This window comes from Lithobates pipiens, unplaced genomic scaffold, assembly GCF_037356315.1.
Source record: "Lithobates pipiens isolate NorthernLeopardFrog02 unplaced genomic scaffold, aLitPip1_a1.2 Scaffold_3, whole genome shotgun sequence".
Taxonomy (NCBI): domain Eukaryota; kingdom Metazoa; phylum Chordata; class Amphibia; order Anura; family Ranidae; genus Lithobates; species Lithobates pipiens.
The window spans coordinates 139931712-140003800 of NW_027507790.1; the positions used below are offsets into that span (position 1 = coordinate 139931712).

A 72089-nucleotide genomic window follows, 5' to 3' on the forward strand; every position below is an offset into this window, starting at 1 on the left:
AGGACAGCAAATTTACACTGTTATATGTATGATCAGGACATTGGAGCCGGGACTGTCCTTGTATGATCAGGACATTGGAGGTTGCAGAGCTTGGACTTGTCCTTGTATGATCAGGACATTGGAACTGGGACTTGTCCTTGTATGATCAGGACATTGGAGCTGGGACTGTCCTTGTATGATCAGGACATTGGAGGTTGCAGAGCTGGGACTTGTCCTTGTGTGATCAGGACATTGAAGCTGGGACTGTCCTTGTACGATCAGGACATTGGAGGTGGGACTGTCCTTGTACGATCAGGACATTGGAGGTGGGACTGTCCTTGTACGATCAGGACATTGGAGCTGGGACTGTCCTTGTACGATCAGGACATTGGAGCTGGGACTGTCCTTGTATGATCAGGACATTGGAGGTGGGACTGTCCTTGTATGATCAGGACATTGGAGGTGGGACTGTCCTTGTATGATCAGGACATTAGAGGTGGGACTGTCCTTGTATGATCAGGACATTGGAGGTGGGACTATCCTTGTATGATCAGGACATTGGAGGTGGGACTGTCCTTGTATGATCAGGACATTGGAGGTGGGACTATCCTTGTATGATCAGGACATTGGAGGTGGGACTGTCCTTGTATGATCAGGACATTGGAGGTGGGACTATCCTTGTATGATCAGGACATTGGAGGTGGGACTGTCCTTGTATGATCAGGACATTGGAGGTGGGACTGTCCTTGTATTATCAGGACATTAGAGGTGGGACTGTCCTTGTATGATCAGGACACTGGAGGTGGGACTGTCCTTGTACGATCAGGACATTGGAGGTGGGACTGTCTGTTTACGATCAGGACATTGGAGGTGGGACTGTCCTTGTATGATCAGGACATTGGAAGTGGGACTGTCCTTGTATGATCAGGACATTAGAGGTGGGACTGTCCTTGTATGATCAGGACATTGGAGGTGGGACTATCCTTGTATGATCAGGACATTGGAGGTGGGACTGTCCTTGTATGATCAGGACATTGGAGGTGGGACTGTCCTTGTATGATCAGGACATTAGAGGTGGGACTGTCCTTGTATGATCAGGACACTGGAGGTGGGACTGTCCTTGTACGATCAGGACATTGGAGGTGGGACTGTCTGTTTACGATCAGGACATTGGAGGTGGGACTGTCCTTGTATGATCAGGACATTGGAAGTGGGACTGTCCTTGTATGATCAGGACATTAGAGGTGGGACTGTCCTTGTATGATCAGGACATTGGAGGTGGGACTGTCCTTGTACGATCAGGAAATTGGAGGTGGGACTGTCCTTGTACGATCAGGACATTGGAGGTGGGACTGTCCTTGTATGATCAGGACATTGGAGCTGGGACTGTCCCTATACGATCAGGACATTGGAGGTGGGACTGTCCTTGTATGATCAGGACATTGGAGGTGGGACTATCCTTGTCTGATCAGGACATTGGAGCTGGGACTGTCCTTGCATGATCAGGACATTGGAGGTGGGACTATCCTTGTATGATCAGGACATTGGAGCCGGGACTGTCCTTGTATGATCAGGACATTGGAGGTGGGACTGTCCTTGTATGATCAGGACATTGGAGGTGGAACTGTCCTTGTAAGGTCGGGACACTGGAGGTGGGACTGTCCTTGTATGATCAGGACATTGGAGGTGGGACTATACTTGTATGATCAGGACATTGGAGCTGGGACTATCCTTGTATGATCAGAACATTGGAGGTGGGACTGTCCTTGTATGATCAGGACACTGGAGGTGGGACTGTCCTTGTATGATGAGGACATTGGAGGTGGGACTGTCCTTGTAAGGTCAGGACACTGGAGGTGGGACTATCCTTGTATGATGAGGACATTGGAGGTGGGACTGTCCTTGTATGATCAGGACATTGGAGGTTGAACTGTCCTTGTATGATCAGGACATTGGAGGTGGGACTGTCCTTGTAAGGTCAGGACACTGGAGGTGGGACTATCCTTGTATGATCAGGACATTGGAGGTGGGACTGTCCTTGTATGATCAGGACATTGGAGGTGGGACTGTCCTTGTATGATCAGGACATTGGAGGTGGGACTATCCTTGTATGATGAGGACATTGGAGGTGGGACTGCCCTTATAAGGTCAGGACATTGGAGGTGGGACTGTCCTTGTAAGGTCAGGACATTGGAGGTGGGACTATCCTTGTATGATCGGGACATTGGAGGTGGGACTGTCCTTGTAAGGTCAGGACATTGGAGGTGGGACTATCCTTGTATGATCAGGACATTGGAGGTGGGACTATCCTTGTATGATCGGGACATTGGAGGTGGGACTGTCCTTGTATGATGAGGACATTGGAGGTGGGACTATCCTTGTATGATCGGGACATTGGAGGTGGGACTATCCTTGTATGATCGGGACATTGGAGGTGGGACTGTCCTTGTAAGGTCAGGACATTGGAGGTGGGACTGTCCTTGTAAGGTCAGGACATTGGAGGTGGGACTATCCTTGTATGATCAGGACATTGGAGGTGGGACTATCCTTGTATGATCAGGACATTGGAGGTGGGACTATCCTTGTATGATCGGGACATTGGAGGTGGGACTGTCCTTGTAAGGTTAGGAGGACTTTGGAAGTTACACACTACATTCGCCACAAAAGGGAGCACCACATTTATCAGTATAGCTGCTCAGCTCCGTATAATCCTCTGTGTACAGAAGAGTGTGGAGGGGAGGGTGCGCAGCTCTTTGGAGGAGTACGGTAGTAGGAAGTGTGTTTCCTTACCCAGGGATCCTCCAGCAGTCCTCCAGGTGATCAGTGAGTGTTGTATGTGTGGAATATCATAGAGCGATCAGAGGGCTATTATTATTATTACAGGAGAGAGATTGTACACAGGGTGGGCTGGGATGTGCAGTCCTCTAGTATTGAGGGAGGACACAGTGCTATGTATTATATTAGTAATCACGAGGATGTGTTGTGTAATGTACGGAGGAGGAGGAGGAGACCAGGGATCTCCTATTATGTATATTATACCATGTGGCACACATGTCAGTGATCAGCTTCCTGCACACAATACAATCCTCGCACAATCCTGATTGGTTACACTGGAAGTCCCAGCAGTCAGGATCTACGATGGACAGGTGGATGTGGATGGCCATGCACTGCAATGACAGGCTGTCAGCAGCTTCAGCTATTGGGGTCTTTGCACACAGCTGGCATTTACCCGCAGTGATGACAGCGGGGAGCACACACAGATCAGCGCAGGTAATCGCTGGCAGTGCGCTCAGTCCCCAAAAGCTGCGCCCAGCGACTGCCATTGCGGATTCAGTGGATGCCGCTATCCACACACAGTGCTTAATCCCAGCCACAGGAATTGCTAGATTCTTACCATTGTGATTTACAATGTGGCTGAATACCATCTACCAACAGCTTTGTAGTGCGAGGACCTGCTAGGTTGGACTTAAATGAAAGCGCTACTTAACCCAAAAGAAAACGTTTATTATATTGCAGGTCACCAGTCCTTAGATGTGATGTCTGCATTAGGTTTCCTTTCATCTGGTGATCCAGCCAGTAAGTCTGCTGTTTTTCAAAAGAACAAGCTCTCCTGTGGAATGTATCAGTTACACGGATGAGACAAGCCATTTAACACTGACAGGGGTGCTTACAATGATCAGCTTTTATTTATTCATGTAAAACCTTTATCTCAAAAGGAACAAGTGCCAGTCCGGAGTATGCGTCTATTGACGTCCTCTCGGCAACACGCTCGCAGGGGAAATACTGTGATGGCTGTGTCACGGGCAATCACAGATTGTGGTATATGGTCAATCACCGCAGCCTTTTACCACGTGATTGCCATGTCCAATGACAGGTGATCTTAAATGTACACATATGAGATCATCTTTCATTGACAGCTCTCCTTCTCCCTCACACAGAGGGAAGGACAGATCCTGTGAGATTGTGAGTTTGCTACAATTTATGACAGTTACATTTATTACACTGCCTAAACAGTGTCATCAGAGCCATAGTGTCACTATGTCATCAGAGCCATAGTGTCACTGCGTCATCAGTGCCATAGTGTCACCGCGTCATCAGTGTCATAGTGTCACCAGAGCCATAGTGTCACCATGTCATCAGTGCCATAGTGTCACCATGTCATCAGTGCCATAGTGTCATCGTTTCATCAATGCCATAGTGTCACCATGTCATCAGAGCCAAGTGTCACTATGTCATCCGTGCCATAGTGTCACTATGTCATCAGAGCCATAGTGTCACCGCGTCATCAGTGCCATAGTGTCACGCGTCATCAGTGCCATAGTGTCACGCGTCATCAGTGCCATAGTGTCACTGCGTCACCAGTGCCATAGTGTCACTGCGTCATCAGTGCCATAGTGTCACCGCGTCATCAGTGCCATAGTGTCACCGCGTCATCAGTGCCATAGTGTCACCGCGTCATCAGTGCCATAGTGTCACCGCGTCATCAGTGCCATAGTGTCACTGCGTCATCAGAGCCATAGTGTCACGCGTCATCAGTGCCATAGTGTCACTGCGTCATCAGTGCCATAGTGTCACTGTGTCATCAGAGCCATAGTGTCACCGCGTCATCAGTGCCATAGTTTCACTGCGTCATCAGTGCCATAGTGTCACTGCGTCATCAGTGCCATAGTGTCACTGCGTCATCAGTGCCATAGTGTCACTGCGTCATCAGTGCCATAGTGTCACTGCGTCATCAGTGCCATAGTGTCACTGCGTCATCAGTGCCATAGTGTCACCGCGTCATCAGTGCCATAGTTTCACTGCGTCATCAGTGCCATAGTGTCACCATGTCATCAGAGCCATTGTGTCATCAATGCCATAGTGTCACTGTGTCATCAGTGCTATAGTGTCACTGTCATTGTGTCATCAGTGCCATAGTGTCACTGTGTCATCAGTGCCATAGTGTCACTGTGTCATCAGTGCCATAGTGTCACTGTGTCATCAGTGCCATAGTGTCACTGTGTCATCAGTGCCATAATGTTACCGTGTAATCAGTGCCATAGTGTCATCGTTTCATCAGTGCCAGTGCCATAGTGCCAACTTCCTTTAGATCTATCATAATCCCTGTCTCATACCTATGTGTTCTCCAGTGTGGTTTCTGTTTCGCAGAAACGCACTACAGTCTATGGTTTCCTATGGGTCATGCATGTTCACATCTGTTCGTTTTCCACTGATGCGTTTTTTGGAAAAGGTCAGGGACTTTTTTTCACAACAGGTTGCATTTTGATTGCATAGACTTCAATGGAAACACAGCAAAAACACATCAGAAACACAGTGCTTGCTCTTTTGATGCATTTTTGCTGGTTTCTCCTGCAAAACAACAGACACCTCCCAGAAACGCGTAAAAAAAGCATGTAAAAAAATTGCAAAAAGTACTGGGAAAATGCATCAATTGCAACCTGCTTAGGTGTGAACCAGGCCTAATCTACATAATGCAGGGGCCTCACTGATTGGGTACTATCTTAATGGATTGTTTGAAAATGGTATTGTTTACCACAAACTTGAGAGTTAATTTGACAATCAGTTTCGACCAAAATGAGCAAAAAATTCAAAGGACAAGGATGATATATTTTTGTCAAATCTAATGGGAACCAACTAGTTAATTGTCATTAAATTCATTCCTGGCCAAGAAAAATTGTAACTAGTCTTATGGGCAAGCACTTGTCAAAGTTAATATGGAAGTAGAACAACCAATGAAAATCAAGACACTTGGCTCCATTTGAGTATGCGGTAAGATACCACACAGCATTTTTCAAGTTTTTGGGCATTCACTGAAAAACACTACTAAAATACCGCAGGAGTTATTTCCTGAAAACATGGAGTATATCCGTAGTGAAAGCCTGCAGTAATTTAATTCCACTGGTAGCCGCTGTCCTGTCACAGGCTGTAAATAGTTGGTTGTTAAAGTGTTACTAAACCCACAACAGTAAACTCAGTCTGTATATGCAGTAAAGCATGCTTGTTATATTCACTGTGGAACCTAAAGGCTGTTTGATCCTGTCTTCTCTGATCCATCCCCTTTTCCACTGTCCCCTAATAATTTCCTGACAACACAGAGCTTATGGGGGTCAGGCCGCACATGCTCAGTTTGATGTGGATTGCTAGGGAGGTTTTTTTTTTCTCTTGGGAGGGTGCATGTGATCAGCACAGGGCCAATCAGCACTGTCCAGACAAAGGGTCAGGGGTCTTGCAGTTTCATAGGTCATTCAGAAAACTCCTACAAGCTTTAACCAGTGCTTGGCTGGACACTGATAGAAGTCACAAGACTGCTCTAACAGAGATTGTGAATGCAGGCTCCTGGGTTGAGTAACACTTTATGGAGTGGGCAGTTTCCAGCGTCCTTAACAACCAGTAACTGTCATAGTTGTTAAGGAGCGCGTGACTGTCTTGTCCTTAATGACCACCGAGTCATCAGCTGTCAGCAGGGTTCCCTGCTATCAGCTGAATGTAAAAAAAAGAATTGCCAGTCTTAAAAAATAAGAAAAAAAATGGTGTGGGGTCCCCCAATCCACACCAGGCCCTTTGGGGTCTGGCATGGATTTTGACCCCTCAAAAATCCATACCGGACACTTATCTGAGCATGCAGGTCAGGAAGGGGGGGGGGGCGAACAAACCCAGCCCCCTCCGAATCATACCAGGCCACATGCCCATGACATGGAGGGGTTTCCCCCCCAAAACACCTTGTCCCCCTTGACAAGGGCCTCTTCCCCAACAACCCTGGCCGCTGGTTGTGGGGGTCTGCTGGTGGGGGGTTTATCGGAATCATGGGGCTCCCAGATGCTGCCTCCCATGTGAACGAGTATGGGGTACCTAGTACACCTACTCAATACAGTACCCCTACACATTCACTATAAAAAAAAAAAGTTTAGCGTAGAAAAAGACAGTAGGCAGTTTTTGATTTTAGTCCTTTATTTAACCGCTTCCTGACCAACCGCCGCAGTTATACTGTGGCAGGTTGGCTCCCCTGTGTGAGCCATTGTAGCTATACGTCAGTTCGCAAGGTCGGGGTAGCAGACGCACACGCGCTGCATAGCGGGGGTGCCGATGCTCGTGGCCGACGGTCGCAATGACCGTCAGCCACGAGTCATTGTGAGCAGGAGACATAGAACAGGGACGAGTGTGTGTGTAAACAAACACTTCCTTGTACTGACAGAAGTGACAGATTGTGTTCCTACTAGCTAGGAACCATGATCCATCATTTCCTCTAGTCTGTCCCCTCCCCCTTCAGTTAGACTCACCTCCCAGGGGAACACAATTAACCCCTTGATTGCCCCTTAATGTTAACTCCTTCACTGCCAGTGACATTTTTTGTTGATCACTTTATTAATGCCAATGGTCCCAAAAATGTGTCAAAACTGTCCGATGTGTCCGCCATAATGTCTTAGTTATGATAAAAATCGCAGATCGCCGCTATTACTAGTAAAAAAATAATAAAAATGCTATAAATCTATCCCCTATTTTGTAGACGATATAACTTTTGCGCAAACCAATCAATGTACGATTATTGCGATTTTTTTTTATTTTTTTTTTCTCTTTTTTTTTTTTTTTTTACCTAAAATATATAGAAGAATACATACCGGCCTAAACTGAGAAAAAAAATGTCCTTTTTTTAAAAAAAAATGGGGATATTTATTATAACAAAAAGTACAAAATATTGTGTTTTTTTTTCTTTTTTTTTCAAAATTGTCGCTCTTTTTTTGTTTATAGCGCAAAAAATAAAAACGCAGAGGCAATCAAATACCACCAAAACAAAGCTCTATTTGAAAGCTCTATTTTCTATTATGACTTATGATGGTGGTAGGGCTCTTGACATCTGATGTAAAGGGGTTAGGGGGTGCTCTAGACATCTAGTCTTACAGATACAACTGGTCCTGTGAGGGCAACCATTAAAGGCTGATGCGGCCCACGAGGTAGAAAGTGCAGAGCCGTACCCTGGCTCACAGCTGTCATCTAAAAAGCAACCAGTAATGTTAATCAACAACATTGCTGAGCGCTAAAAGAGAGATAAAAAGAAACATTTCATCTTTCTGTGTATATGTATTTACAGATCAAAGGCATGAACTTCCATCTGTAAATGAAGTCAGTTTAACCACCTCGCGCCCGCCCTATAGCCGAATGACGGCCGTAGAGCAGGCGCGTTCGTCCGGGAGACCGTCCCTGGACGTCCTAATGTTTACTTCCGCAATGCGCTCCATCGCGGGCGCGCATCGCGGAAGTTCTGTGTCCCCCGGGGACAGGAAAACACAGACCGCTGTAAACGGCCAATCACAGCGGCCGTTTACAGCGTGATCGGCGTGTCCAATGGGAGATGATCTCATATGTAAACATATGAGATCATCTCTCAGCGCCGCTCTCCCTCCTCACACAGACAGTGTGAGAGGGGAGAGATGAACGGCTGCAGCGGCAGCCGTTCTGCCTTGAGTTGATAAAAAAAAAAAAAAAGTGCCACCCTCCCCCAGCAGTGCCATCCGCCCCAGTGCCATCCACCCCAGTGCTACCTGCCCCCAGTGCCACCTGTTGTCAGTGCCATTTGTCCCCAGTGCCATCTGTCATCAGTGCCACGTATAAGTGCCATCTGTCATCAGTGCCATGTATAAGTGCCATCTGTCATCAGTGCCACGTATTAGTGCCATCTGTCATCAGTGCCACATATCAGTGCCATTTGTCATCAGTGCCACCTGTCAGTGTCACGTGCCATCTGTTGTCAGTTTCACATGTCATCAATGCCACTTATCAGTGCCATCTGTCATCAGTGTCACGCGTCATCGGTGCCATGTATTAGTGCCATCTGTCATCAGTGCCACGTATTAGTGCCACGTGTCTTCAGTGCCACGTATTAGTGCCACGTGTCATCAGTGTCACGTATAAGTGCCACGTGTCATCAGTGTCACGTATAAGTGCCACGTGTCATCAGTGCCACATATTAGTGCCATCTGTCATCAATGCCACATATTAGTGCCATCTGTCATCAGTGCCACGTGTCATCAGTGCCACGTATAAGTGTCATCATTGCCACGTATCGGTGGCATCTGTCATCAGTGTCATGTGTCATTGTCCTGGTGCTTCAAAAGTGTAATAAATAGTCAACAAGTTAGATGTGTAATTTATGTTCCTAGAACACATGATGGCGCTACCTGCATGTTGGGCCTCTATGTGGCCAGGCTGTGAAAAAGTCCCACACATGTGGTATTGTAATACTCAGGAGGAGTAGCAGAATTTTTTGGGGGGTGTCATTTGTGGTATACACATGCCACGTGAGAGAAATAACCTATTACAATGACAATTTTGTGGAGAGAAAAAAAATGAAAAATCTTAATTTTGCAAAGAATTGTGGGAAAAAAATGACAGCATCAAAAAGCTCACTATGCCTCTTACTAAATACCTTGTAATGTCTACTTTCCAAAAAGGGGTCATTTGGGGGGTATTTGTACTTTCCTGACTTGTTCGGGTCACAAGAAGCCAGATAGTCCACCATTACATCAGATGTGATCAATTTTGTGCGATTCGCACCACAGCTTGTAGACTCTCTAACTTTCACAAAGACCAAATAATATCCACTAATTTGGGTTATTTTTACCAAAGATATGTAGCAGTATAAATTGTGTCCAAAATTTATGAAGAAAAATTAATAATTTGCATAATTCTGTCACAGAAACAAAGAAATATGCGTTTTTTTTTCAAAATTTTCGGTCTTTTTTCATTTATAGCGCAAAAAATAAAAACCCCAGAGGTGATCAAATACCACCAAAAGAAAGCTCTATTTGTGGGAAAGAAAGGACAAAAAATTCATTTGGGTACAGTGTTGCATGACTGAGTAATTGTCATTCAAAGTGTGAGAGCACCGAAAGCTGAAAATTGGTCTGGGCAGGAAGGGTGTTTAAGTGCCCAGTAAGCAAGTGGTTAAAGCAACCCTGTCAAGTAAAAAATAAAATAAATTGTTCCTCTGTTTAACCCCTTTTTAACCCTTAATTTACTCTAATCACCCTTATTAACTTGTTATTTTCCTTCCCTATTTAATAATTATTTTCCTGCTGATTTTTTTTCTAGTAACTATTAATAATTAAAAGTTTTTTTTTTTTGCCTTGTTCATTAATATTTTTACACCTTTAACATATATTTACATAATTCACATTGAAAAAAGGCAAAATTTTAAAAAATACATTTATTTCATCTGTAAAATAAAGAATAAATAGTTGCGCTAAACCCGTACACAAAATAAAAGGAAATTAAATGAAAATTCCCCCCAAAAAATGGAAAAGATAAGCATAACATGAATACACTATGAATCCCAATACTAATAAATGCGTGTAAAATTAATTAATGGTATAAAATCTCGCACATGGTATAAATAAATATCTAATTCATCAAGTCCATATAAAGAATTGAAAAATTCCACACCCGTGAAAAAATGCCAAAAAAACTGTGTGAGTGACACTACTAATAGGATAAAGTCCATCCGTGAATAAATCTTCATATGTATGCGCTGTGACTGATCCACCACCAAAAATGTGAAGATTGGCTGCTTACCAGATGTCTATGACCCCCCCCCCCGTTACAGAGGGTAATAGAAAGCCTGTAACAATAGTAAGTCTTTTCCCAGATCGCCACACGATCTCGCAATTCCCTGTATTGTACAGCCTCCAAATTGTAGGTACACCCCTCGGTATTCTCCAGTCAGATTGTTGTTAGCCCAAACGGTTGTTAATGTAATGTTACGACAAAAAACAAAAGAGCTCCGATAGTGTAAAACCCACATATTTAATATGTATAAAAAGAATAACACAAGCAAATAAGTTCAAAAAGCCTCAAGTCCGGTTCATCGGCTGATACACACTCAGACAAACCTGTTCCTCTCGAACGTCCGTCTACAAACACAAGGTGTCGTCAGCGCGTCGCTCCGCCCTACGCGTGTCGTAATAGATTACGTCATCTGTAACATAACTTTTCAATGCTTTGTACCATTGCTGACAGATGAAGTGTAAGCAAAAAAGTTGCAATTGGTATCGGCAAGTACTAAAAATAAACACTCTAATATAACTTAATGGTCATTTTTTTTTATTTCTTTACACATTATATTATTTTTCATTACATTTCTTTACATTCATTACATTTTGAAGCAAAGAGTATTATGTCTTATTTTTTTGACATCTTGTTTGATAATGTAATGTTCAGGGGTTGTAAAATCTTTTAAATTAAAAAAGTTCTTCAGAATCGTGATCTTTATTCTAAGCAAAGAAATGGCGATTCTCATGTTATCCAGAATTGTGCAGCTCTAGTATGTATGGCTTTTAGATAGGGGCTGTATATTGTAAGCTCTTTGAGGATGGGCAGTGATGTGAATGTACAGTAGGAAAGGTGCTGCATACATTGTCAATGCTATATACAGTAAATACCTATAGTAAATAAATATATGAATAATGCGTTCCTGGAATTGTGTTAGGTTATGTGGCTTCCTCGAGTTCTTCTTTCCCAGTTGAAAGGGACGTGTATGACATGTTTGGATAATGTGCAGGAACCACTAATGCCATTGCCTTCTTCTTATCTGTAATAATGCCGGATTTTTTGTGCCTTTCAGAAATGCAGAATCCCAGGAAAGAAATGGCTGATCAGCTGCACAACTTCTGTGCTCTGGGCGATACTACCAAGCTGTTTGCTCTTCTAAGTCATTCATCCTCAATCATTAATGAAACGGCTGAAAATGGATGGAGTGCTCTTATGTTCGCAGCTAGGAATGGCCACTTTGATGCAGCGAGGATGCTGCTGGAGAAAGGGTAATTACAAGTCTTACTTTTACATTTCTTCTCAGACAGGCCTATTAGATGCATTGATGGGAACATCCAGCTTCTTTCTCCCATTCATTTTTCAGCTATTCATTTGTACAAAATCTTTTGCTTGAAAGGATCCCAGCATCAGAACTCGCAGGCTTGACATCTTTTAATTATACCTGAGTATGGTTCAAGCACGCTGATTGCGTGGAATGCTTGCTCTTGCTGGATGACAAATCTGCCATCCTTTGACCATCAATTTAAGCATTTCTTTTGCTCTGCTGTGCCATACAAAGCCCTCATGGTATTATAATCTGTGATGACGTGTATGCCTGGGCAAAATTAAAAAGAAAAACACCAGCACAAGCAACACAATACATGCACATTACTTTGTTTTTTCTATTTACAAATGCTGTAAGCGGAGAATACCTGCCTTTTTGACAGAAATACACTTATTAGTAAGTTGATAAAAGAGTGTATCTACTGGTCTTAAAGGGGTTCTAAAGTCAGAAGGTTTTTTTTATCTTAATGCATTCTATACATTAAAGGGGTGTTCTAGCCTTAAAAAATTTTTTTTAAAAGTCAGCAGTTACAAACACTGTAGCTGCTGACTTTTAATAAGGACACTTACTTGTCCAGGGCGCCCGCAATGTCGACCCACCCAAGGCCGATATGTCCTTCGTATCGTGTCCCAGCGCCACCATCCTCACTAAGGGAAACAGGCAGTGGAGCCTAGCGGTTTCACTGCCCATTTCCTACTGCACATGCGTGAGTTGCGCGGCGCTTTGTGAGTGGCTCCATTGTGTTCTGGGATACACACATGTCCCAGAAGGCAACGGGGGCTGCTCCCGAAGAGGAGGAAGCGCCGTGGAATAGGAAGAGGCAGATTAGGAAGACTGCCTAGTAACAGGGGTTTCTGGTAAGTTAAAAAATATATATTTATTAATGCTATTTTTTTATTTTTAGGGTGGCCCTCCACTTTAAGATAAAAAAAAATCTGCATGCAGCAGCACCCCTAATACTTAGCTGAGCCCCATCTCGATCCAGTGATGTTGCACAAGAGTCGCGGCTGCTCAGGACTGCCCCTCCTTATTGGCTGAGACAGCAGAGGGGTGCCATTGGGCCCCCGCTGCTGTCATAGTCAGTGAGCCAGTGATGAGAGAGAATGGGCAGGGCCGAACCGCGGCTACATGTCTGAATGGACACACCGAGCAGCAGCCCGGGTGCCCCCATAGCAAGCTGCTTGTTGTGGGGGCACTCACCAGGAGTGCCAGTGAGGGACTTGTGAAGAGGAGGATCCGAGCTACTCTGTACAAAACAATTACACAAAGCAGGTAAGTATTAAATAATAAAAAAAGAGACTTTATTGTCACTTTAAATCTCTAGCAGTGTTATCAGACCTGCCTAGTTCTTCCCTTGCACTACAGAAAATGTCCCCCTATGTTATGTATATATGGAAAAGTAGTAGTAGTCCAGAGAGAACTCAGTAGAGCGGAAAACACTGGGGTTTATTTACGAAAGGCAAATCCATTTTGCACTACGAGTGCAAAGTGCACTTGAAATTGCAGTGAACTTGGAAGTGCAGTCGCTGTAGATCTGAAATGAGGGGAAGCTCTTCTGATTTTATCATCCAATCATGTGCAAGCTAAACTGATGATTTTTATTTTCCTTGCATGTCCCCCTCAGATCTACAGCGACTGCACTTCCAAGTGCACTTTCAGGGATATTTTTGCAGTAGAGGAACCATGTCAGCTCAAACAAAAAGTTAGGAGCACACTGGATTTCTGGCACATCACCAGGTCATCTACTTTCAGCAATTTAAAAGAGTGCAAATTATTGCAGAAATGTAATTTCTTAATATTATTTCACTCATACACTTTTTATATTGCTAGAATTTATTAGAACTAATTATACCAATTCATAGTTCCCTTTTTGTAAAAAAAAAATAAAACCTAATACGTGCACATGATTTTTCAGGTAACAAAAAATGTGCATTTATTTTTATTTTTTTTACACTGCAGCCTGAAATCACTGAGTACAGTTGTCTGCCCATACCTCCTGTAAGGGCACACAGTTACTGAAGGGCAGGAACAGTCAATGAACTATGAGGGTGCTCATCAGCGTTCTTGTAGTTCATTGAGAACCACAAGCCATCCGCCGAGGTTGGCTGCTGCACAGTAACATGTTACATGTAATACCTAAATATGGGTGTTACATGTTACAAAAGATGAACTTATCCTTTAATACCCAAGTCTGTCACACTATTTCAAAGCTGATTAGGATGGTCATCCCTCTTTCTGACTAAAAGTCACTGGACTCATCGACAAAACTGTCAGTGTCCAAACCACTTACCATCCGCAGGCTGTCATATGACGTCCCCGGCTTTGTGGGGTTATATCTGAATGATGCCTGAGGCTACAGACATCATTCACATTTGATTTCCTTCAGCATTTTCAGTCTCCGATTCTCTACACCATACGAAACAATCATAGCAGCTGTTCCACCACTTGATCATTCTAACGGGCGGCAAAGGGGGACGTCCCCCCCTCCCGCCGCCCTCCGGTGCTTCTAAGGACTCACCGCAGCGATCTGTGAGTCGGTCACAGTTGATCATAGAGATTTCTCTATGATCGTCGGAGGCCGGGCGCGATGTTATGATGTCACGCCCGGCCTCTGCGTTCAAAAAACCGGTGCCGCCTCAGCTGGGAAGCCAGGATTTTATTTTATTTTTTTTTTGATTTCAGGCTTCCCAACCTGGTGAGATGTGGGGTCTTATTGACCCCATATCTCACTGTAAAGAGCTACTGTCATGTCATATTCTTATTACAAGGGATGTTTACATTCCTTGTAATAGAAATAAAAGTGATCAAATTTTTCTTTTTTTTTTTTTTAAAGTGTAAAAATAAAAATTATTTTGTAAAATTAACAATAACATTTTTTTTATTGTTTTAAAACGTTCCTGTCCCTGTGTGCTCGCACGCAGAAGCGAACGCATATGTAAGTCCTGCCCACAGATGAAAACAGTGTTCAAAGCACACATGTGAGGTGTCGCCGCGATAGGTGGAGCGAGAGCAATAATTCTAGCCCTAGACCTCCTCTGTAACTCAAAACACGTAACCAGTAAAAAAATGTAAAGCGTCGCCTATGGAGATTTTTAAGTACCGAAGTTTGGCGCCATTCCATTGCGTGTGCAATTTTGAAGCGTGACATGTTAGGTATCTATTTACTCGGCGTAACTTCATCTTTCACATTATGCAAAAAATTGGGCTAACTTTACTTCTTTGTTGTTTTTTTTTAAAGCATGAAACAGTTTTTTGTTTTTTAAATGCATTTGAAAAATAACTGCGCAAATACTGTGCGAGATAAAGAGGCAGCCATTTCATTCTCGCATATATAATGTTTGGGGGTTCTATGTAATTTTAGAGAAGAAAAATTATGATTTTTACACATAGGAGCAAAGTGTCAGAATTGGCCTGGATGCGAAGTGGTCAAATTTACAAATCACAATGGTATTCTCTAAAAATGATGGGGATTCCCTGCTCATTCACCTACTAAACAGAGCGAGCGCATGTGCGCCAGCAACGTGGAAGCAAACCAGATCACTATGTGCTTTCTCAGAAAAAAAAACGAGACTTTGCTAGTGAAAGACCTAAAGCCTCCAGCTGTGCTATAAGTTTAACCACCTCAATAATGGGCACTTTCATCCACTTCCTGCCCAGGCTAATTTTCAACTTTCAGCGCTATCGCACTTTGAATGGCATTTGCGTGGTCATGCAACACTGTACCCAAAAGTTTTAGATAGCGCTTTCTTTTGGTAGTATTTAATCACCACATTTTTTTTGTTTATTTAATGATGTGCACTTATTGGCACTGTTGGGGCTGCACTGATTATCAGTGTAAATGTGCTCTGTAGGCACTATGACGGCACTTCACAGGGAGGAATGCAGATAAACAGCAAGTTTGTTTGCATGTGATCAGCTGTGATTGGACACAGCTGATCACATGGTAAAGGGCTGCTGTGATTCAAAGAGCACAGCAACAGTCACAGAGTGCACCCGATGCGTGCCCCCGGGGGGTACGCTGAAGGCGTGGTCTGGGAGAACATCCATGGACGCTGTCCCACAACAAAAGAGCCATGCTATAGCCATCTAAAATGATTAAATAGTTTGTTTGGGACAAGCTGAGCTATCGCCTTTACTAATAATTGTGGCTGCTATCCGCACTGCATCACCTATATAGAGCATACAGCTATGTTCCAGCTACAGTACAGAGACTGCTGCTGTGCCGCTGGAGCAAAATCAAGTTGTGCTGCTCAGCCATTCACAGGAAGTCTTTCTTTTTTTGTGAATGAATACAAGTCTTCCTCTGATTGGTCGAGGGGGAAAGGCAGGCAGATGACTTTGCAATCTCCCCATTTAGAGGTAGCCTTGTACCCATTGATAAAATACAAAGCTTCCTGTTAGTGCCTGAGCAGCACTCAGCCTAAGGCCCCTTTCACACATGTGGACCATTCAGATCTGCCTGTCAGTTTTTTCAGGTGGACCTGAATGGACGCTCCATACATCTCTATGGAGTGGCAGATCCGATATACTCCCCTAAATCCAGACGGATTGGAAACCCATTCAGTTTATACAGCACTGATAGCTGCTGGAATGTATTATGAAGTAAATAATTTGTTTGGACCAACTTGTCCTGATTGAGATCCGTGCTATGACGAATGACGGCTACAGCACGGATCTGCATTGCCGGGACTAAATCTACTGATGTCGCCCCCTGCACGAGTGGCCTGCGTGCCCCCTGAAGGGCGCGCATGACGCACTCTGTGATCAGCGAGTCTATTAGAATCAGTGCCGACTTATCTGTCCCCATCAGTGCCACCTTATCTGTGCCTATCAGTGCCGCCTTAACTGTGCCTATTAGTGCCCACCAGTGCCGCCTCATCAGCGCATATCAACGAAGCAGAAAAATTACCTGTTTTGCAAAATTTTATAACAAACTATTAAACGTGATTTTTTTTTCAAAAGTTTTGATTTCTTTTTTGTTTGTTTAGCATAAAAAAAAAACAACCAACTGTGATTAAATACCTCCAAAAGAAAGCTCTATTTGTGGGAAAAAAATGATAAAAATTTCATTTGGGTACAGTGTTGTATGACCGCGCAATTGTCATTCAAAGTGCATCAGCGCTGCAAGCTGAAAATTGGTCTGGGCAGGAGGGGGGTTTAAGTGCCCAGTAAACAAGTGGTTAAAGTGATAGCAAAGCTCGCTTTTCATGGCTTCCTTACTAGGGTTTGCATGGTACACCTGGTTAGGTTTATGACATTCATTAGATTATTGGAATGATCTTGTTCCTTGAGACCAGGGGTTCCTGGAGACCAGGGGTCTCCAAACTATGGCCCTCCAGTTGTTCTGGAACTACAATTCCCATCATGGTAAATTAGTGAAAGACAGGCCTTTGCGCTACTACTAAAGAATACAAACAATAAACAGGGTAAAAATACCTCTTCAAAAAAACAGTGTATAAAATGGAAAAAATAGAAAAAATATATAAAAATATTCAACAACAAAAGTGCACGTGCAAATATAAGGTGCAAGAAATGCAGCTGAACCTGATAGTGTACACAAACTACCCAGCAAAAATACAAGTGAAAAAAAGTCCTGCGCAAATCAATCAAAAGAAAAGTCCTTTTAAAGTGCTAAGTGCTGATGAAGTATAAAAAACATATAAATATATGAAATGTATAGAGAAAAATATGCAACACATAAAAGTCTATAAACTGTGATTCATAGGCACCAATGGTGAAAAATCGCAGATGAAAGCAGTGATATAAATCCACGGACTATAGGCTCTCAGAACTCTCACCTCCAAATAGAAAAAACAAGCACATCAGAAAGAACTGGCCAACTCCACTCCTCGTCTCCAGCCACCAGGGGGTGGCGATATTCTCCACAATGGGCCACAAGGGGGCCATATAATGCCTATATAATTATACTGTAGTAGCAGGGAGGATTTTCACAGAAGTGTGCAGCTCAAATCTGTCTGTCACAATGGGAAGAGCTGGACTCCAGCGGAATACAACAGTCCTCAGGGGCCTCAGTGAGTACAGAGGAGGACTGTTGTATTCCGCTGGAGTCCAGCTCTTCCCATTGTGACAGACAGATTTGAGCTGCACACTTCTGTGAAAATCCTCCCTGCTACTACAGTATAATTATATAGGCATTATATGGCCCCCTTGTGGCCCATTGTGGAGAATATCGCTGCATAGTCTGCTACAGTGGAGGACCCCCCTGGTGGCTGGAGACGAGGAGTGGAGTTGGCCAGTTCTTTCTGATGTGCTTGTTTTTTTCTATTTGGAGGTGAGAGTTCTGAGAGCCTATAGTCCGTGGATTTATATCACTGCTTTCATCTGCGATTTTTCACCATTGGTGCCTATGAATCACAGTTTATAGACTTTTATGTGTTGCATATTTTTCTCTATACATTTTATATATTTATATGTTTTTTTATACTTCATCAGCACTTAGCACTTTAAAAGGACTTTTCTTTTGATTGATTTGCGCAGGACTTTTTTTCACTTGTATTTTTGCTGGGTAGTTTGTGTACACTATCAGGTTCAGCTGCATTTCTTGCACCTTATATTTGCACGTGCACTTTTGTTGTTGAATATTTTTATATATTTTTTCCATTTTATACACTGTTTTTTTGAAGAGGTATTTTTACCCTGTTTATTGTTTGTATTCTTTAGTAGTAGCGCAAAGGCCTGTCTTTCACTAATTTACCATGATGGGAATTGTAGTTCCAGAACAACTGGAGGGCCATAGTTTGGAGACCCCTGGTCTAAGCCTACACAAGGATGAAGACTCTCCCCACCCTCATCACCATGCACCATCACTGTCACATGGGTGCAAGGGGAATGAGTCAAACGCTCCTCCATACTTGGAAATACACATTTTTTATTCTCCTCCAGCAGAGAAAAATACTGTAGCAATGGAGAAGTGAAGGGAAGTATGTGCTGCTAGGGTATGAGTGTTTTTGTGTTTAGTATACAGCATTTTCAGTAGTAAGTTTTAACACTTTTTTTCTATTTATCTTTAGGTGTGACAGAACATTAGTGAACAAATCCAGGCAGACTGCATTGGACATTGCCAAATTTTGGGGTCACAAACACATTGTTGATTTGCTCACAAACTCTAAAGGTGGGCCAAAGCCTAACTTTTTACAAAATGCCAAAGAGGAACATGAAAATTATTTTAGCAATACATTTTTGGACCGAAGAAGTGACAAACGGACAGACAGCAACTGGTTAAAATCCAAACAGACACACGTCAATTCCATCTACCTTATTTTCTCTGACTTGAGTCCTCTGGTATCTTTAATTGGGGCTAAGGATAGCGTACAGGAGCCAGAAATCAAGCTCTGCAGACTACAGTACGAAGATGTGAAAGAATATCTGTCAAAGCCCGATGAGGGCTCATTAATTTTTCTTGGTGTAGATAAACAAGTCAATAATCCATGCTCTACAGAAGGCAGGAAGCCTGGGACAGAAGAGGACGATGGGCTGGTTGCCTGGTTTGCTCTTAATATGCACAATATTTCTGCAGAGCAGTTTGGAAGCAAATATGAAGGCTGCTACTTCCTCCAGCCCCCAATGCCTGCCTTGTTGCAGCTGACCAGTACAGAAGCAGGTGAGATGACATGATTGGCAGTCGGTGTTTTTACTTCCTTCATCTTTCAAGTTTGTAAACTTGTGTATTTTAGCTGGCCAATCAGATATGCCCATTTCATGAAAAGCACATAAGTAGAGTGAAGGGAGGGCAGGTTCATAGGAATTGCAAGAGTTGGGTGGCTGCATTGGACTGAGAGAGGGTGGGCATGTTGGAAACAATGCAAAATGATAATGTTCACCCAGGACTCCTAGTTTATGGAACATATACAACTTAAAACGTGGGTTTATTTATAAAACATTCATTGGACCAATGGCACACACATTTGTGCAAGTTGTACAAATTTTGGCTGTAATTTCTGCGCATCTGCGGTAAAGCGTTGCTATTTTTAGCGGCACTTTACCGTTTTAGCAGCACTAGCATAGCGCTTTTAACCCCCGCTAGGGGGCGAAAAAGGGTTAAAACCACCTGTAACATGCTGCTGCCCCATTGATTTCAAAGAGCATGGACGCTTTAGGAGTGGTGTATACTCCGCAACTACAGCGCTGCAAAGATGCGGACTGCAGGATTTTTTTTACCAGCGTTATTTTTAGCGTTGTAGTGCCTGTAAAGGGCCTCAGTGTGAAAGTAGCCTTAAGGGTAACTAAAGGTGTGTTTGTTTTTTAAACAAACATGTCATACTTACCTCCTCTGTGCAGTTGGTTTTGCACAGAGTGGCCCCGATCCTCCTCTTCTGGGGTCCCTTAGCGGTGCTCTGGCTCCTCCTCTTCTTGAGTGCCCTGTTGGAGAGGCACTCTCCCTCGGAGCACTCGTGCAGGCGCGCTCATGTGTCCTGCTGCTGCGTCCATTAACACAGACAGCAGGACTTAGCCCTGCCCCCCGGCTCCCACATCATTGGATTTAATTGACAGTAGCGGGAGCCAATACTGTGCTGCTATCAATCTATCAAATCAGGACCCGAGACACCGGTTGGAGCTGGTGTGCTCGTCCCCGTTGCTGCAAAGACAGAGTTCAGGTAAGTAAAAGGGGGGAGCTGCACTACAAAAGGTTTTTCACCTTAATGCATAGAATGCATTAAGGTGAAAAAACATGAGGGTTTACAACCCCTTTAATTCTTCTGATTGTCAGCTCCAACTTGTGGCCAAAATTAGGTATAGTTTTTAAAATGGCTCAATGAGAAAATGTACCACATTTTGGACACTAGATGGAGCTAAAGATCATTAGATCTAGAGGAATTTTTCGATTACAGAAATTACAGCCAAAATGTGTGCATCCGGTGTCCAACTAATGTTTTATAAATTGGCCCCAAAAGTGTATATCGAGACAAGGCTTATTTATTTATTTTAAGATAATATAGTGAAGGGTTAGACCCTCTGCCAAGATCTTATTACTGCCTGTGTCCCTCTTTTATTTGTATTGGTGACCAGTGACACTGTAACTAAGTGAGGGTAAATCCCACATTTTAGAACTGTCACCAAAACCAAAGAACAAGGGAAAATTTTCCAATGGAAACAACTGTTTTAGTGACCGCTAACATAAAATAAACGCCTTGTTCTCACCAATTTTCTTTTTCATATATGGGATGAAAAAAAAAAAAAATCTTGGGGCAGCAAAAATGAACCGATGAGGGAGTTTTAACTTCTCTATACTCTCTTCAATCCCCAAAACTAAAAAAATAGGTTTTAGCTACACATACCCTTTGTATATAGAGATATCTATGAAACGAGCACACAGCCAATTTAGGTGGATTTGTTTTCCTTAGTATCAGATTCTTGGGGCTAATTTTATAAAAGCAGTATTCTTTTTCTACTGACCCAGCAAATTATTCCTTGTTTTAAACAACCTGTCATACTCAAAGAAAATAAATATTTTTTTTTTTAGAGCCCGAATAGATGTCTGATTTACTCGACCAGCATGACAGTTATTCCCCTGTAGCCCAATTTCTCTGCTGTGAAATGTATCTTTTATTACTTTACTGACTAACAAGGTGTTCGTGTACAACATCTTTACATGGCTAGCAAGAAGAGGACCAGTCATGACTCTGCTTACACAAGAATCTGAAGATTCGGATTAAAGTGTTATATTTATGCAGTTTCACTCACAAGCAATTTGTTTGCTCTACTACTGACTCGGGCCCCTTTTACACTTTTGTGAGCCAAAAGTTGTGTGACTTTGACGCATCTTGAAGCGATGCCTGTGTAATTTTGAGGTCTATGGACCTCAAGTTGCATAAAAGTCGGACCAAAGTAGAGCAGGGACTACTTTGAAATCGCTGCGACTTGAAGTTACACTGATATGAATGGTGCTCATTGGAAACCATGGGGTACGACTTGTCATGCAACTTTGCAGTCCCAAGTCGCTCAAGTGTGAAAGGGGCGTTAGACTCTTCAGTTTGAGATTTGGGGATCAATGGTGACTTAAAGTCTGATAGTAGTCCTATAAACTGCTTGGCATCAAACACTGTCTTCAAGGTTTCTTCTTTGGTGTCTATCTGTACATGCCTATAGATCTTCACAATATATTTTATGGTGCTCTTCTCTGCCCCTCGGTCTCTGAAAGATGCATATGCATAAAACTGATATTTTTGTTAACTATTAAGTCTCTTAATCTAACTACATGGATCTAGAACATTTTTTTTTTTTTACTATAGGTGTACCCTTGGACGAGGCTTCTCCTTTTTCTCTTCCTTTTTTCTTCTCATTTTTGGCTTTCGCCTTTTCCTCTCTAATTAGGTTTTCCTGTTTCCTTTGGGACTTAGAGGAAATTTAGAATATAATAAAAAATAAAAAAAACAGTACTTTTTTTTTTCTTCCTTTTTCTTTTCTTGTTCTCGAACTGGACCCCAGAAACTGTTTTTTTTTTTTGTTTTTTTGCTGCTTTCTCCTTTTATATTTCCCAATATAAAGACCGCTCCCACCACTTCACGTGTAATCAGTCACTTGGATCACTTTTAGCAGTTAGAGAATCACCGTCTGAAAAAAAACAATCATGGGGTTATGGCATATTGCTGCAGCCATAGCCCCAGTATTCCACTTCCTACTGAGGACATCTTTTGACTATGGCCTGGTAAGGAAGTGGTTACAGTTCACCAAATTACTGGTGGTAGTAATAGTAAAGGTAAGGGCCCTACCTAGGATTAGGCCTCACAGAAAGACTCTTCTGCACCCCTCTCTGGTTTAGATTCACTTTGTTAATGGGGTCTGACTTCATGGCTAAACTCCACCAACTGCCATTTCGCTGTCCAGTGAGTGTGTCCTTACTGGGAACTGAGGAAGTCTTCTTTGACAGTGGTGTAGCCGGAGTCAGTGAAAGGCACACCTCTCCAAAAAAGAAATCTATATCAGATAGGGTCTAGTCATGGGCCGTTCAAGCTTAGATAGGCCTTTATGTCCAACAGTTAAAAATGGAAGGCCAGGTTCACTTTTAATGCTGTTGTGTTTCTGTTTTCTAGGGATTCTAGCACAAGCACGATCGGTGCTTGCTTGGCACAGTCGATATATATTCTGCCCAACCTGTGGGGGAGAGACCGTTATAGAGGAAGGTGGATATAAGCGGACTTGTTTGAAAATAGGATGCCCTAGTCTGAAAGGTATCCACAACACCTCCTATCCAAGAGTAGGTAAGTACATAAAGACTAGAGGACACGCGGTATAGAATTTATTTCTGAAATATTAGTTTGTTTTTACTCCCCGTATAATACACTAGAAAGTTTAAGAATTAATGTGTGAGTGAGTGTTGTGTTATTTATTTATTTATTTTGGGTACTTATATAGTGCCGTCAATTTATGCAGCGCTTTACATATACATTGTACATTCATATCAGTCCCTACCCTCAAGGAGCTTACACTTTAAGGCCCCTAACTCATATTCATACGTACACATACTGGGGACAATTTAGACAGGATCCAATTAACCTACCAGCATGTCTTTGGAGTGTGGAAGGAAACTGGAGTAGCCAGAGGAAACCCACGCAGGCACAGGGAAAACAATCAAACTCCAGGCAGGTAGTGGTAGTGGTGGTTGTTATAGGAGTTTTATACCTTTTTTAAACGTTGTTTTACACTATTAGCTGTACTCTTATCATCATACTGTCTTCACCCAAAAGAACCCTAAAAACCAGTCCCATGTAAAAGAAAAAATAGTATACTTACATTTCGGCACCTTCTGATCTCTATCCTCATTTTGTTGACACAAACGTTCAGCATTCACCATTTTTGGGATGCCTGTGTCCTGTGCTGCCCGCTGTGCTTCCATCTCCTGTCTGGTATTAGTCAGTGGATGGAACCAGCGCATGTGGCATCCAACACTTCCAACGCTGAAGATTCTGACAAAGGCTGTAGGGCTTCAACTGAATGAAAATGTGTCAAAGGGAAGAATAATATTCTAAATGCAATTTTTTATTTTTTATTTTTTTGGCCAACAGCAGTGTAAGAAGCTTATCAACACTAGAGTGGACAGATCTGTAGCAGCTATGTATGACAACCCATCAGCTTTTATCTTCAGCTTGTTCAGAAAATAGAAGATATAAGCTGATGGGTTGCCATGCACTGCTGCTCCACATTCTATCTGCTCCAGTTATGATAACTTCCCATCAGCCCCATTCACATTGGAGCAACTTGTCATGCAATTTGACAGGTCAATTTGCATGATAAGTCGCATCCTATTGCGGGGCCATGGCACTGTTTAAATTGGTGCAACTCTGACTTTATGCTGCCCCACCAATTTGCACTACTTTTGGCAATTTCCAGTACGAATTGAAAAGACATCTGTGCATGAAACGGCACAGATGTCTTCAGAGTCCCACCTGAAGTCGCACAGAGATGCGGCTTTGAAATCGTCTGATTTCAGATGAAGTTGCACAATTTCAAAGCCACAGTCAATGTAAACGGGAGCTCAGTGTCTCTTTAAATCATATATCCGGGAGCAGTTGGCGCCTATTCATTTGTGGATTAATTTCAATATCATCTAATGTTAAATCTGTACCCCAGGCAATAGGCTAAATGTGCAAAATGCATACATCTTAAGATGTTTTAGCTGCCAAATGATTTGCAACTCTGTTGAGTCAATCGTGCGATATAAACACCTCTGCCACACTGTACTGCTAGGCAAGTGATACAGTTAGATATCTGCTTTTAAAACACATTAGTACTGCTGTTTTTTTTTTTTTGGGGGGGGGGGGGGGGTTTAATAAAGAAAATATTCAATGGAGTTGATGTACCAAACACAAAGGCTGTTGCAAGGGACGTTGCACTTTGCAAGTGAATTTGCTCCAGAGCTTAGTGAATGCAGTGAAGTTTCACTTTGCAAAGACTATCTGATCATATGCAAGGAAAATAAAGAATTAAATAATTCAATAAAAATTAAAGAAAAAAAAAAACGCATGTTTGGCTTGCATATGATTGGATGATGGAAGTCAGTATGCCTTCACCTCATTCACTAGGCTCTGGGGAAAATTCCCTTACAAAGTGAACAACCTGTTTGCCTTTAATAATCCCACCAACTCTAAAACTGCTTGACTAATGCACTTTTTAGTGCTTCTGCATAAGAGGTGTAAAGGAGTATTTTTAAAGCATTTCTCTTCATATCTGCAATAAGGGCATTGCAGGCTTTACACTGCGCTCTGTGTGTTTGTGTATACAACTTAAAATGCCAGTATGGGGCATTTCAAGTGTTGTCCTATGATTTGTGGAGAGGAAAATGGGCAGCTATTTAAAAATTAGCCCTTATCTACTAAGGAAAATACACTTCAAAAAAATCCACCATAATTAGTGTATAATCCACAATAAAAAAAGAAATCCAAACCTCAATAGGTGAATGAATAAACATTACGCCCATATAAAATGCCAGCACATTAAAAGAGAAGTATGGCTAAAGCTCTTTTGGTCATACTTCTCTTCTGGGTCACAGGAGTACACTTAGTTCTACACTCCTGTGACCCAGATTCAGCTGACAGTGTGCTAAAGCCCATTGTCAGCTGACATCACAGAGCTGGCTCAAGCTCTGCAGGGATCCCAACAATAATGTTGGGATACACCCAGATGCCTGACCAACAACTGGCTCAGCCCCTCGGCACATTGCTGAGAGCCTGAGCCAGCTGCTCCCACCCCTCTCCAGCCTGGTGCTCCAGTGAGTGCTGGAGGGGCAAAGCAGTGAGCAGTGACTGATAGTCTCCGATCTTTGCTTAGTAAAGGCCGAGTGATTCTCTGTCTTATAGTTGGCAGTGAACAGCTGCATCATCAGACCGATGATGCATCCACATAGCTGAGTATGATTGTTTTTTTGGTAATCCTGCACTTCTCTCTTAGGTTATTATTATTACTATTGTTATACAGGATTTATTTAGCGACAACAGTTTGCACAGTGCTTTACAAAATAAAAGCAGACAGTACAGCTACAATACAATTCAATACAAGAGGGATCAGAGGTCATATGTACAGTAACTGTATGTAAACCCAAAATGATATTTTGTGTATATAGCAGGACATTTTATAATAAGCCTGCATAGCCCACAGTTTATAATACTTGCTGTGAAAACTCTTTTTGCAAAGCATATCCTATCATGTGCAAGGAAAATAAAAATAAAAAAACAGGGTTTGAATCGCACCTAGCAGATGATTGAGTATTTAAATGGATCACTGCTGCACTTTATTTACGAAGCTAAAGTAACTTTCACTTTGCAGAGTAAATTTTACACTTTGCTAAGTAAACATCCTTAACACCAACTACATTATTTGCTGTATTAAAAAGATGTTTTGCTTGGTATATAAGCAGCAAACAACACAATAAACGTACAAAAGAGATATTATAAAGTAAAAAACCCTTACATTGAAGTCATAAACAGGTTATATAGTGCCAGTCCTGTATAGAAATCAAGTGGATAGATTTAATCCACAGATTGCTTGTGGTGAGCAGAGTTAGCATATATTTTAAAGGCTAATGCTTAGTACATATGGGCCGAATGCCAGGAGACATTGGCACATGGTATAAAAACCGGCCGACATTTGGCCCGTGTGTATTTCAGCTGGTCTGACAGAACCTGCCTCAGAATGCTGGAAATCCAGCAGCCAAGTGGCTCCCAATCAGGGTTCGCAGCCATTGGCTAAGAGCCCTGATCGGAATGTTCTGGTGGGTAGAGATGGGTTTCAGCATGTTTGAAATTCCACATGTCCGATCCCTCCAGGAATCCGACACTGCACACGGCTAATCACAGACAATGAGACATTTCCCAATCTGTGCTCACAAGATTGGCTAGCCATAATAAAATAAAATAAAAATTCTGAGAAAACGCTTACTTCAATTTATTGCACAATACGCCAAAAGTTTCATAGATACATAAAATTATTCCCACGGTTTGTTGCTACTTGCCTAAAAATTTTCATTCTATTTGCGATGAGAAAAGCTGCATGACCGCATGTGGGAGTTCTTCTCCCCACAGCAGCTGTCACTTTTGAAATTGGTGCAACTGCCTGGAGCTCCAGCCGCACAGCTGCGTCATTCTTTCACAGAGGTCTGTGAATAAGACCCCTTTCACACTGAGGCGGTTTTAGTGCTAGAAATAGCCTCTAAATAACGCTTGAAAACTGCCTCCCATTCATTTCAGTGTGGCTTTTCACACTGGAGCGGTGCGCTTGCAGGAGGTTAGGAAAAGTCCTGCAAGCAGCATCTTTGGAACGGTTTGGGAGCGCTGCATACAGCCCTCCCAAATTGCCCTGCCCATTGAAATGAATGGCCAGCCTGAAAAGTGCTTTGGAAGTGCCGCAACACGGGTGCTTTTAACCCCTAAGTGCCACTTAAACAGCGGTTAAGTGGCGCTAAAACAAGCAGCGCTTTACCGCTAACGCTCGGCGGCCCCAGTGTGAAAGTAGCCTTAATAAACTACAAATCTACTGTGGCAAACAGACTTGTAGTTGTCAATGGGTCACAAGGGCAGTAATCACCTCACTTGTGGTTCATTGACACTTCCTCCAGCTCTCTGAGAGCCCGTAGCTCTGTAGGAAGAGCCTTGCATTGTACTTGCCATCCACTGGTTACAAATAACAAAGTAACTAAGATGAAGCTTTGTCCACTTCACTCAACCAAATATGTGCCAACAATAATGTTTTCTTAATTTTCTTTGCATGCGATTGGGTATTCAAAGTATACACAGGTTCGCCTTACTACATCCACTTTGAAGAGCAGCTTCGGTCAGGTTTAAAAAAAAAAAGAAAAGTGAGCAGCAACAAATAATGTAAATATATAGACACTTACTAGGCCAGGGATCCAGCTGTGCCAAACCCAGGCCGGTTCTTTACCAGTCTCCAGGTCCCTGGTGCCACCAGCTTGCTTGTGGGAGCTGGCTGTGATTCCCACTGCGTATGCGCACTTTTGGAATGGTCTCACAGTCTCCCGGGAAGTGTGACATGTACCAGGAGGCTGCGGGGGGTGGTGGCAAACTTCCGCTCTGCTTGCCTAGGCCGAATTAGAAGTGGGTATCTGTCAGAAAAAAAAGGTACCTGCTCCCAGGAATAAAATAAAAGAGTTTACAGTAATGACAAAGGAGGGGAGAGGAGGAGGCTGAATGGAACTTCCCTTTTCAGATGAAATTCCACTTTAAGTAAACAGACTCTATTCCTTTCATAAACCGACCCAACTGATAAGCTTTGCACCTATTCACATAAAAGTAATTCAGCTTTAGCATCTTCATAAGCTCTGATTCATAATTCCATTGCATTGAAGGCACACGTCGGTATGCTTTTCCTTACAAACTTCTCACCATAGAACGTAATAATGTAATACGGATATGTGATCTTCAAGCAAGTGAAGCGTGAAATGCAGAAACCGGAAGCATTGTTCCAAAAAACATAAATTGTTTAATTCTGACTACATGTCACATTGCATTATTGCACTGGAGTGATTTGTGCTTTTATTACCTCTCTAGTGGTGATATTTTTAGAAGGCAGAAAGCGCACTATTCTCCCATGTCAGAAAGAGCCATATAACTTATGCCATGTTGATCAACCGGAGTATACGAGGTGCTATAAATCTCAATATATGTAACGGCTAAAAATTTACGGTGCTTCTATGCTAAATATTGGCCATTCTGCGTGTGCGTATGATTGTATGCCACTACGTTGTTGTAAAGTTGGATATTTCATAGAAGATTCACAGTTCTAATACTACTATATATTTCCTGCTTGGTGCCTGTGACATTTCTCTTTTGTCTCGGTAACAATTTGCCTTATCGCTTACAGTATTCGTAAATCTTGTTGACTCTTATAGGAAGCTAACCCATACAGTCGTGTCCTCCTTTGTGTATGTAGAACATGCTAGCATTTGTTCAAGCTGAACTCCAGGAAGATATAAACGCAATTTAACCATTTGCCTACTAGGCACTTTTACCCCCTTCCTGCCCAGGCCAATGTTCAGCTTTCAGCGCTGTCACATTTTGAATGACAATTGCACTGTCATGCAACACTGTACCCAAATGAAACTTGTATCATTTTTTTTCAAACAAATAGAGCTTTATTTTAGTGGTATTTAATCACTGCTGGGTTTTTAGTTTTTAAAAACAAAAAAAAAACCCAAAATTTGGGAAAAAAATAAAAGTTTTTTTTCAGTTTCTGTCAGCAAATTTTGTACATAGGTAAATTTTCTCCTTCACTGATGTGCACTGATGAGGCTGCACTGATGGCCCCTGATGAGGCTGCCCTCTTGGGCACTGATGAGGTGGCATTGAAGGGCACTGATGAGGAGGCACTGGTGGGTGACACTGAAAGGTGGCACGGATAGGCGACACTGATGGGCAGCACTGATGAACAGGCACTGAAAGGGATCACTAATGTGCACTGATTGGTGTCACTAATAGGCACTGATTGGTGGCACTCATGTGCCCTGATTACCTGTACAGGTCTCCCCTTTGAGGAGATGCCACTGATGGGCTCTCCTCACCACGCACTCTGTTAGTGTGAGCCGGGGATAGACAATAAATGGCTCTTACTTGTTTATATGTGGCTGGCTGTGATTGAACACAGCCGATCACATGGGTAAAAAGCCTTGTCATCAGCTCTTTACCAAGATAGGGGTCGTGCCATGTCCTAGGATCGATTGCCATGCTGCGTGCCCCCTCAGGCGAACGAGAGCAGTGGTTCTGGGGTGTCTTCATCTGATATTGTCCCAGAACGAGAGCCCATCCTGTCCGCCATCATTTTACAATACAGTGGGTGGGAAGTGGCTAATGAAATTGTGTGCGCCACACACGCTTGACACCATCTGAACCAAATAGATTTATCTTGGTCTCATCAGACCACAGGACATGGTTCCAGTAATCCATGTCCTTAGTCTGATTGTCTTCAGCAAACTGTTTGCGGGCTTTCTTGTTCTCCTCTCTAGAAGAGGCTTCCTTCTGGGACCACACCAATGCACACTAGTTTGATGCAGTGTGCAGCGTATGGTCTGAGCACTGACAGGCTGACCCCTCACCCCTTCAACATCTACAGCAATGCTGGCAGCACTCATATGTCTATTTCCCAAAGACAACCTCTGGATATGACGCTGAGCACGCGTACGCAACTTCTTTGGTCAACCATGGCTAGGCCTGTTCTGAGTGGAACCTGTCCTGTTAAACCGCTGTATGGTCTTGCCCACCGTGCCGCAGCTCAGTTTCAGGGTCTTGGCAATCTTCTTATAGCCTACGCCATCTTTATGTAGAGCAACAATTATTTTTTTCAGATTCTCAGGGAGTTCTTTGCCATGAGGTGTCATGTTGAACTTCCAGTGACCAGTATGAAAAAGTGAGAGCAATAACACCAAATGTAACACACCTGCTACCCATTCACACCTGAGACCTTGTAACACTAACGAGTCACATGACATCGGGGAAGAAAAATGGCTAATTGGGCCCAATTTGGACATTTTCACTTAGGGGTGTACTCACTTTTGTTGTCAGCGGTTTAGACATTAATGGCTGTGTGTTGAGTTATTTTGAGGGGACAGCAAATTTACACTGTTATACAAGCTGTACACTCACATTGTAGCAAAGTGTCGTTTCTTCAGTGTTGTCATATGAAAATATACAATAAAATATTTACAAAAATATGAGGGATGTACTCAGATTTGTGATATACTGTATATATGTGTGTGTGTGTGTGTATATATATATATATATATATATATATATATATATATTATTACCAAAAGTCTTTGGACGCCTGCCTTTACACGCACATGAAGGTTAATGGCATCCCAGTCTTAGTCCGTAGGGTTTAATATTGAGTTGACCCACCCTTTGCAGCTATAACAGCTTCTGGGAAGGCTCTTCACAAGGTTTAGGAGTGTGTCTATGGGAATATTTAAATATTCTTTCAGAAGTGCATTTGTGATGTTAGGCACTGTTGTTGGACGAGAAGGTCTGGCTCGCAGTCTCCGTGCTAATTCATCCCAAAGGTGTTATATCTGGTTGAGGTCAGGACTCTGTGCAGCTCAGTCAAGTTCCTTCACCCCAAACTCGCTCATCCATGTCTTTATAGACCTTGCTTTGTGCACTGGTGCACAGTCATGTTGGAACAGGAAGGGGCCATTCCCAAACTTTTCCCAAAAAGTTGGGAGCATAAAATTTTCCAAAAATAGAATTCCCTTCACTGGAATTAAAGAACAAAATATTACAGCGCACACATGCAAAAAAATACAATTAACTCCTGCAAGGCTATTAGTGGGTCCTACGCTATCCATAGAATGGAAGATCCTGCTTCTCAGAACCATGGGAGAAATACACTCTATTTGGGAGAACTAAAGGACTCCTGCTACAACACAGGTGGACACTAATGAGAGGCAATGATGAGGGGGTGGGGTGCTACTGCCCAAAATAATTTGGTTAGAGGGTGCACCCCAAATCTTTGTGTGTCAATTGTATGGATTCTGACTAAATCCTTTTGGACAGGAGCACCCCACTCCCCCATCATTACCTCTCATTAGTGTCCACCTTTGTTATAGGAGGAGTCCTTTAGTTCTCCCTTATGGAGGAGTGTATTTCTCTCATGGTTCTGAGAAGCAGGACCTTCATTCTATGGATAGCGTAGGACCCACTAATGGGTACTTTATCTCAGTAAGTGGGCTTAAGCATCATATAGCCATATGGTGTGACCAAATCCCCATATTTTTGGAAAATGTTCAGGTGTTTTAAATAGCCTTGCAGGGGTTAAATGTCATGTTTTGCATGTGTGTGCTGTAATATTTTGTTCTGTTGTATGGTCTTATGGCTGCACCATCTTTAATGCATCTTTTAGGGTGTGCCCCCCAAATCTTTGTCTTTTGTTCACTGGAACTAAGGGGCCAAGCCCAACCCCTAAAAAACAACCCCACACCATGATCCCTCCTCCACCAAATGATTTGGACCAGTGCGCAAAGCAAGGTCCATAAAGACATGGACTCTAAGGTCCCTAACTCTCAGGCCGCGTACACACGGGCGGACTGTTCGCCCAACTTTGTCCGCTGAACAGTGTTTCAGCAGACAGTCCGCTCGTGTGTGGGCTTCAGCGGACAGTTTCAGCCGACAGTCTGACGAACAAAGTTTTTCGGAATTTCCGTAAGACAGTCCGCTGAAACTTGGTTTCAGCGGACAGTCCGCTCGTGTGTAGGCTTGTTCGACAAACTAAGTTTCGCGCATGCTCAGAAAGGATTTACACGGCGAAGGTTGCATTGCAGTGTATTGGACGTCGAATTTCTCGTCCCGTCGTACGTGCCGTTCACGTCATCGCGCACGCTTTCAGCGGACTGTCTGCTCATCGTGTGTGTGCCTCATTCATACACATATTTGGGCCAATTTAGACAGGAGACAATTAACTTGTCTTTGGAGTGTGGGAGGAAACCAGAGTACCCAGAGGAAACCCATGCAGGCACAGTGAGAACATGCAAACTCCAGGCAGGTAGTGCCATGGTTGAGATTTGAACCAAAGATCCTAGTGCTGCTAGGTGGAAGTGCTAACCCCATATCCATATTGCATTCCATTTTTTTTTTTGAAAATGATAGCACTGCAGATTGAAAGGGAAAGGTAATTTGTAATAACATTCAATTAAAATATGACTTGTGTTGTAATTGTATATGCTATTGTTTTTTATTTGCTATTTGTTTTCCAAGGAAAGTGGAGTTACCGTTTTAACTCTAAAGCCGCGTACACACGGGCGGACTGTATGGCCTACTTAGTCCGTCATACAATCCGACGGACAGTCCGTCCTACTTTCGAATGAACGGACTTGACCACACACGGATGCACAAACAGTCCGTCGAAAGCTTGATGTGTACAGCACGTACGACGGGACTAGAAATAGGAAGTCCAATACACAGCAATGCAACCTTTCGCCGTGTAAATCCTTTCTGGGCATGCGCCATTCTTAGTCCGTCGAACTAGCCTACTGACGAGCGGATTGTCCGCTGAAACCAAAGTATGACGGACAGTATTTCAAAAAATCCGAAATACTTAGTACGCCAGACTGCACGCTGAAAAAGTCCGCTGAAGCCCATACACGAGCGGACTGTCCGCTGAAATGTGTTTCGACGGACTAAGTAGGCCATACAGTCCGCCCGTGTGTACGCGGCTTATCAGAGAGAGTTTTGGTAAACTAGGGTGGAGGTGTCTGGTAGAGTTGAATGAATCGCCACTCGACAAAACTAAAATCCTTTAGCAGATTAGACTATGGAAATATGTGTATCCTTAGCCCTTGTACACACGGTCAGACATTCCGATGGAAAATGTCCGATTGGACCGTGTTGTCGGATAATCCGACCACGTGTGGGCTCCATCGGACTGTTTCCGTCGGAATATCTGACCGACAAAGTTTTAGAGCTGGGCTATAAAATTTTCCGACAACATGATCCAATCGGACTTTGTCCGATCGTTTGTAGATAATTCCGATCGGACAAAGTGCCACGCATGCTCAGATCAAATTCCTAGACCAAATCTATTGGCTACTAGCCTGAATGTAGTCTCGTCGTAACGAAATAACGTCATCACATTACAAACGATCGGATTTTCCGACAACTTTGTCCGACCGTGTGTATGCAACACCAGTTTCGGACAAAATCCATCGGACAAAATCCAACGGATTTTGTTGTCGGAATGTCTGACCGTGTGTACAAGGGCTAAGACTTTTTTTTGCCAAAGCTCCTAACTCAACTCCATAAAAGCCTATGTGTCCATGTACACGGACATGGACTTTTAGGATTGTTTAGGTGCTGCTGTGGTTAGAGAAGGTTCAACCTCCCTCTTCTGAACATGGAAGAATTGCGTTCAAGATAGGAACATTTTGACCGCCGGACGCATTTTGCGTTTTCCCACAGCCGGCGGTCAAAGCAGGCTATTTGTGCATGAAGCCTGTGTGTTTAGTTGGTCGCCTGAATTTCAGCTTTAAACCAATAACGGTATGTAATTACACCTTTGTGTAGATGGCAGTGTGTATACATTTCACCCTTGCCTTGTGATAATGATTATATGAAAATACCTTGGGTTTTAGATGTTGCCTTAGATTTAGCCAATTAAAATGTAAAGTTGGCGTTGCACAGAGAAATAGTCACAAACCTAACTAATCTGAGCAACATGTTGCTTAACCAAGTAGCCAAATCTTACTTTAGTCCTTCCACTGAATAGGGAGAAAACCTCTATAGTGTCATGAGAAATTCTTGAAAATAGTGGTGTAATGTTATTTCTTTTTTATATACACAGATCCTGTTGTAATCATGCTTATTGTTCATCCTGATGGAAACCATTGTCTCTTGGGGAGGCAGAAGAGATTTCCTCCTGGCATGTTCTCCTGTTTAGCTGGATTTATTGAACCTGGTAAGAGCAGAGCCAGTATATATATATTTTATTGTAATATATATTATGTGTTCATTGATCTTGTTTTCCCTAGCTACTGAAATGTACTCAATGGACAAATGTAAGAGTGCTTTGGCAATGTTAACATACATAGGATGAGGTTTTGTCTAATGCTGCCTTAAGTGGATGTAAACCCTCACATATACCCAGTGAAGTGAATAGCCTCAGATGATACACAGATATGAAACGAATCTCCCTACATAAGTTTTACATGTATACAGTTTTGCTCATAAGTTTGCATACCCTGACAGAAATTGTGATATTTTGGCATTAATATTCAAAATATAACTGATCATGCCAAAAAAAACTGTCTTTTATTTAAGGATAGCAATCACATGAAGCCATTTATTATTATATTTTTTTGGATCCTTTTTAAATCATAATGATAACAGAAATCACCCAAATGGCAGTGATAAAAGATTTACATACCCTGGAATGTTTGGCCTTGGTATAGACACAGAAGGTGGCACACACAGGTTAAAAAGGCAATTAAAGGTTAATTTCCCACATCTGTGGCTTTTTAAATCACAGCTAGTGTCTGTGTATAGTCAATGAGTTTGTTATCTCTCACATGGATGCACTAAGTGGGCTAGACACCGAGCCATGAGGAGGTAGAAAAGAACAGACAAAAGACCTGCGTAACAAGATAATGAAACTTCGCAAAGAAGGAAAAGGATGTAAAAAGATATCCAAAGCCTCGAATATGCCAGTCAGTACTGTTTAATCACTTTATAAGAAGTGGAAATTTTGGGGATCTCTTGTTACCAAGCCAAGGCCAGGTAGATCAAGAAAGATTTATGTTCTTTTCTATCTGCTCATGGCTCAGTGTCTAGCCTGCTTAGGCCTCATGTACATGGGGCAGATGAAAACCTCTTCTGAACACTGGAAACTGACAGCTGATAAACAGTGAAAAACACTTCCGGTTCCAGCGCCGCATGGAGTGACTGCTCCTCTCCTCAGCTCCCGCAGCACGACCCTGAAATCTGCCTATAAATTCGGCCGAGCGGCTGGGAATCCATCGATCCACCTCTGCCATAGCCTCCTGCAGCCATGGACAAGTTTGTGGAGAAAACCGGCGCGCGAGCGAATACGGCGCCGCCCGCGACCGCGGCGCGGCCGCAAATTGAGGCCCCGGCTTCGGCCTACTCGGCTACCTTCTCCTCGCAGCGCACGACAGACATGGAGGTGAGCTGTGACCCATCCTCCCCTCGCTCTGCACAACCCCTACTGGCTTCTCAAGCCCCTCCATCCCAGGGCACTCTCCCCACAACCCCTGCTGGTGATTCCACTACGGAACGCATTGCCCAGGCCGTGGCTGCTCTATTATCCCCCATGATCTCTGCATCGGTGGAAAAGGCCGTAAATGCAGGCATGCAACAGCTAAAGGCCCAAATAGGCGAACACCACACCAGACTGAACGACCTGGAACACCGCGTGTCAGACATGGAGGAGGAACTATTCCAGGCCCAAGCCACAGAACGCTCCCAGGACAGGACAAACCAATACATCTTGCAGAAGCTCGATGACTTGGAAAATAGGGCCAGACGGAGCAACTTGCGATTCGTTGGCATTCCTGAGTCGCTTCAGACCTCCGAATTATCTGACTTTTGTGCAGTTCGCATCCCAGAAGCCCTGGGCCTCCCGGGCCCCTGCACGGTAGAGAGGGCCCACCGTATGGGTCCCGCCACACCTGAACGCAAATCCCCTAGACCCATAATCGCAAAGTACCTCAACTACTCTGACAAGGCCCTGATCCTGCAGAAGTTCAGACAAACTCGCTCTCTTCAACTGGATGGAATCAAGGTCCTAATCTTCGCCGATTATTCCATCGAGGTTTCCAAGAAGAGGAAAGCATTCCAGCAGGTGTGCTCAGAACTTTTCAAAATGCAACTCAAGTTCTCCCTGGCCTTCCCGGCTGTCCTGCGCCTCAAGGCTCCAAACGGCGGCCAACTGACCTTTCAAGATCCTTCTAAAGCGGAGGCATTTCTACGCTCTCTTCACACCCCCACACCCCATCCAAGTCATCATCGCTCAACCGCTCCCTGGACCAAAGGAGCCCACGGAAAGACTCGCCCAAACGTTTCAGGCCCTCTGCCCCGGGCCGCCATCCCCGTGATACCCCTCGGTGAGGACATGGCAGTCTCCCTGATTCCTCCTCTGCTCACCTTTCCGGTGACCCTTTCGCCGGGTTCGTCAGACTTGTAAGTTGCCCTATTAGTTCTAATACATCCGATCAGGCACGGTTGATGCTCTGCCTGATGTCTACCCGGTTTCTCTCTTCCTTAGGCCTTGTACCAAGTTCTGCTCCTATGTAGCAGTCACACCACCGTTGTTTTCTTGGCCACCTCTACCTCGACTGACTCTCTGTCCTCGCTTAGACGTGGCCCTGCCGCTATTGCGGCCACTCTATACGTTATACTTTAGGGTTACACTAGTACCTTTGTATGTTTACTTGCTTTTTATATGTTTTTTTTGTTACGTATATATTTTGCGGTCCACATTTTCTTTTATATATATGCTCCACCTGTAGAATACCCCGCTTTTCTGGGTCTCTATCCTAAAATGTTTAAACTGCATGTATATACGAAGCTCACTCCTTACATGTCTTATGACGTTATTGTGCTCCCCCTGGACTCACTGTGCATGACTAGCGCCGTACCATGGCACGTATTCTTTTTGGCTCTCCCTTAGCACTATTAACCATGCTCATACTCCCACCCGAGTGCTTTTGCTCCATGCCTTGGGTCGTGCACTGGGGGCTGGCCTACACAGTGACTCCATGCGGAAAAAAGCGAAGTTCGCTCCAATGTTTCTGTTTATGTATGTGTTTAAGTTTATTCCCCACCCCCCCTGCTCCCTCCCCCTATCTTCTCTCGGAGATTACGTCCCCCCTCTGACCGTCACACTCTACGGGTTCCACTGCCACACCGGGTTCCTTCTATTCAATCTACAGTCCGGCCTACTCGGTCCTCCGGCTAGCGATAAATATACACCATCGGCCCAATTCCCCTTCTCGCCCCCCCTGACATGAACATAATATCCTGGAATGTGAAAGGCCTCAGGTCGCCCAATAAGAGAATGAAAGTCCTACGGCACCTAAAAAGATTGAAAACAGATATTGCCCTCCTGCAGGAAACCCACTTATCCGCTCCAGACTTTCATCGCATGAAGAAACTCTGGGTTGGCAAGGTCCTAGGCTCAGATGCCGTTAACCGTAAGGCGGGTGTTCTCCTGCTGATACATAAAAACCTCCCCTGCGAAATACTGTCCACACACTCAGATTCTCAGGGCAGGCTCCTCTCAGTGCATGTCCGCCTGGGAACCAAAGACCTAGTGATCACTAACGTATACGCTCCCAATAACCCTGGCAAGTCCTTTTATAGCGTACTGACCTCCTGGCTCCTTCGTTTCACCCAAACCCCCCATTTAGTCGGCGGTGACTTCAACGACATCCTACACCACACAGACAACGGATCCCCTCCCCCCCGACATAGGTTAAAAAGTGCTCCCTCTGCCACCTCTGTTTTTGCCTCCACCATGGAGTCCCTACATCTTCGCGATCTGTGGCGCCTGTCTCACCCGGCAGACAGGGAATACACCTTTTACTCCCACCCCCATAACATGTTCTCGAGAATCGACTATTTTTTCGGATCCGACGATCTCATCCCCAATTTGTCTGAAGCAGAAATACTTGACATAGCTATTTCTGACCATGCCCCGATCGTAATTCGACTTGACAACTTAGATCTCCCACCACACCCTAGACTATGGCGCTTCCCCTCCTATCTCCACAATAATCCTGACTTCCAACACTTTATGGCGGCATCCTGGCGTGAATACTCGGAAGCGAATTCCCCACACTCAGATTCCCCCAACCTCTTCTGGGATGCTGGTAAAGCATTTCTCAGGGGCCGAATCATCTCCTATGCGTCTTCTTTCAAAAGAAACGCCCTGTCCCATTATAAACGCGCCAGCGCGAGACTGCATCTAGCCCAAAGATCCCTCTCCACTAATGATTCCCCCAACAATAGAGCCGAATGGCAGGCAGCCAAGCAAGGTTTTGACACCTGGGCGGATACACTCGAACGCACTAAAAGATCTCAACTCGACGCAGCGCTCCACAAATTTGGCAATAAGGCGGGTAAGCTCCTAGCGAGGCTGTGCAAGGGCGCATTCCACCCGACACACATCACCTCTCTTAAAGATACGAAGGGTGTCCTTCACTCCACCCCACAAGCAATAAACAAGGTGATGCTAAACTATTACACGGCCCTCTACGCTCCAGACCCTATAGATAATGCCTCTGCCCGCTCCTTCCTAGATAGTGTGCCCCTATCTAAAGTCACCTCTGAACAATTAGAAACCCTTAATGCCCCCATCTCACTCGCCGAAATCTCCTCCACGATCCGCACACTAACCCCGTCCAAAGCTCCAGGTCCCGACGGATTCACCAGTGAATTCTATAAAACCCTCTCCTCCATCACAGAGCCCACCCTCCATAAGGTATATAATGGCATCTGGTCCGGTGGTCCATATCTCCCCTCTGGGAACCAGGCTGTTATCAAACTCCTCTACAAAAAGGGGAAGGACCCCCTCGAACCAGGCTCGTATAGGCCGATTTCCCTCCTCAACCTGGATGTCAAGATACTGTCCAAAATAATAGCCACTAGACTAGCTGCCATCATTCCCTCCCTAATTCACCCTGCCCAATCTGGCTTTGTGAAAGGCAGAACCGCCACCCTGAACATCCGTAAGGTTATGCTCACCCTGGAACATGCTAAAAACAACCCTGATGGGGACTTTGCCATTATAACATTAGATGCGGAGAAAGCCTTCGACAATGTCAGTTTTGATTGGCTCTCTATGACTCTATCCGAAATGGGCTTCACGGGGCACTTCTGCCACCTTATCAAAGCCATGTATTCTTCCCCTGCAGCTAAATTAGTTGCGGCTGGAGTTCTCTCAGATGAATTCCACCTACACAAGGGCACTCGTCAGGGGTGCCCACTCTCCCCTCTCCTCTTTAATATCGCCCTAGAACCCCTGTCCAGATATTTATCACACAAAGCTCCCCTTCACGGTATCCGCATAGGCCAACATGATCTGCGCACCTCCCTTTTTGCTGATGATGTGCTCATTTTCTCGTCGGACCCTGCCTCCGACATGCACACCATTAAAGAGGTCTTTGACGTCTTCAGATCCTGCTCGGGGCTTCGGATAAATTACAGCAAAAGCGAAATCCTCCCGATAGGCTCCCATCGTAAACCCCCCTGGACGCAACACTCTATCTTTACGACCGCTAGCTCCCACATCACCTACCTTGGTATTAAAATTGGAAAGCTGCCTTCCTCCCTTTACCACCTCAACTACCCCCCCCCCCCTGATCACAAAAATCTCTCAGGAAATGGTAAACTGGATGGATCTGCCTCTCTCGCTTCTGGGAAGATGCCACCTTCTAAAAATGGTTAGTTTTGCCAGGCTACTGTACCCACTCCAGACCATCCCTCTGCTCCTTCTCCACAAGGACATCAAGACTCTGGAATCAGTTTTTTCTTCCTTTTTGTGGCAGGGCAAACGCCCACGTATAGCCCTAAAAAAGTTGCATCTTCCCAGACACGAGGGGGGTATTAGCTTGCCTAACTTAAGATTGTATAATTTGTCATGTTTGTTGCGCACTGGCCTGGATTGGATATCCCAATCCTCCAGATACTCCAACTACTCTATGGAAGCCGCCATGGTCTCTCCACTTTCGTTGACAGCACTCCTCCACTGCCGGTGGAAATCGGTACCACCACTGCTCCAACACAATCTCCTACTCAGGGACACTGCCATAGCCTGGAGAGAAACCAGGAAGTGCCTTAAGCTTCCCCCTTTTGTTTCCAGACACCTCCCGATACAGGGGAACCCTACTTTCTCCCCTGGCCTACTCCACAAGCCATTCCACCTCTGGAAAGAGAAGGGCATCACCAGCTTTGCTACACTTTGTGACCTGGACTCTGGTCACCCTCTGCCTTTTGCTCTCCTAGCAGAAAGGTTTTCCCTCCCTCCAGCCCATGCCTTTCATTATAGGCAATGTATCAGCTACTTAAAAGACATCTGCAGTGATGAACGCAAACGCTTCACCTTAACCTTCTTGGACCGTCTGCTCAGGGACGATACCTACAAAATATCAGACATCTACAAACCCTTGCTCCAGCGATACTCTTCCCCACTGACATCTTCATCTGTCGCCAACTGGAAGAAAGACTTTCCTGACCCGGAGTTAGTAGACAAAATTCTGCAAGGTCTCAACAAAGTCTACCGCCTAACTCCCAACGAACTTTGGAGAGAATCGCAACTAAAAATTGCCCATAGGGCATACCTTCCCTTCCTTCCATCTGCCACTGATCAGGACAGCACCAAGTGCCCCCACTGTCTTCTCAACAGGCCCTCGCTGGCTCACCGCTTCTGGTCCTGCTCCTTTATTTCATCTTTCTGGGACCGGATACTCGCCTACATCTTCAAAGTAACCCTATTGAAATTGCCAAAGGACCCCCTCCTCCTCATCTTTGGTTATTGGGACCCCCTCTTACTTCCGTGGTCTCCCACAAGTAGCTTCATGCCCCCCAACTGCACGCCTTGCAAACCTTCTCACAAAGACTGGGCTCTACTCTGCTTGCTACTAGCCAGGAAATCTATTCTAAAAAGCTGGACTTCATCTCTTCCCCCCTCCGTCGCTCAGACGCAGAAAGACCTCCTTTCACTCCTCTACAAGGACCGATGCAACGCAAATTTTCGGGACGACAAAGCGAAGTCTCGCTTCTATGCGCTGTGGCTTCCCTTCATATCGACCACTCTCTCCCCGGTGGACATTACCAATTTGGACCACTACACCTTTTTCTACTATGGCGCTCTTTCATCCGTTCTGGGGGTCAGTTCCCCCCCCCCCTCTAATGTCTAATCTGCTCTCAACAACCCACTACCCCCAGGGTCTACCCCACGGAACCTCCCACCCCTGGGACTAGACACGAGAACCCATGGCTCCTTGCCCTCTCCCCCTCCATCATCCCCCCGTTTGCCTCTTCCTGTATGTGTCCCCCTCTCCCCTCCCCCCCCCCCCCTTTTTTTCTTTACTTAATCTTGGGAAATGACATTTTCTTGGCTAACTTTATATTGCTATCGCAACAAACTCTTGCCTCAGGATCCATCCAGTTACTGTCAGTTTGCTGCTCTGTTTTATTTGATTCATTACTTGCTACTTGGTTCTTTTGATTCAGTATGTGTTATACGATTAATATGTTGCAGCCTTAATCTGCTCTCATTTCTCTTCGCGCACCGCATCTGCGATGCTGGTCCTACTGTACTGCACTTACCTTTGTTGCATATGTAATATTATGTCTGTTTCATTTCTCAATAAAAAAAAAAACTGTGAAAAACTTCCATTCAACAGCTTTTACATACTGAGTTTAGCAGCAGTTATCAGCAGTTGAGGTTAGAATCTTTTTTTAAAGATAACCTCAGGAGACCCTCCCAAATGTCCACAATGCAGGGAAAACATGTAAATTATTAACTATTTCATCCATTCTGTGAGAAGAGAAACAGTGTGCTTTAACTATGGATTCTCTCCACCATGCTCTGCCAATCCTTCTCTCTCTGCCTGTCTCTCTCCCTCTATCTCTGTGCCTGTCTCTCTCCCTCTATCTCTGTGCCTGTCTCTCTCTCTGTGCATGTCTCTCTCCCTCTCTGTGCCTGTCTCTCTCCCTCTCTGTGCCTGTCTCTCTCTCTCTCTGTGCCTGTCTCTCTCTCTCTCTGTGCCTGTCTCTCTCTCTCTCTGTGCCTGTCTCTCTCTCTCTCTGTGCCTGTCTCTCTCTCTCTGTGCCTGTCTCTCTCTGCCTGTCTCTCTCCCTCTATCTCTGTGCCTGTCTCTCTCTCTCTCTCTCTCTCTGCCTGTCTCTCTCCCTCTATCTCTGTGCCTGTCTCTCTCCCTCTATCTCTGTGCCTGTCTCTCTCTCTCTCTCTGCCTGTCTCTCTCCCTCTATTTCTGTGCCTGTCTCTCTCTCTCTCTCTCTCTCTCTCTGCCTGTCTCTCTCCCTCTATCTCTGTGCCTGTCTCTCTCTCTCTCTCTCTCTCTCTCTGCCTGTCTCTCTCCCTCTATCTCTGTGCCTGTCTCTCTCTCTCTGCCTGTCTCTCTCTCTCTTTCTGCCTATGTCTCTCTCTGTCTGTCTTTTTCTCTGCCTGTCTCTCTCCCTCTGTCTCTGTGCCTGTCTCTCTCGCTGTGCCTGTCTCTCTCGCTGTGCCTGTGTCTCTCTGTCTGCCTGTCTCTCTCTGCTTGCCAGTCTCTCTCCCTCTCTCTCTTTACCTGTCTCTCTCTCTCTGCCTGTCTCTCTCCCTCTATCTCTGTCTCTCTGCCTGTATCTATCTCTCTCCCTCTCTCTAGTTGTGGCTGTGTTTCGCTGCCTGCCTGTCTCTCTCTCTCTGCCTGTCTCTCTCTCTCTGCCTGTCTCTTTCTCTCTGCCTGTGTCTCTCTCTAGCTGTGCCTGCCTCTCTCTCTGCCTGCCCCCCCCAGACAACAGCATGTGGTGAGAAAGCAAAGCTTTACTAAATCAAGAGAAATATCCCCTGCAATGTGAAAAATTCCTTTGCAAAGTGAATAGCTTAATTGCCTTTAGTAAATCAACCTGAAACAGTTTTACCGTTACACACTTTAAACTTCCTGCAGTCCATTTGTTGTAAAAGAAAATGTGATCACTGTGTGCTAGTGTGTTTAAAAATTGTTTTATTTTTTTGTCTGCCGTTTTTAATTGTATAGGTGAGGAGGCAGCCATATTGACTTATTATATGTGAATGCTCTGCTTTTATCTTAGTAATGCAGCAGCACAGTGATTGTGCTTTACTGTTGCTTTTCTCTCAGTGCAAGTCTACAGTCTATGCTGAAAATGGACTTTCTGTGGTTGATTTACTAAAGAAGTAGAGCATATTCACTGTCAGAGTGAATTTTCACTTATCTTAGCAAATGTGGTGAAGTGAAAATACCCTTTGCAAATAATACCCAATCATGTAAAATCGTGTGCAAAGACTATTTTAAAAAAATAGATTTTTGCTCCCATGTGATTAGAAAATTCAATTTGCAAAAATAAAATGTACCTAGCTTGGTGATTAAGGTGAAGTTGTGCTGCCTTCATTACAATTGTGTGCAAGCAAAAATCTTTTTTTTCTTTGTTATTTTCCTTGCACAGAATTGTATATTCTTCACCAACATAATGCCGCGTACACACGGTCGGAGAATCCGTCGGAATGCATCTTATCGGACCGTGTCGTCAGATAATCCGACTGTGTGTGGTATGCATCGGACTGATTCCGTCCGAATCTCCGTCTGACCCAATTTTCCAACATGTTGGAAATATTTCCCGAGCAACTGGGCCGGTCGGACGTAATCCGATCATGTGTAGAGAATTTTGATCGGACCAAGTGCCACGCATGCTCAGATCAAATTCCTACATCAAAGCTATTGGCTACTAGCCTGAATCTAGTCCCATCGTAACGAAATTACATCATCATGTTCTGAAAGATCGGATTTTTCCACAAATTAGTCCGACCGTGTGTATGCAACAGTTTCGGACACAATCCGTCAGACTAAATCTGACGGACAAAATCCGACAGATTTGGTTGGCAGAATCTCCTACCGTGTGTACAGGGGCTAAGTGGAAATTAGCTTTGAAAAGTGAACAGGCTTTAGTAAATCAACCCCCACCGTGTGGTTATTTGCTCTCCACTTTGCCATCACTTACATGAAAAAAGACTTTAGTTCTAGTTCAACCAATAAAAGGGAAAAAAATAAAAATCATACAATCCTATATACACAATCCTATACCCACAGTTGTTCCAGAGGAAGGCAAAAAAAAAAAACCCCAGCAAAGCATGATCCAATTTGCTGTAGCAGGGGAAAAAAATGCCTTCCTGATCCCCCAAGGGGCAATTAGATATTCCCTGGATCAACTTTACCTTTAAATGTTAGTACCCAGCAGTGGCATCACTAGGGGGTGGCTATTGGGGCTATTGCCCCAAGTCTGGGGCCCATAGCCCTGAGCCTCTTACAGGGTCGCTTACTGGTTGGGTGCATTCGCTGCAATTAGCAGGCATGTCCGAGTCTGGAATGCAGGGAACAGGGGCAGACGGAGGCACGATAGCGCTGGCTTCAGCTCTGTCCCTGCCTCCACCTGACTTTACTCTTGGCCACTAGAGCTGCCTAGCATTTAGCAACCAGTGATGTCATGGACGCAACTCCCTCCCTGCCCAGCATTCAAAGCGGAGGAGGATTCCATTTCCTCCTCCTCCTCTAGTGCTTGTGGGGCCTAAAGAGCCCCCTTGTCATGGTCCTGGACTGGACCGCCCATCCCACTGCTGGTCCAGTGGGTACCCACACAGACCAGGCTGGGACAGTAGGAACTGCAGGCAGGGCTAGGGTATCTCTCTTTCCCACCCCCTCTCACCCCCCCTTCTCTCTTAAACCCCCCTCTCAGCCCCCTCTCTCTCTTTCACCCCTATTCATCCACCCCCCCTCTCGCTCACCCGCCTTCACCCCCTCTTTCTCACCCTGATGTAAAGAAGGGGCTCTCTGGGGACCCTGATGTAAGAGGGGCTCTCTGGGGACCCTGATGTATGGGGAGGCTCTCAGGGACGCTGATGTAAGGGGGTCTCTCTGGGGACCCTGATATAAGAGAGGGGCTCTCTGGGGACCCTGATGTAAGGAAGTGGCTCTCTGGGGACCTTGATGTAAGGAAGGGACTCTCTTGGGACCCTGATGTGTGGACAGGCTCTCTGGGGACCTTATTGTAAGGAAGGGACTCTCTGGGGACCCTGATGTGAGGAAAGGGCTCTCTGTGGACCCTGATGTATGGGGAGGCTCTCTGGGGACCCTGATGTAAGGAAGGGGATATCTGGGGACCCTGATGTATGGGGAGGAACCCTAATGTATGGGGATGCTCTCTGGGGACCCTGATGTATGGGGAGCTCTCTGGGGACCTTGATGTATGGGCAGGCTCTCTGGGGACCCTGATGTATGGGGAAGCTCTCTGGGGACCCTGATGTAAGGGGAGGGGCTCTCTGGGGACCCTGATGTAAGGGGGAAGGGCTCTTTGAGGACCTTGATGTAAGGGGGGGGCTCTCTGGGGACCCTGATGTAAGGGGGAAGGGCTCTTTAGGGACCTTGATGTAAGGGGGGGCTCTCTGGGGACCCTGATGTAAGAAAGGGGCTCTATGTATGTATGGGGAGACTCTCTTGGGACCCTGGTGCATAGGGAGGTTCTCTGGGGACCTTGATGTAAGGGGAGGCTCCCTGGGGACCCTGATGTAAGGAGGGGGCTCTCTGGGGACCCTAATGCAAGAGGGAGGCTGTCTGGGGACCCTGATGTAAGGGGGGCTCTTTGGGGACCCTGATGTAAGGGGGGCTCTTTGGGGACCCTGATGTAAGGGGGGCTCTCTGGGGACCCTGATGTAAGGGGGGGCTCCCTGCGGACCTTGATGTAAGGAAGGGGCTCTCTGGGGACCCTGATATAAGGAAGTAGCTCTCTGGGGAGTCTGTAACGGCGGATCTGCACTCAGATATGTATATATTTATGTATATATATATATATATATATGTATGTGTGTGTGTGTGTGTGTATATATATATATATATATATATATATATATATATACCCTGTTTCCCCGAAAATAAGACCTAGCGTGATTGTCAGTGATGGCTGCAATATAAGCCCTACCCCCCAAGTAAGCCCTAGTTAAACCTTCCTTGTAGGTCTTATTTTCAGAGTAGGGCTTATTTTCGGGGAAACAGGTTAGGGCTTATTTGGGAGGTAGGTTTAATAATGCAGCCATCACCGACAATCATGCTAGGTCTTATTTTTGGGGAAACAGGGTATATATACAGTATATATACACACATATATATTATATACATGTGTATGCCCGCCCTAGAGTATGACTTTCTTTGCTTCGCTGCTATGGGCTCTAGCCCCAGATCTTTTGTAGTACTAGCAACGCCCCTGGTACCCATTTATATTATGTACATTTAGAAAAGAATGCATGCCTTTTTTTTAAAGCAATCTACTGAGCTGGACAGAATCAGCTCATGAGGGAATTTATTCTATATTTTCACAGCTCTTACTCTGAAGAAACCTTTCCATATTTGGAGATTACTTCTCTTTTCCTCTAGATGTAAACAGTGCCCCCTTGTCCTCTATGTTGACCGTAAAGTGAATAACTCAACACCAAGTTCACTATATGGACCACTTATGTATTTATACATGTTGATCATATCCCCCCTTAATCTTTTCTTCTCAAGAGTGAACACATTCAGTTCCTCTAATCTTTCCTCATAGCGGAGTTCCTCCATGCCTCTTATCACTTTGGTTGCCCTTCTCTGCACTTTCTCCAGTTCCCTGATATCCTTTTTATGAACTGGTGCCCAAAACTGAACTGCAATTTCCAGATGAGGTCTTACTAATGATTTGTATCGGGGCATTTAGCAGGATTGTTGACTGTACTGCTTGATATACAGGGGGTTTTCAAAGCTCTGTAGGTTATATAGTAGTCAAAGTATGGAACGTTACAGTAATAACAAGAAAAAAATTGTACTGCCTGAAAATATGCAGAATTTTCCACCATACAATTACCAAGTGCCTTAGCTGTTTTTATCTACGAAGTATACTACCTTCTTTCTAAACAAATTATTAGTAAAATTAGGACAGCAAAAAAACGTGGTTAAGATCTACATTTCAAAGTAAACCATTTGCAAATAAAATTGATGGCCTACAAATGAAGAAGATAAATACTCCACTTTCATGAAGGCAGCAAGGGAAATCCTTGCTTTCTTCAAGAGATCAAGGCACCTCTTCCAGCTTGATTTGCTAGACTTATTGAAAGGGTTATTTTATGAGAATAGTGAATGCCATTTGTATCTGAGTGATTACTGATGTTAGATTTTTTTCTATTAACTTTGAAGTGTAGAAATGTGCACATTGTTATTTGTTCTCTCTAGGGGAAACAATAGAAGATGCTGTTCGGAGAGAAGTGCTGGAGGAGAGCGGAGTGAAGGTTGGCTACGTTCAGTACGTTTCCTGCCAGCCTTGGCCTATGCCTTCCTCCCTCATGATTGGTTGCCTGGGTGTCGCAATATCTACAGATATTACAGTTGACAAGATTGAAATAGAAGATGCTCGTTGGTTCACCAGAGAACAGGTAAAGTTCAATTTCATTTCCAGCTTGTATTGATTCTTTTTTGATTACGCTGGTTTTGCAAGAAATATCACAGCCATTGCAGGCCACACGGGACAATGTTTAGATTCTATACTTTGGAAATTACTCCACGGCAATCATAAAATGTATGCTTCTAAAGGCAAACAGGCCTCTCCAGCACGATATTTATTCTTTTGTTGGCTCTTGAGATTTGATAGTGCGTAAAACACTACCTTTTTATTTTTTAACTGAAAATATTATTATTGCTGGGCGGCAAAGCCAAGAGACATTTTAGTTGTTTAATCAAAGCTTTGCTTCGGGCAAGAATTTGTTCTTAACGCAGATGCTGCAAATCGCCCTAATGTTTCTCTTTACTAGCGCTTTATAACCAGTTTGGGTAAACTCTGTTACTACATAGTATTCCATTTAACCCTTTCCTGTCTAGAAAGAGCAGATTTTTATTCCAAGCAGCTTGGCCTTCCCACCCAACTCCACCATCGTGCATGGAAATAGACATTTTTGTCCTTTCTGTTCAAAACCGTCACCCAGCTCACACAGTGATAATATGGTTTAGCATTCCTTTCAAGCATTATGTTTCACCATAAAAATGTATATTTCCTTTGTAATTCTTGCGTCTGCCATGCAGAGATTGCCAGAATACAGTTCCACCGGAAAAATGGTTGAATACAGTCAATACTTTTGGTAATATAGTATATGTAGAATTTCTCTATGGTTACAACTAATAAAGTACCCTGTTAGTAATAGCTAACTGTTGCTCTTATATTTCTTTTTTTTTTACAGGACAACTCCTCACAGCTTTTTTTTTTTCTCTTCATTTTGTAGGTTGTAGAAGCTTTGATCAAGGGTAACCAGCAAACTTTGGTTGTTCCTCCACGGCATGCAATTGCTCATCAATTAATAAAACATTGGATTGGAATGAACTCTAACCTATAATAATATAATAAGCCTAGTGCTGTATTTACTGCTAGATAATTTAATAAATTAGGCTAAAATTGTATATCTTCAAATTAAGCTTTCTTTTCAAAAGCAATAGTTTATGACAAAATGTTTATCATAGTTGGGTATTGATTGCACAAGAAATATTGTTTAACCACTTAAAGCGGGAGTAAATCCAGTTCCAAAAAACACTTAGCATTTCCGGCATGCCGGGAATGTAACTTTCAAGTTGGTTGTGCTCTCAACCAAACTTTCAAACCATCCAATGTCTGGTTTCATCACTGATCACATGTGCAGCACTATGGCAGTTGAAGAATCATTAGAGGCCAAGATGGCAGCTTCCTTGACTGAAAACGATAGAAGGGTTTACTTCCACTTTAAGGATCAGGCTTAATTTTTAAACTTGTTGTTTACAAGTTAAAATCTGTTTGTTTGTTTTTTTGCTAGAAAATTACTTAGAACCCCCAAAAATATACATATATATATATATATATATATATATATATATATATATATATAATTTTCACAGACACCCTAGAAAATAAAATGGCGAATGTTGCAATACTTTATGTCACACCGTATTTGTGCAGCGGTCAGACAAACGCAATTTTTGGACAAAATATACTTTTTTTATATTGTGAAAGATAATGTTACGCTGAGTAAATTGATACCCAACATGTCATGCTTCAAAATTGTCCCTGCTTGTGGAATGGTGACAAACTTTGAGCCTTAGAAATTATAGGCAACATTTAAAAATTTCTACAGGTTACCAATTTTAAGTTACACAGAAGGTCTTTAGCTAGAAATAATGCTCTCACTCTAATGATCTGTGTGCAGCAGTGCAGAAGTAGTTAAAGAGGGCCCCCCACCGTTTCAGAAATGCAGGGGTTATCTATCACTATCGCTATCACTGCCAACCCAGGTATTCTACATCAAAGTACTGACGTACACTGACGGCAGTTTGCAGTAAATGGTTAAGAAATCGATGAGAAGGAACAAAGAAGGGTGCAGGCTACGGGGTCACAAAGTCCACTGTTGCAGTCCATGTTTATGTTGGAAATGAAGCATTTGTCTGTCTTTCTCCACTGAGCGCCAGGTTATTTTCTGGAATAAAAGGGACTGACACTCCAAATTAAGTGTAGTCTGTCTGCAATTTATTACATATTATAATACATAAAAAGTATTCATTATGTTTTTTAGTTCATTAAAGCGTTTGTTAACCCAAACAAATATATGGATCCTGCTCCTTTAACCACTTCCCATCCAGCGCATAGTAATATGATGGCCGCAAGGTGGTTCTGCCATCCCGAGTGGCTGTCATATGACGTCCTTAGCTTCCCAGCTGTCTAGGGGGTTCACGTGCCACATCACTTGGGAGCCGATGAGCGTGCCCGGTGGCCGTAATGTCCTCCTGGCACCCACGATTGCCTGTCACAGAGCAGGGATGTGGATCTGTGTGTGAAAACACACAGATCCACGTCCTGTCAGGGAAGAGGAGACATATCGTGTGTTCCTTGTGCATATCAACACCGATCGGTCACCTCCCCCAGTCAGTCCCCTCCCCCCACAGTTAGAATCACTCCCTAGGTAACACATTTAACCCCTTAATTGCCCCCTAGTGTTAACCCCTTCCCTGACAGTGACATTTATACAGTAATAAGTGCATTTTTATAGCAATGTTCACTGTATAAATGTCAGTGGTCCCAAAATAGTGTCAAAAGTGTTTGATCTGTCCACTGCAATATCACAGTCCTGACAAAAATCGCAGATCGCTGCCATTACTAGTATAAAAAAATATATATATAATAAAAATGCCATAAATCTATCCCCTATTTTGTAAGCGCTATAACTTGCTCAAACCAATCAATATACGCTTATTGCGATTTTTTTTTTTTTTTTTTTTTACCAAAAATATTTAGAATAATATAGATCGGCCTAAACTGAGGAAGAAGTTTTTTTTTTCTTTTTTTTTAATTGGGATATTATAGCAAAAGGTAAAAATTTTTATTTTTTTTCAAAATTGTCTCTTTTTTTGTTTATAGTGCAAAAATTTAAAACCGCAGAGGTGATCAAATACCACCAAAAGAAAGCTCTTTGTCATTCAGTTGTCATTTGCTCAGTTGCTCAGTTTTCATTATAAATGTTACAGCGCTGAAAATTGGCCTGGGCAGGAAGGGGGTGAAAATGCCCTTTATTGAAGTGGTTAAAGCATTTCATACAGCAAAGTGCTTGTGCTGTGTAATTTGGACCCCTGTAACACCTAAAAAACCTGTCTGATCCTGCCAGTTTCTCCCCTCCCCTATGTAAACAGATCACAGCTGCTGAGCCCTGACATTGTGGTCTGTTTACGTGCCTCCATCATCTGCAGCCTGCTCTCCTGTGTCTGTCTCTTCTATCTTCCTCCCTCCTCCCCTCTCTGCGTGTCACCTAGTGACAGTGCTGCCCCATCCCCCTCCTGCTACAGGAATATCCAATATATTTTAATACTATCTGTTTTGTTTCCTAATAGAGTGCCTCCCTGTCTCTGTTTTATTAAAAAAAAATCCTCCTGTACCGTATCTCACTGCGGCTCCCAGTGGTCACATGACCGACCGTGTCTCCTCTCTCATCAGCGGGGAAACCTGGGCCTCGCCCGCTGATTCTGTCAGACGGGCAGAGAGGAGACACGGGCAGTTGCATGAGCGCCAGGAGCCACTGTGAAATATGGTAAAGGAGGATTTTTTTACATAAAACACACAGACGGGGGCGCTCTATTAGGAAATAAAATGGATTATATTAACATGTGAAAGTGGGTTAACAACCACTTTAAAAAGTAAGGCAAATGATATGGTAGCTAAAGTGTGCCACCCTATCGCATACCTCCCATCTTTTTGAGATGGGAGCTACCTATAAGCAAAAGTATGTAGGCATAGGACACGCCCCCCCCATGCCATGCCTCCTTAACCAGTCGTACGCCGATGTACGTTGGCAGAATGGCACGGGCAGGCATATTGGCGTACAGGTACATCCATTTTTAAATGGCGCCCGTTCATCGCGTGCATGCCGGCGGCGGTACGCTCGCATGCCATTAGGGACCCGCGGACTCGATTGCTGCGGGCATACCCGCGATCGTCTCACGGGGTGGCTGAACGTGGAGATGCCATTGTAAACAGCATCTCCCCGTTCTGCCTAGCAACAAGTGACGCTGATATCTGCTCCGTGTGATTGGAGCAGAGATCAGTGTTCACTAACACAAAGCCCAGCCCCCCACAGTTAGTAACACACCCCTAGGAATACTTAACCCCTACACTGCCACCTCCTGCTTAACCCCTTCACTGCCAGTCACATTTTACACAGGAATCAGTGCATTTGTAGAGCATTGATTGCTGTATAAATGACAATGGTCCCAAAAATGTCTGATGTGTCCGCCATAATGTTGCAGTCATGATAAAAATCGCTGATCGCCGACCATTTAAAAAAAAAAATTATTAATAAAAATGCCATAAAACTATCCCCTATTTTGTAAACGCTATAACTTTTGCGTAAACCAATCAATAATCGCTTATTGCGATTTTATTTATTTTTTTAACCAAAAATATGTAGAAGAATACGTATTGGCCTAAACTGAGGAAAAACATTTGGGGGATATTTATTATAGCAAAAAGTGAAAAATTATGCGTTTTTTTCAAAATTGACGCTGATCAAATGCCACCAAAAGAAAGCTCTATTTGTGGGAAAAAAAGGACGTAAATTTTGTTTGGGAGCCACGTCGCACGACCGCGCAATTGTCAGTTAAACGACGCAGTGCCGAATCGCAAAAAGTGCTCTGGTCAGGAAGGGGGTAAATTCTTCCGGGGCTGAAGTGGTTAAGGAGAGTTCATGAGATGTTTTTGAGGTTCTGACTTATGCAGGGTGAGCTGTTGCAGGGTAGAAGAGGACTGATTTACATTTCTCTCTGGATTAGTAAGTCCTCATTTGAGGCCTGAAATTAGGAGGCTCAGCGAGACTTTAGGTGGGAAAGAGCCTCCAAACCCTGATCACAGGGGCTTCGTTCATGAAAAGGGTCAACCCACCTGCAAGGGTGGCTTGAAAACTAACAGGAAGGAGCAGGGGCGGACTGACAACTCATGGGGCGCCCGGGCAATAGAAGTTTATGGGGCCCCTGGGAAATAGGAGATTATGGGGCCCCTCAGTATACACAAACACACACACAGTATACAATCACACAGTATACACAGACATGTTTCTATTGGCTGAGAAGATACTGGAGAGGTGGGGCAGCTATAATCTAGGGATTTTTAGACCAAAAGGATGTCGGTAAGGGACATTTCAGAGACATGTAAAAAAAAAAAACACAGATTTTTACATACTGTCTCTGGTTTTACTGAGGCTGGCAACCCTGATGGGGGCCCCCTAGTTGCTCGGGGCCCTCGGGCAGTGCCCGAGTTGCCAAATGGTCAGTCCGCCCCTGGGAAGGAGTCAGCATGTGTAAGTGAAGTGGAGATGAAAGAAAGTGTGAACTGTCTTGCAATTGAGACATTGTATTGCTGAGCTCCTGCAGCCTTTGTGGTACCCTGGAGCAGATGGGAACCCCAAACCTTAGTGTGGAACTGATATATTTGAGGTGAGCCATTCTGTTTTCATTATATTAGAATGATGGACTGTTTGTGTTTCCTTTGCTGGAGAAAAGCTGTTTTGGTTTTGTTCTTTTTGATAAAGCAATAAAGACTGTACTTATACAAGCTTTCGGCTTGTGAGCCTGGGTTTTCCATATTACACTTTATATCTAGCAAGCTTAAACCATTCTGCTTATGAATTATAAATTACTGTTCTCTCAATATGAATACCACTGCTATTTTTTGTGTTTTGGACTTGTTTATTCGCAAAATATACAAGAATAAATAAAAACCCTTTGACTTTGCAATTTTTTGCTAATGTAGCCAAGGCATTTCCAAAATTGCTTAGATTGGTATCATTTAGCAAAATTGCAGAACAGTAGTTTTACATTCCATGACATTATCTGTAGGCCAATTTCATTCATGGACATTAAAATAAACTTTATTTAGCTGGGAACAAACTGGACAAACTGTATCGCTAATGTCATGTGCATTGAAGACTCCACGTGTCACATGAAATATGGTTAAAAAGGTTTTTGAAAATTTGACCTACTGTGTATAGATACCTATGGTTTTAAGCAATGACTGATGTAAAGACATTTTTTTATATGTTTAAAGAGACATGAATATTGGAGAATAATACAGTGCTTCACCAGCATGTTTAAGTAACTTTGTTTTATGATTGTAAGATCCTTTGGGCAGGTTTCTTTTTCATGTTGCTTCTCATATATCATCCCCTAATGGTAATAATCTAATTAAAACAAATTTAAAATGACACCAGTTGTTTACATGACTCCTCTTTGTATTTGCATATGCTATTTGGCAAAAATGGTCCAGAAAGGTTTTCGATCTGTAGCACAAGTAAATGTTGGATTGTTCCATATGCAAACCTTGCTTAGTTCATAGTCACAGTGGGGTAGATTTACTAAAACTGGAGCACTCAGAATCTGGTGCAGCTGTGCATGGTAGCCAATCGGCTTCTAACCTCAGCTTGTTCAATTAAGCTTTGACAATAAAATCTGGAAGCTGATTTTTATTTTTATTTTTGCAGAAGTAAACCTAACATTTGCACTCTCCAGCTTTATTAAATATACCCCACTGTGTGGTGGTTATGCTTTATTTTCCTCTCTCTTGCTAGTCTGGCTGTCTTTTCAGAATGGATAAAGAGTTTGTAAAGGAGATAAAAAAAATTGCAAACATGTCATACTTACCTGTTCTGTGCAATGGTTTTGCACAGAGCAGCCCCAACTATCTTCTCAGGTCCCCGCCAATGCTCTGGGCCCTTCCCCCTTACCGAGTACCCCCATAGCGAGCCACTTGCTATGGGGGCACTCATGCATGCTTGCTCCTCAGCCTGCTTTCTGTATCCGTAATACATAACCCCCTGCTCCCACCTCCCACCAATGGCTCCTGCATCTCAACCAAGGAGAGGGGAGAGACATGGGAGAGCCTCAGCTTTCGTACACGTTTCTGGCCAAAGATCGGGCTTAGATTTAGGGGGGCTGAGGGGGAAGCTACACAATGAAGATTGTTTCCCTTTATGCATAGAATGCGTAAAGGTAAACCTTTAGCCTTCACAACCACTTTAAAAACATACTATGCCTAGGTGGCTAGAGTTATTTTTCCTCAAGTATGATTCAGCAAGTTTGTATTGCACTGATATGCAAAAAAAACACTTATAATGGTACTAATAAAGCTTTAAATTTAGCAGAGGCATCCTAAGGCAGTCTAGAAACATAAAAGGGTAGCCATCCATGCATGTGCAAATCGCTGTTGAATGATCATTCGCACGTCATTTTACAAACCTTCACATTTGCAAGGAGTGGACGTCGGTGTTTGTGTCTATGAGGGAAGGAGGCAAAGCACTCTGCAGACATCCTCAACATAGACCTTAGTATCTGTCTGCCAAGAAAATAGAAACCAGCCAATCAACTTTACCCCTGAGGAAACTTCGGCTGACTGTGTCTCCCAATCCTAATTATAAACAGCCGAATTAGGCTAACATCATTTTTTAACTTCCTGTACTAGTGAGCTAAAATATCCACCAGCTATCTAATGCAGCGTGGTGTATTGAAGAATGACTAAGGCCCAGAGCTGGTTACTTTTTAGAGATATTCCACTTCTGTTTTCAAGTGCAGATTAGAGTATGAAAGTGTCTAACTTACATTTATAGAATATATATTGCATACAAAGATCCAGGGATTTATGAGATTACCCATTGTGGGGGATGAAATGGCATTAAATAGGTATTGTTTAGAAATAATTTTCAGACATGCTATATCTATATTATACATATCAAATACATATTTAAAGCAAAGTAGGACTTTAGTGTTAATTATAGGTGCTGTAAATGACAAGAAATACTGGTGTTCCATGTTTATGAACGCTGTGTACTGTATAACATATAGATATGTGCAAAAAGAAAAAATTTGTTTAGTTTCGTTTCGTTTTAATTCATTAATTAATTCATTTCATTTAGTTATATTCGTTAAATTTGTTTTCGGATTTCGTTTAGTTTTCTACCGAATTTGAAAAATCAGTCGCATTCGAAAATATTTCAACCAAATTCGAAAATATTTCTACCGAATTCGAAATTATTTTAACCGGATTCGAAAATATTTTGCGACCCGATTTTAGGGCCATGTATCTCAGGATCACTTGGTTGTAGTGCTAGTTCTATTGTGTTTGCATACCAAATTTGGTGTTTCTAGCTATAAGCGACCCTGAAATATGTGGCCCCAAATTCGGGTCGCAAAATGTAATTCTCTGCTGCAGAAAAGTGCTTGACATTTTGTGACTCTAATTTGGGGCCACGTATCTCGGGGTCACTTGGTGCTATAAACCCCAGAAAAGTACTTGGCATATTGCCCATATCTGGGGTCACTTGGTGGCAGGTGACGTGGCAAGTGGACAATCCACAACTTGGTCACGTGGCCGGTCACATGGCACTCGTGTCATGTCACGTGGCACTCGTGGCCGGTCACGTGGCACTCGTGGCAGGTGTCGTGGCAAGTGGACAATACACAACTTGTGGCAGGTGACGTGGCAAGTGGACAAATACAATAATACAAAAATACAATACACAACTTGTGGCAAGTGGACAATGACATAGAGCATATGCACTTGCCTTGCGATCGACATCTGTGACTTCTTCAATCAGGCATGCTGACGACTTCATTGATACCATATATATCTGTCACATCAACTTTTTATACTTACAGTGTACCAGTGCAAAAAAAACACACGCATCGTATTTCATTTATATTTATGGTATCAATGAAGTTGGCAGCATGCCTGAATGAAGTAGTCACAGATGTCGATTGCAAGGCAAGTGCATATGCTGTATGTCATTGTCAACTTGCCACAAGTTGTGTATTGTATTTGTCCACTTGCCACGTCACCTGCCACAAGTTGTGTATTGTCCACTTGCCACATCACCTGCCACAAGCTGTGTATTGTCCACTTGCCATGACACCTGCCACTAGTGCCACGTGCCCTGCCATGAGTGCCACATGACCAAGTAGTGGATTGTTCACTTGCCACTTCACCTGCCACAAGATGGTTCCTAGCACCAAGTGACCCTGAGATATGGACAATATGTCAAGTACTTTTCTGCAGAAGGGAATGACATTTTGCGACCTGACTTTGGGGCCACGTATCTCGGGACCACTTATAGCTAGGAACACCAAATGGTATGCAAACACAGTAGAACTAGCACTACAACATCTCCAAATTTGGAGTTTCTAGCTCCAAGTGACCCCGAGTTACGGGGCCCCAAAGTCGGGTCGCAAAATGTCAAGCACTTTTCTGTGGCAGAGAATGACATTTTGCGACCCGTAACTCGGGGTCACTTTGAGCTAGAAATTTGGAGATGTTGTAGTGCTAGTTCTACTGTGTTTGCATACCAAATTTAGGGTTTTTAGCTATAAGTGGCCCCGAGATACGTGGCCCCAAATTCGGGTTGCTAAATGTAATTTTTCAAATTTCGTTTGCATTGTAATTCGGTAATTCGGATGCATCCGAATTTCGGAATAATGAAAATTCGTCCGAATTTCGATTCGGAACGAAACGGAATGCACATGTCTAATAACATATAACCAGTAGACCTGTCATTTCCATCAAGACTGAAACGTGCATTCATAGTTAGCCAGTGCATTTCACTTTTATTTTTCTCCAGAGGATGTATTTATGATTAACCACTTGGGTACCGCGCTATTGCAAAATGACGGCAATAGCGCGGACCCACATTTCCGGGACTACGTCTATTGACGTCATCCCGGATACGAGCGGCCTGCGCGCCCCCTGAGGGGCGCCCGCGGCGCGCTCTGTGATCGGCGAGTCCGTGAGACTCGCCTGATCACCGATCCGTGTAAGGGGTCGATCCCGACCCCTTATCACGTGATCAGCTGTCAGCCAATGACAGCTGATCATGTGATAAAACGGAGCCGGTAATCGGCTAGTATTCCTCCTCGCGCTGACAGCGCGAGGAGAAAAAAAAAAGCCGATCGCCGGCGGCCGTGTTCGGGACATCAGTCCCGATCACGGCCAGCAATTTAAAAGGACACCTGCCCCCTGCCAGTGCCCACCTGCCACCCGCAGTGCCATCCTGAAATAAAGTAAGTGCCCCCCTGTCAGTGCCACCCAGCAGTGCCCATAGTGCCCACAGTGCCACCCAGCAGTTCCCACAGTGCCACCCAGCAGTGCCCACAGTGCCACCCACAGTGCCACCCAGCAGTGCCACCCAAAATCTGCCTCAAAGGTGCTGCACCCCAGTGCCGCCCATCAGTGCCCAGCAGTGCCGCCCATCAGTGCCCAGCAGTGCCGCCCATCAGTGCCCAGCAGTGCCACCTATCAGAGCCACCTATCAGTGCCACCTATCAGTGCCCATCAGTCCCATCTATCTGTGGTACCTATCAGTGCCCATCCGTGCCACCCATCCGTGCCACTTATCCGTGCCACCCATCCGTGCCATCTTATCTGTGCCCATCTTTGCCCATCAGTGCCGCCTTATCTGTGCCCATCGGTGCCGCCTTATCTGTGCCTATTAGTGCCGCCTTAACTATGCCTATCAGTGCCCACCAGTGCAGCCTATCAGTGCCCACCAATGCAGCCCATCAGTGCCCACCAATGCAGCCCATCAGTGCCCACCAATGCAGCCTATCAGTGCCGCCTAATCAGCGCACTTCAATGAAGGAGAAAAATGACCCGTTTGCAAAATTTTATAACAAACTATTAAAACATGATTTTTTTTTTTTTTTTTTTTGCATCTTTTTTTGTTTGTTTAGCAAAAAATAAAACTCCGAGCTGTAATTAAATACCACCAAAAGAAAGCTCTATTTGTTGGGAAAAAAATGATAAAAATTTCATTTGGGTACAGTGTTGTATGCCCGCGCAATTGTCATTCAAAGTGCATCAGCGCTGAAAGCTGAAAATTGGTCTGGGACTGAGGGGGGTTTAAGTGCCCAGTAAGCAAGTGGTTAAAGTCTGAAAAGTTAAATAAAGTAATTATCAGCGCATCAAAAGAAAGGATGACCTCAACACTCCTTATTTCTTACAGATTATTATTTTACTGCTTGGAACAGATTTCCAAAGGTAGCGAGTCAGTCAAGAGTAAGTAAATTTAAATATGCTTCTGAAAAACATAGGTCTATACTCCTGACATAAAGGTTAAAAAATAAACACTTTTTAAAAACGGGCAGGCTGAATGTACAACCTGTCTGGGCCTATCCGTTTGACACATATCATGTCAAAAGCTTAAAATGGATGTAAACTCTTATGTATATTATAAAGATTTTCAGTGCCTATCACATCACCTCTTTATTTAAAACAATGTGATCAATTAAGACAATTAAGGACTCAAACGTTACAACAGCAGCAACCTAGTGAGTCCAAACACAAGAGTCATCAAGAAATAAAATAAGTAAAACTGGTGCACTCCTCTACTTATCCAAATCATAAGTGAAAAAACCCAAATCTTCAAATCAATATTGTGAATGTGATCCAAAAATTTATTGAAACATAAATATGGGCCTTTGAAATTAGAAAAAAAAAACGTTAAGTGCCCGTTCACACAGGGGCGATGCGACTTGCAGCGCGACTCACAGACGCGACCTGCACACGACTTCAGCGCCGACTTGCAAAACGACATCTGTATAGAAGTCAATGCAAGTCGCCTGAAGTCGCCCCAAAAATAGTACAGGAACCTTTTTCTAAGTCGGAGCGACTTGAGTCGCTCCTATTAGAACAGTTCCATAGTACAGAACGGGGCGCGACTTGTCAGGCGGCTAAGTCGCATGACAAGTCGCGGTAGTGTGAACGGGCACTAAAGGTGACACTTCATGTGCACATAATTATACAAAAAGGATCCGATCCTATAACAAATATCCAATGCGTGTCTGTGTCATAAACAGGACATGACAAACAGTGCTCAGATGAGTGCCATCACCACATATAATGCATATAAATACACATATACACCATTTTAACAGATATATGTGAGCTCAAGTTATAGAGATCTCATGCGCTTGAGGTACAGTATACCCGAACAGATACAACAGGGAGAAACCTTTAGTTCCACTCACGATCAGACTGAAAATCCCAAGTTAGTCCCCTTTCCCAGATGACGCCTGCGCGTTGGGTGGAGCCAGTTCTGTGACATCATTCTGCACGAGCAGGCTGGTGCTGACCGCCGCTGTGCTTGGAAGTGTTTGCTTTGCTGGTTTTAAACTTCATGAATGTTACACTACACATGCAGAGTGATTACCTGCCGATTTCCATTTACCTGATACCTTGGGCTTGTCAGTCTGGCAATAATCCGGGGATAGATGGGTTAGAACACATGTCTGTCTATTATTGTTTTCTTTCCTGTGGACAGTTAAATAGTGCCTACAATTCTTTTTACCCTCCACTCCCTATTCAGTGTCAATCAATACTGTTGATATTTGATTTATAACTATTAGGGAATGTACACTATCTCACAAAAGTGAGTACACCCCTCACATTTTTGTAAACATGTTATTCTATCTTTTCATGTGACAACACTGAAGAAATGACACTTTGGTATGTAAAGCAGTGGCCATCAACCCTGTCCTCAGGGCCCACTAACAGGCCAGGTTTTATGTATTACCTTGGGGGAGATGCAGACTAGAATACTGCAATCACTGAGCAGCAAATGATGTCACCTGTGATGTATTTCAGTTATCTTGCAAACCTGGCCTGTTAGTGGGCCCTGAGGACAAGGTTGCTGACCACTGATGTTAAGTACTGAGTGTACAGCTTGTATAACAGTGTAAATATGCTGTCCCCTCTATATAACTCGACACACAGCCATTCATTTCTAAACTGATGGCAACAAAAGTGAGTACACCCCTAAGTGAAAATGTCCAAATTGGGCCCAATTAGCCATTTCCCTCCCTGTTGTCATGTGACTCATTAGTGTTACAAGGTCCCAGGTGTGTTAAATTTGGTGTTATCGCTCTCACTCTCTTATACTGGTCACTGGAAAATCACCATGGCACCTCATGGCAAAGAACTCTTTGCGGAGGCTTTCTGAAATCTGAAAAAAAGAGTTGTTGCTCTACATAAAGATGGCCTAGGCTATAAAAAGATGGCCTAGGCTATAAGAAGATTGCCAAGACCCTGAAACTGAGCTGCAGCACGGTGGCCAAGACCATACAGCGGTTTAACAGGACAGGTTCCACTCAGAACAGGCCTTGGGTGCACATGCTCAGCATCATATCCAGAGTTTTTCTTTGGGAAATAAACGTATGAGTGCTGCCAGCATTGGTGCAGAGATAGAAGGGGCGGGAGGGTCAGCATATCAGTGCTCAGACCATAGTTTGCTGAAGATAAGCACATGGATTACTGGATAACCATGTCCTGTGGTCTGATGAGACCAAGATAAACTTATTTGGTTCAGATGGTGTCAAACGTATGTGGATGGCAACCAGGTAAGGACACAAAGACAAGTGTGTTTTGCCTACAGTCAAGCATGCTGGTGGGAGTGTCATGGGCTGGGGCTGCACTAGTGCTGCTGCCCAGGGGTCGAGTCCTGGGGAAAAAAGTGTGGGAACTCTCACCCAAGATCCACTCGCCCGCCAAAAAATAAAAAAATAATACGCTGATATACACGAACACTTCAAAAGTGGTATTTTTCATCCAATTTGTTTATGAAGCTTAACTGTTAGTACATAAAAAAAACAATTCTCAATAAACATAAATACGGTAATTCTCTGAATAATCAGCATTCATTCAATTGTGCTTCCATGCAAATGTGAACATCATGTTCTGATCTTTATTGGGGAATGTTATTTTGTATATAGAGTGTTTATGTGATGAGTTTACACTTTTCATTGAACAGAGTTTGGATAACACAGGGTTAAATGGAAAGGTCATAAATTAACTGCACCTTATCTGGACAGAATGCTTGGGGAGGTTGTGATGTGTTCCTGCTTAGGAGATGTATGTCAGCTTGGGGGGCTGCAAACTCTGCAGAGCTCCAACACACACTCGCTGCTATTCCAACCCTTCACATATTTCCACATAAACTTCCCTCCTGGCATTAAACTTTGCCTGGTATTGTGCTCAGCTTACCACCCCAAACTGATGTTCCTCCCTCAGCTCACCTCTATCCCTGCATGTCCTGTAAGCAGAATGGCTGTGCTCCTCCTCTGGGTTCTCTCATCATATGGCACTGAAGATAGAGGCGGGGGGAGATGAGGAGACGGAAAATCAGGGGGGGCCGGCGGGGAGGAGCGCATCACGAGAGGTCTGACTAAATACAATCTCTTAGCAGCAGGGACCTGATCTACCCGTCAGCTAGCTATGATTGAAGGTAGATCGAAGCGGAAGCTGTCATGGGGCCCCCTACTGGCAATGCCTGAATGGTCAGGTGTGCGGCACTTACTATTGAGAGCTGTGTCGGCAGCTGCTGGTGTACCACCTGCCACACAGCTCGTATACTTCAAAGTCTTGCAGGACGCGGCTGCTAATGGGAACTGAGTTCCTGTTGTGGAAAAAGTACAGGAACTCCGTTCCCATGCGTTCCCGCAGGACTTGAGCCCTGCTGCTGCCACTGGGGAGCTACAGTTCATTGAGGGAACCGTGAATGCCAACATGCACTGTGACATACTGAAGCAGAGCATGATCCCTTCCCTTCGGAGACTTGGCCATAGGGCAGTATTCCAACATGATAACGACCCCAAACACCTCCAAGACGACCACTGTCTTGCTAAAGAAGCTGAGAATAAAGCTGATGGATTGGCCTAGCATGTCTCCAGACCTAAACCCTATTGCGCATCTGTGGGGCATCCTCAAATCGAAGGTGTAGGAGCGCAGGGTCTCTAATATCCACCAGCTCCGTGATGTTGTCATGAAGGAGTGGAAGAGGACTCCATTAGCAACCTGTGAAGCTCTGGTGAACAAGAGGGTTAAGGCAGTGCTGGAAAATAATTATGACCACACAAAATATTGACACTTTGGGCCCAATTTGGACATTTCACTTAGGGCTGTACTCACTTTTGTTGCCAGTGGTTTAGACATCAATGGCTGTGTGTTAAGTTATTTTGAGGGGACAGAAAATGTACACTATTATAAAAGCTGTATACTCACTACTTTACATTGTAGCAATGTTATTTCTTCAATGTTGTCACACATAGGCATGCGCACAGGGTAATGCCCAGGCACACCCCAGGGCTTTTTTGCTGGCAGAATCTCCATTCTGGCACCTCTGCTGATGGACAATGGGAATGCAGCGACTATGGGAGTGGGACTGTTTTTTATTTGGCTGTATAACTCCTGTGAGTGCAGACACTGAACACGGAGTGAGCAGGCAAGCGGACGTATTTTCCGATGCTACTTCTATAGTTCTGGCTACTTCTTCCCTGACAGCTGAATATCACTCCGCCGCCTGCTGTCAGGGATGCTATAGCCACAACTATAGAGGTAGCATCAGGGCTCGATTAACTCCACTGTTTTTAAACAAGACCTGCCCGTTGCCATTGCGGGGCTTCCAGTCCACCACTGCCCTTTGTCCGAGAAAAGTATTTGCCAGGACCATCCCAGGCAGAGGAGGAGGTAGCTTTTTCCTCCCTGCTCCGCCTCCGAGTGCCCTGCCTCCCAACTTCCGCCCTGCAGTGCCAACAATGCAACAACCTGAGATGAGGAGGATGTGCCGGGAATCAGGAAATGTCACTGGTAAGGGGTAGTTGGGGGCACAGACTTTAGCAGTGTGTGTGTGTGTGCGCAGCTCTGCAGCAGGTGGGGGGTGTAGTTCTTTTTATCTAAAGTAACAAGAAGTGTGTATCACTGTTCACATGTTCAAGGATGTTCTTCTCATTACATGAATATAAGCCAACATACTCTTGTTCCCAGACACTATGCAATGTTCTGTATCTGAAGTCCAGGATATGTCATGGGTAACCTACCCATAGTACAGCCGTGTTAACTTAATAGCAGTGAAGAAGTCTATTACTGCTGGTGGAATCTATTGTTTCTGGGGGGGTCAATTGTTGATGGGAGAATACTACTGTTGCGGGAGGGGGCTTATGTTGCTGGTTGCTGGAGAGTATATTGATACTGGATGCTGGGAGATCTATTGTTGCTGGGGGGGTATTTTCTTGTTGCAGTGATCTATTGTTGCTGGGGGTATCTATTGTTGCTGGGGAGATCTATTGTTAATGGGAGGGATCTATTGTTGCTGGAAGGGATCTATTGTTTCTGGTGAATCTATAGTTGCCATGAGGGATTCATTGTTGCTGAGGAAATGTCTTGTTCTTGGGGGATCTATTGTTGCTGAGGGAATCTATTGTTGCTGGGGGATCTAATAAATGTATTTAATGCAGTAAATACAATTCAGGATATTCAGTATAAAAAGGGAGAAAATTAAGGACAGGGGGGCATTGGGACTTTATATTAAACACACTTGCTCAGGTAGGATGAGACATTGAATGTAATAAAGAAAAATATTGTATAATAACAGCAATGGGCATAATGCAATAATTAGTATATATTTAATAAAATTGCAGAGATATGATACAGAATAAATAAACATGATTCATGCGTCATATTGTAATATAATTAATAACAGCAAGATACGCAAACATGATTAGCCCTTTCATGACTAAGCCCATTTTTGGAATTTGGTGTTTACAAGTTAAAATCCATATTTGCGCAGCTGTGTTTTAAACGCAACTTTTTGGGAAAAGGGAAACTTTCATGAATTTAAAAAAAACAAAAAAAGTAAAATTAGCCCAATTTTTTTGCGTAATGTGAAAGATAATGTTACGCCGAGTAAATAGATACCAAACATGTCACACTTTATAATTGCGCGCACTTGTGGATTGACGACAAAGTACGGTACCTAAAAATCTCAATAGGCGACGCTTTAATTTTTTTTTACAGTTACCAGGTTAGCATTACTCGCGAAGCAAAGAAAACGTATGCGTTTTCTTTGCTTCGCGAGCTCGTGGGGACGGCGGGCGCTTTAAAAAAATTTTTTTATTTTTTTTTATTTATTTTAAAATGACTGAATTGTTTTAAAAAAAAAATAATTTTATCACTTTTATTGCTGTCACAAGGAATGTAAACATCCCTTGTGACAGTAATAGGTGGTGACAGGTACTCTTTATGGAGGGATCGGGGGTCTAAAAGACCCCCCACCCCTCCTTTACACTTCAATGTATTCAGATCGCCGAAAACGGCCATTCTGAATACCGTATATTTTTTTTAAACCGGCGCCATTGGCAGCCGAGTAAACGGGAAGTGACGTCATGGCGTCGCTTCCGTGTTTACTATGAGGAGACTGGAACGAAGCCGATTACGGCTTCGTTCCAGTTCCTCCCCAGCAGCCGGAGGCATCGGAACCTGAATCGGTGCTCCCGATCGAGCGGGAGCACCGGTAACAGCGGCAGGAGGCGGCGGGAGGGGGGACGTCCCCTCCCGCTCCTCCGGCATAACAGCCGAGCGGCTTTTAGCCACATCGGTTGTTATGCCTGGATAGCCAATCACCCGCTGAAAAAAACGGTACCGGGATGATGCCTGCAGGTGCGGGCATCATCCCGGTATACCCCCCGGAAGCCGAGTACGCACATCTGCGTACGCTCGGCGGGAAGGGGTTAATATGAATATTATAATAGCTTACTATATTATGAATTCTATGTACAACATGATTATAATTAGTATCAAAATTACGCCCACAGTAACAGACATAATAAATATATTTTAATAATTCAATGGCTCAGCCAAATAAAACCCATGGTAAAAGACATGGTAACTGTGACAAAACATCAATTATTTAAGCTCTACGCGTTTCGTGGAATAGTATCCACTCATCAGGAGCAGCTATCTGGGAATATCTAAAATGAAAAATAAATAAATAATAGTAAATTAATACAGGAAGAGAGGGATCAAAAAACTATGGTCCTACCCCTCTTACCTGTGGGTATAAATAGAATTATCTATCAACCATAAAACGTATAGATATACTGAAGGTAAGCACTGGGGGGTGAAGAAATTCAGGATATTAAAACATGGCACTTATAAAAAAAAATTGTTCTTACTGTGCAGTTTTTAAAATTACTTCAGAGATTTATTTAAAAGCTTTGTTTATGTTAAAAGATCATTTAATTAATAAGTTAAAAAATATATGTTTGTTTACATTTTTTTTTATTAAAAATGTTTTAATAAATTTTAAAATATTTGTTAACAGTTATTTATAAGAGTGAGTGTGTGTGTGTATTTATGTATGTATATATATATATATATATATATATATATATATATATATATGTGTATATATATATATATATATATATATATATATATATATATATATAAAATAGAATTTTTGTACTCACCGTAAAATCCTTTTCTCTGAAGTTCATTGATGGACACAGCTCCCTCTGGTAATAACCCCTCAGCCTGCTTCCCGCAGCTCAGTATGTCAATGAGCAGTATAACGTAAACCAATAGGAGGGGAGGGTGCTGTGTCCGTCAATGAACTTCAGAGAAAAGGATTTTACAGTGAGTACAAAAATCCTATTTTCTCTTTTGTTCATTGACGGACACAGCTCCAATAATCTTGACCGTAGGGACGTCCCCAAGCCGTGTCATAACGAGGGGTGGGAACAGCAACATAACTACACCCACAACCAGAGGTGCTCCCTAACAGGGGAATCACAATCTGAACCAACCGCATCAGAACTTGCGGTCAATGTATGCATCAGGGTTCATTAAAAGTCAAACTTTTTTCTTAACAGAAGAAAAAGTGTAAAATTGCAACATTACACGGCCACCTGCAAAACTTTGCAGCCAAAGCAAGCATTAGAAGATGCGCTTACATACACTTTGTAGAACTTTGTAAAAGTGTGAACGGACAACCAAGTTGCCGCCTTACACACTTGATGTCGGAAAGCCCAAGAGGTCCCAATTGCCCTGGTGGAATGGGCCGTGACAGGAAAGGGGAACACCTGTCCCTTTAAGGCGTAAGCCTGGACCACGATCTGTCTGATCCACCTGGAAATGGTGGACGACGAGATCGCCAATCCTTTTTTCGGACCAGCTACCGAAACGAACAGAGAGTCTGACTTCCGGAAGGGAGCCATGGCAGACAGATATACCTTTAGAGCCCGGACCACATCCAGGGAATGGAGGGCCACCTCCTTAGGGTGTGTCGGTTTAGGACACAAAGATGGTAACGCAATGTCTTCATTGAGGTGAAAAGCCAAAACCACCTTCAGTAGAAAAGAAGGTTGTGGACGCAACACCACCTTATCCCTGTGAATAACAAGATAGGGCAATTTGCAAGACAAGGCCGCCAGCTCTGAGACCCTCCTGGCCGATGTAATGGCCACTAGGAAGACCACTTTCTGAGAAAGTCAACAATTTCCCTGAGGTTCTCAAATGGTGGTTTCTTAAGCGCCAATAGCCCCAGGTTCAGATCCCATGGAGGCAACGGTGGACGCACCGGAGGGAGTACATGCTGGACCCCTTGTACAAAAGTGCTCACTAGAGAGTGAGATGCCAGGTGTTGTTGGAAAAATACAGCCAAGGCTGATATCTGTCCCTTGATGGTGCTTAAGGCCAGTTTCTGGTCTACTCCTCACTGTATGAACAGCAGGATCCTGGAAACAGAATAAGTGTGCAGACACCACCCCAGTAGAAGATTTTTGTGCCCTCAACATAGTTGAAATCACAGAGTCAGACAGGCCTTGGTTCCTTAGCACCTGGCTTTCAACAGCCATGCTGTTAAAGCCAGCGATGGTAAAGCAGGATGAAGAATCGGACCTTGAGACAGAAGGTCTTCTTCCATTGGTAACCGCTAGGGAGCGTCCGCCACCAGGTGTACTAGGTCAGCGTACCCGGGTATACGAAAAAGCATCTTTTCAGTGGAAAATAAGGGCCCTTGCCTGCGGCGTGGCTCCTTACTCTTCCTGGAATGTGGGAGCAAGGTGCTCTTCCCACCTGTGACATTCTTAATGTCATCCAACGAGGCTCCAAATAGCCACTCACCAAGGATGGGTAAATCCGTCAAGGCTTTTTTAGATGCCTGGTCCGCAGACCAGCATTTTAGCCAAATCAGGCGCCGCAGCACCGCTGCTGACACTGATGCTCTGCAGAGCAAGGGAAGCATATCCAGGGGCGCGTCACAGATGTACTTAAGGCCGTGCACTAACTGGTCTGCCAGTTCCATGCAGACAGGAGAGGCCTGCTGCTTCTCCAATTCAGGGTGCAATAGTTTTGCCCACTCAGTAAGTGTTTGCAACACTAATGTTGTGGCCAGTACTGGTCGGATCGCTGACCCCGCCACCATAAACAGGCAACGGGCCACTGCCTCAGCCTTCCTGTCGGTAGGGTCCTTAAATGCAGGAGTCCCTTCTACCGGGATCATGGTTACTTTGTTTATCCTGGAGACTGGGGTGTCCACGACCAGGGGCTCTCCTCAAAGGGGTAATGCGCCGCCATTCTTTTTGGTACCGAAAAGGTCCAGTGCGGGCTTCCCCATTCCTTGTATATGAACTTATCGAAATAAGTCAGATACGGAAACACCTTAGGTGTACGGGCTAGCTTACGGGACCCAAAAGGGACCGCTACTTCAGCAGAGGATACTGCTGTATCCTGAATTTTCAGCGTATCATGCACAGTTGTGATAAGTGCTCCAATTAGCGCTTTGTCTTGCGTGGACCCAGATGGGAAATCATCCTCACTGTCCGATCGGTCCTGGTCAGCATCCTCTGACACATCAGAGCAGGGGTCGCCAGTCACTGCAGGGCCCAAATCTGAGTCAGAACTCTCCCCGGAGGATGGGGGGCAGGGGCCGTTTTTACCACCTTTTGCGCCCGCACACCGCCTCCACCCTGGCAACTAACGTTTCAAGGACCGCTGACAAAGCGTCCAAAGGCACTGCACTGTTTGCAGATGAGCCGGTTGCAATTGCAGGGAGATCTGGGGAAGAAACACCAGTTTCTGAAGCCATACTGACCCACCTTGTCTGCCACCCTTGGGGACTTAGGACAAGGAGCTCAATCCCACCCTCCTAGCTGCTGCAGACTGAGGGCCCCCCACCACAGGACTCACCACCATGACCAACTGCTGCGCCGTACTGTTACAGGTGCCTGTGTCCAGTGTCAGCTCCCAGGTGTCCAGAGCAAAAAAAACGCGCTGTTCTGAGGTACAGGAACAAGCGATGGGGAGAAAAACCGTGCTGAGGCAAAAAAAATATGTCTGCTGGGCGCCCTGTATAAGGGACAATCACAGGGAAAATGGCCACTGAAGTTTGGGAAAATGGCCGCTGAAGTTTGGGAAAATTGGCCGCCGACCATGCTTTCCACAGACTCACAGAAAATGACCAACAAGTAACTGAACACAGAGAATGAATGGAGATAATGGCAGCAGACAGCGCTATGGCGGCAGCACATACAGAGCGCACAGACACCAGCAGAGAGACCACAGACAGCCAGAGCAGCTCCCAATCCAGGATCAGAGCCCCCCGGAGGACCCCTGGCTCAGGTACACACACCGCTCAGCAGCCCAGTCATGCAGCATCCCCCACAGAGGGGGGAGGTAAAGTAGGGACACGGAGAGAAGAGAGGGAGGAGAGGAACCCCCTAATCGACCTCCCAGGGAATGCCCTGCTGCTCAATCCCGCTGAGGCAGGAAGAGCTGTAATTACCTTCCAGACGAGCTGGGGACTACCCATCACAGACCCACACCTGAGCAGTTCAGGGTGGCTGCTGGCCACGGCACACTGTGACAAAGACATTGGTAGTCCGGTCGCATTGCGCATTGCGCTCACCAGCCGCCCCTGGAACCTGAGGGGCATGTCATGGCCAACCCAGTGTGTAGCTAGTGTCTGCACACGCTCGATGGCCAGGCTGGGAAGACTACAAGGATCTATATTATCCAGCCGGCTTTTGATAGCAGATCACAGGATCTTAAAATCTTGCGCAAAAGGCAAAAATCCAGAGAAAATCCCCAGGACCGATGGTCCCAGCAGGGAGCCTAAGTCCTTCTTCACTAGGCAGAAAAAAACTTAGCTGCAGGAAGCAGGGGGAGGGGTTATTACCAGAGGGACCGCCCCCTGGGCGGAACTGTAAAGTTCTGTTGTTTTCACATGTATTACATGTTCTGCCTAGTCCTCTCCTGAAGGTGGCGTAATAACCCCTACGGTCAAGATCACTGGAGCTGTGTCCATCAATGAACAAAAGAGAAATATATATATATATATATATATATATATATATATATAAATATATATACAGATGCACGTGTGTTTGAGCTTTGGTTTTAGGTGCACACCCTAATGCAATAAGCTGCGCACGCCTATGTTTAGTGATGGCCGAACGGTTCGCCCGGCGGTCGTTTCGCGGCGAATTTCCGACTTTCGCCGTCCGCGGGTTCGAACGCCTTTTTCCGTCGTTCGCCCCGGCGGACTTACGTGTTTAATGTATACAAGAACTTTAACCTTTCGTGACACGTTTATCATGTGTTACAGGACAACCAATTGAGACATGACAGCTCATGGACACTTGGACATTCCCCCTAACCTATAAATACACCCGATCCGGTGGCCATTTTACATTCTTTCTTCTGTCACTGTAGGGAAAGGATCCTGTGTGGAGTAGGGACAGAGAAAACGCTAGCTATTTGGTACACAAAAGTTCTTTTCAGGACTGGTATAGGTGTTAGGTCAGCAGCCTGAGTTTCTTTTGTCAGTTTAGATAAAGGGACAGAGCGCTGTATGCTGCTATTTTAGGGACAGCTCAGCCAGATTAGTCTTTCTTCATCATCATCATCATCATCATCATTAGCTGTTACTATCAGGTCCACAAAAGAGCTGTTCCAGCTAATCGTTCCAGCCTACTCTTTTTTGCCAATTTGTATAGGGACAGGCAGGAAGCAGTGTGTCAGGCAGTGAGGATAATTTTAAAGACTTGCTGTTACTATTAGTTCCACAAAGGTTCTTTTCAGGACTGGTATCAGTGGTACGGTAATAGGCTTGTACACGTATAATATTCTTTCTTCCAAATATAGAAAGAATATTATACTTGACTGCTGCCCTTCTGCTGCAGTCTGCTAATCATTCACAACTCACTTGTTCCACAAAGCTCTTTATCAGGACTGGTAACTTGGTCTGTCTAGGGTGCTACGGTACATAGGCTTGGGTGCGGTACAGTCTGCTGTTCTGTAAGGACCGCTATCGGTCCACAATAGATAGGGTTGCCGTGCACTACTGCTGACCGCTGCCCTATACTGCAGCAGTCCTTCAGCGGTATAGGGACTGACGCACAGTCTGCTAAACACTAATACACAACCTGCTTGGTCCACAAAAGTTCTTATAAGGACTGGTAACTTGGTATAGGGTGCTACGGTACATAGGCCTGAGTGCGTTACAGTCTGCTGTTCTGTAAGGACCGCTATCGGTCCACAATACATAGGGTTGACGTGCACTACTGCTGACCGCTGCCCTATACTGCAGCAGTCCTTCAGCGGTATAGGGACTGACGCACAGTCTGCTAAACACTAACACACAACCTGCTTGGTCCACAAAAGTTCTTATAAGGACTGGTAACTTGGTATAGGGTGCTACGGTACATAGGCCTGAGTGCAGTACAGTCTGCTGTTCTGTAAGGACTGCTATCGGTCCACAATACATAGGGTTGCCGTGCACTACTGCTGACCGCTGCCCTATACTGCAGCAGTCCTTCAGCGGTATAGGGACTGACGCACAGTCTGCTAAACACTAATACACAACCTGCTTGGTCCACAAAAGTTCTTATAAGGACTGGTAACTTGGTATAGGGTGCTACGGTACATAGGCCTGAGTGCAGTACAGTCTGCTGTTCTGTAAGGACCGCTATCGGTCCACAATACATAGGGTTGCCGTGCACTACTGCTGACCGCTGCCCTATACTGCAGCAGTCCTTCATTGGTATAGGGACTGACGTACAGTCTGCTAATCACTAACACACAACCTGCTTGGTCCACAAAAGTTCTTATAAGGACTGGTAACTTGGTATAGGGTGCTACGGTACATAGGCCTGAGTGCGTTACAGTCTGCTGTTCTGTAAGGACCGCTATCGGTCCACAATACATAGGGTTGCCGTGCACTACTGCTGACCGCTGCCCTATACTGCAGCAGTCCTTCAGCGGTATAGGGACTGACGCACAGTCTGCTAAACACTAACACACAACCTGCTTGGTCCACAAAAGTTTTTATAAGGACTGGTAACTTGGTATAGGGTGCTACGGTACATAGGCCTGAGTGCAGTACAGTCTGCTGTTCTGTAAGGACCGCTATCGGTCCACAATACATAGGGTTGCCGTGCACTACTGCTGACCGCTGCCCTATACTGCAGCAGTCCTTCATTGGTATAGGGACTGACGTACAGTCTGCTAATCACTAACACACAACCTGCTTGGTCCACAAAAGTTCTTATAAGGACTGGTAACTTGGTATAGGGTGCTACGGTACATAGGCCTGAGTGCGTTACAGTCTGCTGTTCTGTAAGGACCGCTATCGGTCCACAATACATAGG

At 44.2% G+C, this 72089-nt stretch overlaps 1 protein-coding gene across 3 annotated transcripts; it reads left to right on the plus strand.

Annotated features, from left to right (window-relative positions):
• The first annotated feature begins 2484 nt into the window (after positions 1–2484).
• On the plus strand, positions 2485–53832 carry NUDT12 (nudix hydrolase 12). Of its 3 annotated transcripts, none has more exons than XM_077462318.1 (7): positions 2485–2583; positions 11594–11789; positions 18877–19466; positions 22897–23064; positions 34139–34252; positions 47307–47506; positions 48347–53832. In XM_077462318.1, exons 1-7 carry the CDS (start codon positions 2532–2534, stop codon positions 48455–48457), a joined length of 1431 nt encoding a protein of 476 aa, XP_077318444.1. In that variant the 5' UTR covers positions 2485–2531; the 3' UTR covers positions 48458–53832. The 3 variants fall into 3 exon arrangements, with proteins under 3 accessions (XP_077318444.1, XP_077318445.1, XP_077318446.1); XM_077462319.1 differs by lacking the exon at positions 2485–2583 and adding an exon at positions 2634–2795; XM_077462320.1 differs by lacking the exon at positions 2485–2583 and adding an exon at positions 2647–2802.
• The last annotated feature ends 18257 nt before the right edge of the window (positions 53833–72089 follow it).

Bases quoted from the DNA above. Each gene is read 5' to 3' on its own strand.
- NUDT12 (XM_077462318.1), top strand. From the start codon at position 2,532: ATGATCAGGACATTGGAGGTGGGACTATCCTTGTATGATCGGGACATT. The intron at 2,584-11,593 runs GTGGGACTGTCC...TGTGCCTTTCAG, and splicing joins GTATGATCGGGACATTGGAG to AAATGCAGAATCCCAGGAAA. The intron at 47,507-48,346 runs GTAAAGTTCAAT...TTCATTTTGTAG, and splicing joins GTTGGTTCACCAGAGAACAG to GTTGTAGAAGCTTTGATCAA.